At 40.6% G+C, this 72,089-nt stretch overlaps 1 protein-coding gene across 2 annotated transcripts; it reads right to left on the bottom strand.

Annotated features, from left to right (window-relative positions):
• Positions 1-5,390: 5,390 nt before the first annotated feature.
• Positions 5,391-55,528, bottom strand: LOC144512626 (E3 ubiquitin-protein ligase Midline-1-like). 2 transcript variants are annotated; one of them, XM_078243452.1, is made up of 10 exons: positions 55,383-55,528; positions 25,668-26,461; positions 16,433-16,528; positions 12,164-12,271; positions 10,264-10,412; positions 9,560-9,687; positions 8,286-8,429; positions 6,425-6,586; positions 5,967-6,174; positions 5,391-5,876 (listed from the first exon to the last, which is right to left on the bottom strand). In XM_078243452.1, the coding sequence occupies exons 2-10, from the start codon at positions 26,391-26,393 to the stop codon at positions 5,528-5,530; spliced, it is 2,070 nt and encodes a 689-aa protein (XP_078099578.1). In that variant the 5' UTR covers positions 26,394-26,461; positions 55,383-55,528; the 3' UTR covers positions 5,391-5,527. The 2 variants fall into 2 exon arrangements, with proteins under 2 accessions (XP_078099578.1, XP_078099576.1); XM_078243450.1 differs by lacking the exon at positions 55,383-55,528 and adding an exon at positions 38,516-38,792.
• Between the last annotated feature and the right edge of the window lie 16,561 nt (positions 55,529-72,089).

Consider the following 72,089-nt stretch of genomic DNA (forward strand, 5'->3'; position numbering starts at 1 on the left):
CAAGTCAAACATTTATTACATTTTATGTTTAGCTTTAAATAAGTTGTGTAATCTTATTTTACCACCATAGAAATATATGTCCCATTAGCCTATGTCATTAACATATGGATGGCATGGGTGTGGTGTGTATTAGTATATATTAGTTTTTTTTAATTGACTTTGACTTAAGTAGCCTACTTTTTATCACAAGTATTGTACTTTGTTACATTTCAGAGAGCGTAAAAACAAAGGTCCTGTTGTCAGAAAGGATCAAAAGAATCCAAAAGAGTCCAATCAGCAGAGAGGAAGCTGCAGGTGTGTCTGCAGCCGCAAGTGGGCGCAGCTCCACAGAGGTGACAGGTGAAGTTGTGTACCCTAATTAATCACTGATTTTGTGTCATGTCATGTCACAACAGGTGTAATAATATGGGTCTGGCTAACATGCTAAATGCTCATGATAGAGCCTCCAGTAGTGATGTATGAGTTCACTGAGGAACTTATACCTTCAGTAAGTAGTGTGAGGACTTTCTGCTGTTCTCTGTCACAGTCTATTGTCACATTGTTGTGACTGCGTTGTCTCATTCAGCTCAAAATGTTTGAAAACTTTCAGAAGTGCAGTGGGACAGAGAGGCCGAGTGGACTGCTTCTAGTGGCACAGAGAGGTCTGGAGCTGGTTCTAACTTATGGATTGAGACTGGATGAGAAGTTGAGCAAAATGTGGAGGACTTTGTGGTGCCAGATTGACCTTCAGACTGGTGAGTACAGTAACGTATTGTTGTAACTCACTGTACAGATGAAAACATTGGCAACCGCTGTGTTTCCTTTGCACATAGGCTATATGTGTGTTTGTGGGCTGCAGTTGCTGTGGAGTCTATTATACAACTCTTCTGTCTGCTTTGCTGATGTTTTATTCTGATGTTGGTTCTATAACAAGTGTCATGTTTAATTTATATGGATTAATAACACTTGTTACACCCGCTGTGGTGTCTATAGCTCTCTTTTTTTTTTCTTTTTTTTTTTTTTGTATGCACTGGCTGCAAATGTATGTCTATAGAGACGGAGTTTGATTATTGTAATGCAGTAACATTTACTAAGAGTATATTTTAACTGACCTACTTTTTACTTTTATCATAGTATATTTTACTTTGACTTGAGTATGTTATTCTAGTACTCTTTACATTCCTGATCATGGCTGATCAGAATTTGCACAAATGTGGTTTGAAAGCGAAGTGCAGCATTTTCATCCAACACGGACACAATAGTTAGTTTATTTTGTCTTTGTCGTTCCTGTGCTTCTGTACCAAAAATCTGTCCCATTTTCCAGATCTACTCCTAAGGGAGTTACTGTTATTGCTCCTCTGCTTGTGCAGCCATTGCCTATGTGCTTGAAACGCCACATTGTCGTGAAGTAGCTATAGATACATGCCCAAGTTTGTCAGAACTGCAAGGCCTAGAGAATACATACACAGCTCCCCCAGGTGCACAGAGACAGCGTATTTTGGAGTCTTGTCTCTCTGTCTGTCTGTCTGTGCTGCCGCTTGGCTGTAAAAATCCCCTGGGGAAGGCAGACTTTCCAGACTGCCCATACAAGTGTGGTTGCAGTGGAAGCTGCACAAACATCAATGTACAAAACTGGGACAGTGTTTGCCTAAAGGAGAGTGAAGTGGTCTTGTGAAGGAAGGTCAGTGGTTCCAATTCCAAGACCCATGGGGGAAAAATTGAACCAGTAACAGTTTCTGCTTCTTGCTAAAGTATATTTAAGGTGCCCTTGAGGCAAAAAGAAAGGCCTGAGCTCTTCAAGCTGCTGGACCTTCACAGTTCTCAAATGTGGTATGTCCCTGTGAACCAAGGTTGTGTAGGGAAAGCAACACACAAGCTCAGCAAATCCTTCCCTTGACAAAGGCTAATATAATGATAGTTGGTCCTCAACCTTTGCGGTACATTTCAGTCGAACAGCAAAATCCCAAGACGCATTAAGTTACTCCATCGATTGTTTTAAATGTCACAAATCCTTGCATGCGAATTGCGAACACAGGAGGGTCAGTAAGCACTTTTAACTGCTGAACTTGGCTCACATTGGATTGAGTTGGTGGGAAAGGGTAGAATTTAGGGCCTGGAGCTTTTATTTTTTTTGTTTAACAATCTGAATGCATACCTCCCTTGCCGTCGGCCAACAAGGAATTAATTATTTCATGTCATGTAGACAAGTAGACGCGTCTCTTAAGAACAGATCCGTGGCACATGATATACTGTACTGTATATGGAAAGTAGTCTCAGAGGCAAGTCTTTAGAAGATAATTGCCCTCTATGGACACCCACCTATTAAGAAATGACACAATTCATGCTTGGCTTACTCCTTCTTAGAGAAGCACAGATGGCCTAATATTGTGACTCATGATTATTATTTTATGCAATGAATATACAGTAATTGTGTCATGGATGTAACACTGAAACTACTTGTGATGACACATTCTACTAATCATAGTCAGTCAGGAACCCAGATTTCTTAGCTTTGCTTTCACCATGTTGTGTTTGATGTTTGTCGGTTTGGATTCCTATGCACAGTTTAACATTGTTTAAGCAGAAATTTAGATAAGGTGTGTTATTCATAAGCAACGGTAAATGCTTTTTGTGTATCTTATACAGCAGCAGTTATAGAGAGCAGCACTAATGGCTAGCTGTCTGTCCGTAGTATCTTTACCACAGGTTGAATTACAGAAAACGCCTCCATTATTTGATGGTGATCTGTAAATTGTCTTTTGGTCCTTTTTTATTGTTTGCTCAGTGGAGCGCTGGGTAAACTCTTTGCCCACTCGCATCACTAAACCATGTGAAGAAGACAAACACACACACAAAGCTTCAGCTAATGCTAAGTGTTTAGCGACAACCCCCCCACTGATGTCTGGCGTCTAGGAACAATTGCTCCTGGAAAAATCGGGAAGAGTCCCCGATTATCCACTGGAAGTTCACATGATAAACTCGACAACCTCCTCTTCCACAGGAAATTCAGAAACTCGAGGGAACATGTTGAGGTCATAACTTGGAGTGACATAAGCATCCTGCATTTACCCTGTGGAAGAAAAAAATACAGATGCTGTTGAATGCTTTGATGCATGATCTGTTCCTATAGCAGTTTAAAAAGTCTAACAATGTGGTTATACAAAGGATAATTACATTATCCCCCTGCCCCTTATTGTATAGTCATGACAATTAGACCCCACTTTGCTAGATAAATATAACTAATCTAGCCACTGCAGATCCAATGTTAACACCTAGGGGAAGTGGTTTTGTGACTAGAGAAGTGGTATCCAATCTAGGGTTTCACAGAAGTAGTCATGTCGTCCATTGTCAATATAAAAATATTCATTATAGCAGCTTTAAATGTCAGATGATTAACAGTGTCTGACTTGAATTTGGCTTTTTACCTTGGCAGAAAATGGAGGAGGACATACTCATGCAAATAGCAATGAGTGTAGTGTCTTCCTGAAGGGCACTAGTAACTATACACAGACCAAAATGCCAGAGTCTAAACTTATTGGATTTAAGACTGCTTGAATTTCCTCAAAATGTGATCTTTGTTTGTACATCCCCCAGAAAGAGAACCAGAAATAGCTCCTGGCATTTCACCCCATGATGTTTTTATGAGCTCGGCTCTTGACATTCTCACATTCCCTGTTTTGCCTCACTGGATAAAGAACCTCACACTTTAATGTGAAAAGGAACAACATTTATTTTTGACCTTCTCATAGACTTATCTCACACGACAGTGACGCAAGCACTCATACTGTATCTGTTTACCATAAAAATGTCCACAGAGACGGAACAAATAACACCATGGTCATAAAGTTCAAATGGAAACATTAAATTAAGCACTACATATTCATATCGGATACAATGAAAACATACAGTTCAATTAATTGCCAAGGAAACAGAACTAAAGAATAGATTATCTGTCGCCATACTTAACTGTACCAGGTTTTGAAACAAAGCAACATTGAGAAATACAAGCAAATCTTTGTATTTACACTGAGGAGTGCCTCTTTCACTGTTAAACATTAATACATAAAACAATATTGAATTATAGGAAATGGACCTTTTTTGAGTAACAATGTATAATCAAAGGTTTTGTCCCCCTTTTTTTTTTTTTTTTTTTTTTAAATGGCAAGCCAATGAGTGAATAGAGTTATGTGCACCCTACTGACATTATCAATGTGCAATAATCTGTGGACAGCCCACTGTGCATGGCTATCTCAATAAAGTGAAGGGTGGTGTAATTCAACCTTTATGAACAACATGATGCATGTAGATTTGAAGAAATAAGACCTCAGTGTAAACATGACATGTACAATTGAATATTTTGAAAATGGGAAGACACTCCTTTGTTAAAAGCAAATGAATGGTTCTGGAGTATTGGCACACCAGCACAAACAAGTCTCACTGAACAGCCATATGTTGTTGTATAGAAAAGCGAGGGGAATTAAATCACACCCAAATGTGCATTTTACCACTTAGCTCCAATAATAACCTGGGGCTATTTGGATAATAATGTATCACATGACATCCTAATGGCAGGACAGGTCTGGCAGCCACAAAAAGCAAATTAACACAATTTAACACAAGTCAAACAACACTTTCCCAAAATGAATGTATGTTAAGTGCACCAAAATTAATTAGAGGCTACAAAAGCATGAATAAAGTATGAACAATGTGCAAAAACAAAGTCTACATTTAAGGAAATCCTGCATTTAATATTGGCATAATTCTATTTCCTCTCTGTCACTTTTAAAAAATAACTAAGCATTTATTAACTTATGTAAAATGTATGTAAAGACATCTGAACAGACATCAATGGCTACTTTGGTTCTTTTTAATGAACAAGGGAAAAATAAGGGGAGGTATGCCATGAATTTACAAAATATACATCTTATTCGGCTCTATCCAGCAACCACGATTGATTAAGTGTGTGTGTGTACTTGCATGTTTGTGTGTGTGTGTGATAAGGTGGTTTTTAAAAAAACCCTGAAAATTAGAAATTGATTTGTGGCTTGTTTCCTAGTTGCCATGGTACAAATGCACCCATCGTGGCCCAAAGTGCCTTACAGAAGGAATTTCTGGCTCAACTATATCCATTTGTCCTGGTTTCTTCTGGATTGACTCAAGCTTACTGTCATCCATCTCAAAATGGTTTTCACTAGGAGTCATGAAGATGGCATGAACCAGTACCATAATTTGCTATAAGAAATCATAGTAAACAACCGAGAATCACTTTTGAGAAGCTGGATGAGATAACATTCCAGGCATCTCTTCTTTTTCCTTCGCATATTAAAGCTGCACTTGGTAATTTTGCACTTGTGGTAATGTTTCATTTATTTGGATTTAGAAAGTGATGTCATTGGGTTACTCACATGCTCTTTTTACCATTGAAACGGATGGGGAAACTCTTTTTGTTCTCTATCCAAATAGGATCATTTTTACAAAGCTTACCCAGTGCAGCTTTAAGATAATTAAGACCAGTTCATGCTGCTGTATTCTCGTCTGTCTGTAGTTTTCAGTTGTCGGGCTCCAGTCCCTCTAGATGGTCAGGGATGGGTAGACCGGTGAGAATCGTCAGACACTTATTCCAAACGTTGAACACGGGACACACGGGCTGGGCGAAGGACACGTGGAATGTGTGCAGATGCTGCGAGCCCACAGCGTCGTAGAAGGTCACGTAACCGGCGTCGTAGTCTAACAGGACTCCGACGCGTCGCAGGTGGGGCGAGGGCTCTATGGCCAGCTCTTTGCTGTTGTGGCGAACCACCCAGGAGTTGTTGCAGCGGCAGAGCACCCAGGAGGCCGAGTTCTTGCCGATCCACTCGTGCTTGGGGGCTGATTTGTAGGCTATGCCCACAGCGTACCTGAGGAGGAGGGGAAGCTTCTGTTATCCTTTGAACCTTTACTCAAACAGACTCTTTCTGACTAGAAATGTGTGGGTCAATAAAACTCACCATGTGCTCCCCCCAATTAAAGCCTCCCAGTAGTGACGGCCACTGTCGATGTAGACATTCCCCACCACGCCATAGCTGTTCTGGCTGCAGAAACGCTCCTGGCTGTGGCCTTTCTTGGACGTGGTTTCATCCCGCTCCACTGTCAGGTTGTCGTGGGACACCTTAAGCTTCTTGTGGGCAGATTTCGGATCCAGCTTGAACGGCTGGCCTAATGGAGGAGGAGGAGGAGGAGGAAATGAAAAGAAATTGATTTTGAAAAGTATTAAGATCTATAACAGGTAACGTACTTTACAGAACAGAACATTCATTTTCAGTTAATTGATTCTCATATTTGCCGAAGGCAAGCACCGCAAGTAAAAATAATAAAAACCAATAAGCTATTTTATGTGCTTGAATATGAATTTTCAGTAAAGGTCAATTCAATATGGAGTGTTCGTTTTCAGTCGTCTTGTGCTTACTGTTGGTCTTCAGAGTCCCCGGTTCACTGCTCCTGCTTCCCGCTTGGTTAATGGCCTTGACAACAAAAATATACTTGGTGCCGCTCTGCAGACCGTGCACCGTGTAGTGGTTCTGCTTGATGTTGGGTACAATCATCCAGCTCTCCAATGAGTTACACAGACCTGGGAGGAGAGGGGAAAGAAGGCAATGATTAGGAGAAAGAGGCACAGATGAGAGGGAGGGGTGGCAGTGTGCAATTCTAGAAATTAGAAATTTAGATAAATTAGAAATGATAATCAAGTTTCTTTTAAGGCGTTATTTAAAAGACGAAGAAGAAATCTGGGGAAAGCGCATCAAATTACAACTTTACACAGTCAGAAAAACAACACCCAAACAGAAGAAATACTATTTACTTAGTGTGTGTGTGTGTGTGTGTGTGTGTGTCTCCATCTTTACCAGCAGCTTGACTATTACAATGTTTTATGCTAGTACATGTCTTCCTTTTTATTTTTAAAATAAATACTGGAATGCTTACATTTGGAAGTGACGTGTGTGTGTGTGTGTGTGTGTGTGGGCTTTTACTTCTTGCATTGTGATTCATCTGACATACTCAGCAGGGAATTTTCTGGCACGCAACTTGGATGCCAACAGTAACACCTGACATTATTGGATGTGAAAACTGAAGTCTTGGTAAACAGAAGTGGACAGGGCCGTGAAAGCAAGAGGGGAAATAAATGTCACATTAGCTTAATGGCTGTCAGTTCTAAACATGCTTTAAACTGTAACGTAATAAGGAGGTAATGACAAAAGGTGTAACCTCGGGAATATGGGAGGGAAGAAAGAAGGAATCTTTCTCTGCATACTCCGTCAGTGCTACTTAAACATATTCCATGCACAGACATCAGAACTCTGTACATCCACTGAAGTCTTTTACCGAGAGCTCTACACCCAATGTGAATTCTCCGCTGCACTATTGTCAAATCACATTCTCCTTTCATCTGTCACAAGCTACAGTCACTTAATGTGTGACAACATCTGAGGGTTATGGTAGCATAAAAACTAGAGGCTTCACTTCCACCACTATGTCATCTTTTTCGAAAACACTTGGGCTCCCGACTGCCTTAGAGGACCTAGTGGCCACCAGTAGAGCAGCATGATGGTGGTGTGTTGTTGTTGTTTTGTTTTTTTTTATTGATTCTGAACTTTTCAATAGGGTTGCTATGTTTTATTTTTCATGGTTGAAATCTGCTGTTTCAGAGCCTTCTCCGGTAAACTAAATGGCCTTTTTATTATCACTTCATGTTTCCTATTTTCCATCTGGGAAAGGGTTTGTTATTCTCTCTGTAGTGACTGCCATATCCATCCAGTCTGTGTCATTTTCAGTCTGCAGGAAACTTGCAGGAGTGTTTTGTAGTGGCAGTGTACTTGTTTTTATGTTGATTGTAGAAACATGCTGATTTCATAGTTGTTATTTCTCGTTACTACTTGTCAATCGCATGCACGCTAGAGGCAATCTTCGTAGTCATTTTCTGTCACTTGTTTTCTGGCCGAGACACAGAAATGCTTTTATTTGCACCTACAAAACACCTTTTTTTTTTTTTTTTAAAACGCCAAATCAGCAAACCGAAATTTGAATAGGGACTAGGTTGCTAAAAACACAAGATAAAAACGTTGCATAATGCAAAAACCCCAAATACATGAATTTCCAGTGTTTGTTGTTTTAAGCCCCTAACGTTGTCTTCCAGGCGGTGCTGCCTGGAAGGCACTAGGATTAGGCAATGGTTAGGGTTAGGTGCCTTGAAGTCGACAGTCGCAGCGCTGCCTTGAAGTTGACGTTGGGGGCTTAAAACACCATCGAGCTGAATTTTCACACATACTTACTGGCAATGTTAGACTGTCCAGTGAAGATAGCATACTGTAGCTCATAGGAAACAACTGTGAACTCATCATCAGACGTCCAGTGGACCGAGATGGTGTCGTAGGAAGCTGTGCACAACTCTTCCCTTATGGACGGAGCACTCGGAGCTGCAGAGGGTGAAAAAGGGAATGTCATCCAACAAGATCTAATACTGATACTTCCAAGTGAATATAGTTGCAAATTACATTATTTCAAAACCAAAAGTTGTTATAGCAAACTGTAGCCCCAATTAACCTTGTATGTGTTCATTTTGGTTTTAATTCATAGTGTAAAGGCTTCATTATGCACAGGATTGAAGATGTTCTTTCCACTAGAGTGGTGGGTTGAGCATTAAAAGCAATGTGAAAGAGAAATAATAAAATATTCAGACAAATCGGCTCACATTAACGCAGCAGAGTGAGTAAATATCACAATGCTTTTTTAGCAGTAACAAATGTGAGTTGTTATATAACCAGAGACGCCAGATTGGCTTTCTTACACTCATGTCTCTCATCGTCTTATAGTTCTGTAGTGAAATAAATCAAACGTAATTATTATTTTTTTTCATCCAACCATGAAGCCTTTAGTAGAAAGATAATTGACTGAGGTAAGAAACAAAGATAGAAAGGCACAGCTTAAATTGATTGTAAAGCCACTTCATATCTTTCTGTCACTTTCTCCCTCTCCTTTGCCTTCTGCCATGAGTGGCTGCACATAGTGGAGTGATTCAGACTGATTCACTTAGTAAAAAGGCCCTCCAGCGAAGCCCTCATGCATTGCAGAGAAATAAAAGGAGCCAGCCATCTTCACAGGCCTTCAAATCCACTACACATGATGCCTTGTTTTCGTCCCCAGCGAGCTCATAATTCATACGGTGACATTTTGACGGGTCCTTCCAAATGGGACATCGGAAATTAATGTTGGAAAATTAATTTTGGAGTTAATAGGCTGGGGCCTGCTCCTTCAAACGCAGAAGACAGCAGAGACTTCAAAAGAATTAAAGAAAATAACAAAAGCAGATTTTAAAGCTGGAATAGAATTATGATTAAAGGCAATGTTTGGTAAATTAAAGGGCTAGACTGGTTTTTGATTTTAACCTCAAAGAAAGCAAACATCAAGCGTTTACGGTGCACATGAATTGAAATGCCCACAGATTTATTATTTATTTTTTTTTACTTCAGATTAGTCCTCCAAATTTAAAACAAGGGGCTGAAATCAATAATTAATCAATAATAAAGGGAAAAACTTTGACTTTTACCAGTAAGGTAATCCAGATTCTCCAGCAACTTCTTCTCTCTGGTGAAGTCCAGGGCAACAGTGTCGAAGGTGTCCGATAGGTGTATCTCAGGGATCAGCACTTGGGTTGATGCAGTTGCCATGGAAACCCTAGATCATTCCCAATCAAAAGTGGACAGGTTTTCATACTTCCTATCTGCAAAGTATTTGCAGTAAAACTGAGGAACAGGTATCATGATATGCTATTCCAAGATGTATAAACAATGTATTTTAGCATGCTTATCTGAAGTAACACAGATATAAAGTATAGTTGTTAAATTAAAAATACTGAATCTGAATGAAATCAGCCCCCTAATTAGTGACACTGCAGATGAGATTCTGATTGAAACACTACTTCTGTTCAAAGGACTAACGGATAATAATTGCTTTTTATATCACTCACTCCTGAGGATGCACATATTGGACACCGGTTCTCAATTAACAAATCAATTAGTCAGAAAGCTTGAGCATGGAGCGGAATGAGATTGAGCTAAATTAAAGAGATTTCCCTCTCTACTTGTTTTTATTGTTAGGGATATTTTTTTATATATGACATTTTATATTTTTATTTTAAGCACACAGTTATAAAATAGTTTTTTCAAAATCTATGTTTGCACTCTTTGCCCTTTCCCTAAAGTTAGACTTTTGGTTTGCTAAGCTGTGTGGCCAGTTTGTGGGCACTCTGACCTCTCGTTGATGCATTTGGCAGTCTGCAGGAAGCGAGCGTGATCGGTTTCCTTCAGTGTCTGATCGGCCTGCGTGATGAGGGCAGAGGACCTCTCGATGCACTGCTTGCAGTTGGAGATCTGTTGGGCAAGCTTTCGAATCCTTTGTGCCTGGAAAGGACGGCAAATGCAAAGAGAAGTCTGAGAACAGTGCCTTTTTAGGCTGGATCAAAGAATCAAAACCAACACTGCTTGAAAATGCCCTCAACCAGGTTAAGGTGTTGCGGATCATTAGGGATGAGAACATAAAATATGGGTTTTTATTGGTACAAGGAGATGGATGTTAAGATTTGGATGTCACTTATACACAAAACGGTCAGATCCAGGGTTGGCGCATGCACATAGTCATGTTAACCTAATGGTATGAACATCAAAGACGGTGAATAGCAAAGGCCATGGACGTGTCCATCCTGCTTAAGTTTCAGGGACAGGAAGCTGATATGTGTTGGCCTCCCTACTTGTAATGTTTCTTCTATGGCGTTTGCTGTAGATAAGAAGCCCTGGTTCTCTTGTAACTGTGACGATAAATGAACCAGACATTTCAAGGTTAACTCTTCCTCTCTGTTGTAGAGCAAATCGAAGAATCAAGGGGTGTGATTGTGCAACAAAGTTTTGTAAGAATGGATTTCTATTGAAACAGAAAACCGATCGAATTACATGAGTTAAGCTTCTCTCATGTCCCTGCTAATATTTTCTAGGCGTTTCAATGTTTCTTTTGCACGCAAATCTGGTTATTATTTCCCCCTGTTTGCCCCTCGGTTTTATTCCTCTCCCTACAGTATGAGCGGAGATGTTAAGAGACAGATTGAGGTCAGTGGCTGGATTGAGGTCAAAGGACATTTCATCAGCAGTTTGGCTCGTGAAAAAAACCAAAACACTGCAACTCTCAATGGATTTGGATGGAGATAAGAAATCCCCGTCGTGTTAAAAAATAAGGACGACTAACAACAGAAACAGAGAAAAGAGTCTTTTCTGTTATTGATCATGTTCAAGCACTCCACCAAAAAGCATTTGTAGAAATCTATTGGCCTAAAAATACATTCCACTATCCATTTGTCTTTACTGATGCAATCCTCAAAGCTAAAAGCACACATTACACGGTGAAAAAAAATCCCCAGTGGGTTCCAAGTCTCATTAGATACAGCTTTAAAAAATCATCCGGGTTTAGAGTACAAGTACGTGTGCCCTCACATATGCTCTGGGATCTACTATTGGCCAGTTGGAGTGCTTTTCCCGTCTGTTAGGAATGTGTTGAAGGGTTTGCATTTTAGGCAGCTGAACAGTTTGCCTCCTGATCTCGATATAAGGTCAAGTGGCTGTAACCAAGTATTACATTTGACATATAAATGGGGTACGACGGCAGCATGGAGTGTTTTCACTGCATGTGTCAAAACGGTGATGAAAAAAGGGGATTTGGTGAGTCTGTTGCAATCCAAACATTGACAGTGAATGTCTATCGCCTAGATAGTGATTTGTACCACATCTTGCACATTACATTGTATACATGCAGGAATAAGGGAGTTGGATTTGTTTTTATTGTTATGCATATGACTGCGGAATATCGGATCTGCAGATTTGCCCCTTGATGATCAGTATACCTGCTGAAATGGTGATGGAAAAAAATATAATTTTTAATCAAACTAATTAGCTTTAAGCATTAGTAAAGTACATTATGCTGTTTGTGGTGGAACAAAATGACAAGTGGTTTCATGGGTAGCTTTAAAATGGGCTACACATTTCATGTTTATTCACTTCTTGCCAGTGAAAGGATATGAAGTGGAAAGAGGGGTATAAAAAACAGCAAAATAAAATGAATGGTGTCTGCTATCGCACTCCTCGCCCCCGTTGAGTGTTCACCTCACCTTCCCCTCCTTGATCTTGTTGCCAATGATCTGCCTCCTCTGCTGAATAATGTCAATCAGGATATCACACTCCTCCAGGAGCTTGCCCTCCTGACGGGACGCATTCACCTGAGAACCAATTCACACAGAGCATTAGATAAACAAAGAGATTGATGGATGCTGGTCATATAGAGGGGATATAAGTTCAGTGGCTCTGCATCATGTTGGCCTGAGGGACAGGATGTCATTATCATCCATCAGACCATTTTCTGTCTTGAAGCCAACACTTGAGGAAGATGAGGCTTATTCAGCCATTTTGCCTCCTACTGGCTTGAGTGCTGAGTGACAAGTAAAATAAGCAGGAAGCTCTGTGGCGGTTAGAGAGCAATATGCTGAAGAACTAGATTGTCTGACATCACAACCTATTTACTATATAGTGCCCTAAAAAAGTCCCAAGATAGAATTCCGTGTGTTGCTTAGGCAAAAATGGCACTGAGTGATACAGTATCTGTCGGTAATCTCAAATTTACTGCTCACTATATAGTAAACTGAGTGCCCATTGTATAGGGAATATACACACACTTTTGAAGGTAGAAACTAGCCACCCTACATAATATAGATAAAGGTCAGTGCTGCCCTAACTTCATATAAAAGCATATTTAGTTTTGTGACAGTGGGTTTAAACATCTGCTTGGCCCAAATCCACAAACTGATGGCAATTAAACTTAGAAAAATCTATTTAATTTAGTTGGAAGGTGTTTGGGAAAGTAGTGTTGCTAACATTCAGTGTGTGCCATTAGTGTCTTTAGAAGAAATATCCAGCTGCATTCTCTGACGTGTTTGATTCACTTGGAATCTTTACAGTCAAAGCAGACTATACCAGTTGTTTTAACTCCAATTACAAGTCCTGACATAATGTGTGATTTCTCATTGTGGTCATTTCCTAGCGCTCCTTTCAGCACCTTGTGTTTTCTTGCCGTGGCAAAGCGATAGCACAGGGAGCAATGAAAGGGAAGTCAGCTATGAGTGTTGCCAAGCCAAGGAGTTGTTCATACACTCTCTCTCTTACGCATGTTGACAGGTGTTTTAATAATGACATCATGGGGCGTCATTTGCCTTTCCTCCAGAGAGCCAAACAAGGCTGAAAAGGACTTCCTCAATATCCTCAACGTGGCCTCGTAAACTGCATTTATGTGCTTTTCTAGGCATGTGTTGCCAACAAAAACAATTTGCCACCTGGATTACATCTCAGTGCTTTAGTGTATCTCTGAGACATGCTAAACTGAATGCCTTCATTCTGCTGTACAGAGCAACGTCGGTGCATCTGCCTTTTCAGCACTGCTAATTGGTTTCTTCGACATCACCGCGACAGCTCTGGGGAAGCTTAAGATGTAAAACTGCTTACTCTGTGAAAAGCTTGTATATATGTTATCTCTTTGTGCTATTTTGCACACCAATTAGCATACTTATACAGATCTAAAACTTATGGAGTTTCAGGGATAAAAGCTTCTCTGAATATAGACAACAAAGACACATTAAAGTTCATCTGTTTTTTTTTTAGACATCAGCTCTTTTGGTCTCCAGCAGATTTAGCTTATTTTGCTGTGTTTTTCAACCACCAATGGGTCATAAATAGTTTCCAGCAACTGATAAATGACAATAAAACCAAAATAGGACTAAGTTTTCTTGGCTGATTGACTTTCTCTGACATTTTATGACTGTTAGTCTCAAGAACTCAATGTGAATAAAGATGACGTCCTCCGATGTTGCTCATCTGAGTGGAACAACCGCCCACAAGGCTGCATGAACACACAAGTCATAATACACACACACACACACACACACACACACACACACACACACACACTGTAGTCACTCCGCTTCCAAATGTAAGCATTCCAGTATTTATTTTTAAAATTCAAAGGAAGACATGTGGTAGCAGAAAACATTGTAATAGTCAAGCTGCTGGTAAAGGTTGGCATGGAAAAATTTTGATAAAATGCCACACACACACACACACACACACACACACACACACACAGTTTCTGACCAGAGTACATAATGTGTCATGTAAAGATGTGGAGCATCTAATGAGTGTGGGCAGAGCCCTCTGAAGCATACGAGCAGTATGACAGATTGCACCCTGGTAGGGACATTAAGTGATTCATTAGCCACAGAAACGCACGCACGCACGCACTTTCAGAAAGGCACGCCAACCAAACTTTCTGATAGGGAGATGACTTTAAAGTTTGCATGCCTAATATATTCAGTGACATGATGCCTGTTTGTGCAGCCTTAGCGGTATTATGTTTTTTGCTACAGTATAAGCAAGTTTGTGATTTATATTAATTGGATTCAAACATGATTTTTCAACATGCAAAAGGCAGCAGAGAACGGTGCAAATATTGTGCGGCATTTAGATTCTAACAATTCCGTATCTTCTATTAGTCGACATGTTGCCAGCTGAAAAATGGCGTGATTTAAAATGTGGTGCAGGAGCATTCGATTGTGGGTATGGTTAAACCAAAGCACGTACGGTTTAGTGACTGGATGTGAGCTTGCAATCCTTTTTAGAAGACCATCCATGCCTTATTCAAATTTCTTTTCTAAGTATGCATGAACAGTTTGAGAGAATCACAGCAGTCATCTCCAAAGAAGCTTTGGCAATAGATTAATCTGATGTGAAATATTTAGAAAGCTGCCTGTGCAATGCTTTTTTTTTTTTTTTTTTTTTTAGCCCTGTCACATTCATCCCTCTCATGGGCAGCTGCATGTCAAATAGCTTCATTTACTGAGTTTATGCATTTGTTTTGGCTCATGATCACCACCAAGTTCCATTCTCTACTGATGAGTACTCTGACTTTTCTCACATAAAACATAGCAATGTGTTACCACTGTACACTCCACAAGCTTTTAGGGCATCAGAGTGTAGCTGTGAAACCCTACTGTATGTTTATTTATGACCGTAATGCACTGGGGGGGGAAGAGATCAAGCTTTTTTTTTTTTTTTTTTTGCCCCTCGTATATGCATTATTTAATAATATCTGAGTTTTAAAGTGGAGTGTTTCCTTTTTTTGGTTCTTTAGTTTATTTTAAAATGTCTGCATCATCACAATGATTCAAGCTTAGCTGACAGATAAAACATATTTGCGTGATGGTGACACAAAAACATAGTTACAAAATATGCACAGCACTTTTAGAAAGGGGGAAATCTCCTTAATAAATCACAATCCTCTTTCCTTGCAGTTTCTAAAGGCCTTGTCAGGCAGTGAGGCTGTTCGCCATTATTCCTCAACAAAGAGGTCACTGCCTTTTAACCCTGTGGCATTGCTTTATTTAAAGCTTCTTAGTGGGCCAGCGTAACATGAACAGGCAGGCTAAGAACAGAACTGTCTTTAGTAAAGCTTAATACACACAGACATCCTCATAGTAAACCTAAAAGAAAAAAAAACAGATGTTTCACACATTTAAAGGTGTAAGTTTATGCTACACATTGTTTTAAAGATGGAAAATATTATGCTTAAGCAGTGTCAGCTGATGCTGAAGTCCATATTTTCACACCTCCATAATACTCAAAATAGAAAACATAATACCACATAATTTAAACACAGCACCGTCATTTGAAATGAGTCTTTTCTTAGCATTAGCTTTGTGCATACAATCCATTACATCTCTGCAGCTTAAGTTCGCCTTCATGTTCACATCAGAAGTTTGACCATAAAAGAATACAGCAGGGCTGCAACTAAAGATTATTTTCATTATTTATTAATGGTTTGGTCTATAAAATGTCAGAAAGCACAAGTTCCCAGAGCCCATGATGCCATCTTAAAATAATTGTATTGTCTGACCAACACTCCAGTCCCAACAAAAGCTAAATTTTAAACGACTAATTGATTAATCGACAAATCCTTTCAGCTCTAAAGTACATTTTCAAATTGCATAATCATTTTTTTTACAGCCTCTGTACTGTTTTAGTTTAACTGCTAACATTAGCTACATGCTAAGCTGAATGATACTGGGCTCAGTCTTAATGTCGTGATACAGGTAACATAGGAGATAGGTCAGTGGCTGAATCACTGCATAATAGAAAACTAATGTTTATTTGTAAACATGAAAATATAAAATTATATTTACAATTATGTATGTACATTTATTGCAATAATATTAGGCTAATAATAAAAATATGAAACACAAAACTTTCATGCCCAAGCAGATCAACAGTGCAAATTCTATTATAAATGTCATATTGACATGGGTTGGTGGTGACCTCAGAGGACCACTGGGACTCACCTCTACATGTTGACAAGTCTGGATCAGTTTCCCCATAAGAGACTCCAGCTCGTTGTTCCTCTTGATCAAATTACTCAGGTTGGAGTCCAGGGCTTGCTGTAGCAAACAAATCAAAAGAACAACACAGAGAGTGAGAAACGAAAAAGAAATGGTTGGGACATAAAGGCAAAGAAACGGACGTGGAGGGCAGAGCCGTATGTCAAAGGAGGATGAAAATGCATCAGATGTTTCCTGCTTAAGAGTCTCTGCTTACAAGAACCAAAGAAATTGTAAGACAACCTCAGGCACTACATCACAAAACAAAAAAAAGTTTTAGAGCAAGTGGAAAACCGTGACAATTTAGAGATTTAAGCAGAAATGAGCAAGCATGATTCCTCAGCGCAAGAGCAGCAAAGAGAAGCAATGTTGTCCCTCAACTCTTCCTCCTCACGATCATCCCTGAGTTTTTTTTTTGTGTTTTTTGTTCTTTTTTCTTCCTTCTGAAGAGGTGCGCTTAGTGTCCACGTACCTCAGAGCATGGGTGATACCCCTCATCCCTGTACTGCCTCCTCATCCTGCCCGGTCCGAGCCTCCGACAGTGGAGCCTACTCTAGGAGATGTGACTAGGACAGCCACTCCACTGAGCACCAAGCCATGCGCAAACCCAGCCAAGCGACAAATTAGGCATGAAAAGCTTTCCCTATGAGAGCACACAGCAGCGCTCCCGGATAACGAACCGGCAAACAGGTGACAGTACGTCCACTCGGTCCCCTAACGCTCCTCCCTTCCTTTTTTCGAACCCTCCCCTTTTTTTGCTCTTGCTGCTTTTCATCTGCCGGGGCACAATCTGCCTCCTTTGCTTCCGAGACCGTCATATTATTGCCAAACTAAGCATGCTTAAGCCTCTCTGATGCCACGTCTCCACTGTCCTGTTTTCCAGAAGAATTTAAAACTCAGACTCAGTGGATGCTGAGATTTCCTGCATGTCTTGAAAATGGGGTTAAGGGGTATTGGAGCAGCAAGGCCGAAACGGCAAATGCCACAGATGGCTTGGCTGGGAAAGCGCAGGTTTCTGAAATCTTAAATTTGAAATTGTTGAATCCTTTGCATCTGTTAAAACCAACTAGCTAGATATGCTACATTACAATTCACTTAACCACTTTTTAGCAGCAGTGTAAACACAGCCAGGGTCTCAACACATTTATGTTGAGGATTAAAAAGGAGTTAACCCAGGGGGAATAGTAAATGCTGGCCTTAATACGGCGATGACACACAAAAGCAGCATACAGGTTGCCTCTGAGATGAATATGATGCTTCTTGTCGCCATTATCATCCATAGAGATAAAAATAAACTAAGCCTCTTATAGGATGATGAGGACAGGAATCAAAACAAGTCAGCAGCTGCGTCACGTGCAGGTTGGTGTATGCAGCAACATGCATGAACGCAAAAATGAAAAGCATATTTAATTGTCTAGCATATTGTGTACAAGCATTAAATGCAAACTTCTCCACATGCAGGCACACAATCTTCAGTACATGAAATACACAGTGACATGTACCCAAGAGATGGGGGGGGGGGAAAGAAAAGAAACCTGCTGTCAGTCTCCATGCCTCTGTGTCTCTGTACATTTTATACGCACACAAGGCAAAGGCAAATACACATTTACTCTTTGTAAATGTGGTCAGAATTGGACATGAAGGGGGTTAAACCAAATCTGCAGCCTCCAAGTTGCCAACTAGTATTAATCTCTTGGAGCGGAACTGCCCGTCAATCACCTGACAATCATCCTGCTTGTTTATCTGCTCGCTTTCTTTCTTTCTTTCTCTCTCTCTCTCTCTCTCTCTCTCTCTCTCTCTCTTTCTCCACCCCCATCCTCCTTTTCAGCTGCCAGTCTGAGCCGGATTTGTACCCCGAACACTGTCTGTTAAGCTCTGAACCAACTAGGCTAAACCGTGTTGATTTTATGAGTTTTTAGATATACAATAAGGCAATGGTTTCGGATTAATTTAGTATTGAGCTGCATGGATGCAAAATAATTTCACACACTTAAAAACAAGTAGCGGAAAGTAACACTCAAGTACAGTGGATAAGTTCATGTTTAGAAGTTTTGGCCTCCCTGTCCTCCATTTCTTCCTGATAATGGACACCTTGTCTGGCATTATCGGTTACATAACATTTCCCTACATTTAAATCTAAGTATTTATTTGTTCAATTCTGTTTTACAAAGTTAGAGAAGTAATGTTTAAGTCAAGCCTGATGTTCCCTTACACATAAAAGAATGATCCCAGTCACTTTCACACAGTGAGGCACACACGTTAAGCCTCAGGTACCGGGACTAAAAACGTCAGCTCCATGCATCCCTAATTAGAGTTGCAAAAAACGTCAACAGTGTGGATTAGTGACCGACCATCATGTCATTAAAGGTAAGGCATGGTGGGCTACTCCATCTGTGAGCAATACATTTCTGTGTATATGTTTCATAAGATTTTTTTTTGCGTAGAAGTATTTCTAAAAAGCAGCTAAACGCCAGCTATAAATGTTGTTTTTAGTGACCTCCAGTGGTCCTCTCACTCTGCTGCAGTGATGTACAAGTGTACTCCGGGTTGTGTCATCACGCTGTGACATCACACTTGGTTGGGGTTACCTTTAATGAAACATGTACATAAAAATGTACTTCTCACAGATGGTGGAGTCGGTCATGTCTTGTCTTTAAAAAAAGAAATCCTAATAAGGATTGATGTGGTCAGTCTCTAATCCACACAGTGATGTTTATGGTCACTTGGAGGCAGGCAAAACTCTCCTGTGACTCCACTGACGGGAAGAATAGTGAAATGGCTTGAAATGTCTAAAAATAGTTGATGACAGATGACAGAGTTAGCGCCAGTTTTGTGTTTTTCAAAGGAAAGCTGGTTCCCCCTGCAGCATCTGCTCTTAATCAGTGGGAAGCTGCTCTGCTGCAGCACACTCGGATCCTCTCACAGCTTCTTCTTCGATCACCCGAAAAGAATCTACTCTTTGAAACCGAGGCAAACTTTTCACCACCTAACGTCTCCCTGTCGGCTGAAAAACAAAAGTTGTGTGGCTTTTGATGTTTTCTAACATTGTCATTAGTGCACTGTTCATGTGTGCAAGAGTGGCTGCGGGTGAGCTAAATCACCCTAAACCGCTGCTGATGAGCTAAGACTGCCTGCGAGGCTATCACACACACACACACACACACACACACACACACACAACCGTAGATGGAGACAGGTAGACAAGTGAACTGTAAACTTCAGAGGAGCTACATCTTTTTGAGATTCACTGTGTGTGTGTGTGTGTGTGTGTGTGTGGCATATAGGGTGTTCTGTATTTAATAGAGGGCACCGTTGTGTTTGCTCAACACCTACTTTTCTACCAGTGAGCTGTAAATACTGGAAATTGGAAGCTCTGTGTGTCGAAGTCCAAGAGAAACGGATGACTCGGGCAGAAAAAAAAGCCTGACTCAAAAGCAAAGCACAACAGACAAAAAAAAAGAAAACAAAGAATAGAAGGAACATTGTACTGGGGGAAATTGGGAAAGGATGGGGTGTGATTGTGTTTGACTGTGGAAAAGGAACATTCCATGCAGAAAGTAAGACAGTGAGGGCTGCACTGTAATTTTCTCAAATAATGGCTTTAATTGAAGAGAGAACCAGACTTTATTTTGGACAGGCTTCTATTACAGAACTGGTGACTCTCTCACAAAACTGGGACACATTTCACGATACTTAACTTTACACTATGAGTAGTGATGCTTCAATTCAACGCATGATTGAGAGTTAAAAGACAATGTACCAAATTAAATATATTCACAACTTCCTTTACATTCTGTAATGCCTTGTGATAAACATTTGAGTCTTTTTACTCCCATTGTTTACATCCTGAAGAGGCTTCTTAGTAATACATTACACAGTGATTGATGTTCTCCTCAACACATATCTGGTAAATATCATGATATTCCCTAACTTTGAGTTGGCAAAAGATTGCCTGAATGCTCCCTCAAACAACATTCATCAAACCCGAGTTATGGGATTAAAATAAGCAAAAAGGATGCATGTACACTGGTTGTGTTAGTCAAATTCAGGCAGAAAAAGGCTGTATTATGCAGTTGCATTTGCAGGAGCTATTGAAATGGGATAGGCCTTGACAACCTGTTACGCCGTTGTGATAATATGCCAATGCTGTATTTACAGCTAGTTTCTGCCGCACCCAGGGCATCACAAAATCAGCTAGCAAGTTTAAGGGACCATAGCTTTAATTTCTAGTCTTTTTTTTTTTTTTTCTCATTAGATGATCGAAGCATTAAGCTTTTATTTTAAACAGTAAAAACTGAAAAGCTATTTTTCACTGCCCTCTCTGATTGAAAGTTTCAAGTCTGTTGCACCTCTGACCACACCCAACACTCATGGGTGTGATGTCACAATGTACACGTTAACACCCAAAGTACACTTCCACATCACTGCAGCAAGGTGAGAAGTTACATCACTGAAGATTTTTAGCTACTCTTTAAGATTTACTTTAAACCTACATTGTGCAATTTTTTGAATTGATTCTTAGCAAAAAAAAAAACTTTTTGTTCTTTCACAAATATGTACTCCTTCATGTGTAATTACTTCCACCAACTAATCAAAGTGTTCTCGTGAGCGTAGAATCTGCCATTCAGAATACATACAGGCGAGTTGCTCGAATGACGGCCGGCATGTTGCGCCTCCATCTTTAAAATACATTAGCCAAAGAGGGACATACCTCCACCTTTTGCCCTTTTACACTCAGTGGCACCGTGACGAATGCCAGGGGGAGATTACTCGCCAGGGAAGCGAAAAAGAGAATTAAAACGACAACGCGACAGGCAAAGCAACAAGACCAAAGTTAATATTGGAGTGGCTAGAACAGCTGCGTGTAAACGATGGAGATACTAAGAGCTAATTTCGGGTTCGGCCACCGTAGCAGTTAAAACTCGATCGGAATGGGAAGGGCTAGAAAGTAATATTCAGTTGGTTGTCATATACAATTTCAACGCTAGATGGGAGACATTCTTACACAATGTAACTTTAAGGGAAGTTTGACGTTGGAAGTTAGGTGGAAATTGTCCACATAATAGCATCTTAAGGAAGTAAGTAATATTTGTGAGTGTATAAGTGTATTTGTGATATAAAGGATGAATGAGGCAGCCGGAGCACATAAAGGTAGATATTTTGCTTATCAGCAAGGCTGTGAATCAAATGGTTTGTGTCTGTTCATGTTTTATTGTGCATGTTGGCAGTTAGACAACCCAAAGTATGTTGTTTCAACACTAAAGGGCAGCGGATTAAACCAAATGGATTATATATAACTATAAGCTATGATTTGAAACTAAAGCTGACACACGCAGCAGTGCCCATCTTTTATCCTCAAGGTTCTTTCTCCTCAGACCCAGAGCCATGGACTTTAAAAGCTATTTCCAGCCGCCTTCTCCGTCAATTTCCTGTGACAGGGGTAATTTTATCTCTGAGAAAGGATGGGTGTTCCCACAATAACCTCTGAGGCTCTTATCAGACACACCACCACTGCCACTGAAAAAAGGAAACTATTCCAATCATCTGATATTCTTTTTTTCCCCGTGTGCCGAGTGGGGATATCTCAAATTCCAGCATATCGGTGCAAGAAGAGATGAGCATGAAATGGTCCGGAAAATATGACCGAAACAGTTTGGACTTGTCAGATTCCAAAATAAAAGAAAAACCTCCATATCTGAGTAAAAGAGGTGGGGGGGGGGGAGGACTGTTGTAACATCTTAAGTATTCCAAGTTTGGGTTACCTGATGGAGGCTTTTCATGCCTGTTCTTAGCCTACTCTTTCACAAAGTTTTCTGTCTTCATGAATTAAAAATCAAGCATGTGTTGTTCAGCATGAATATTGCACGGCGGTTTGGTTGTTTCCTGTGGTAATTAGCTTTGATCGAGACCTCAACTTATTCCCTACGGTACCCTGTTTCTGTTTCTTGTTCAAAACTCCCATTTGCCACTAAACTCTTAAAAGCTTTAACTCAATTCAGCAAAGCCAGTGAAAATGTGAAAAGTAACCAATTATTTAAATTAAAACTGACATATTTTTCTGAACGTCTAAAAAGATTAAATTAACTTGTGTTACATAATCCTAATTGAAGATACGATTACTGTTTCTATCACGATTTGTTTCCTTGTAGTTACAACAAATAAGCCTATACTGAAACAAATGAAGGTTAAGTGAACTGGCTTGTACAGAACTGAGCTTTCCACTCTGAACCAGAATTTAGCCTGAGGCTGAGATATCATTTAAGCCTCACTGCTATTGTTGAAGCAAAACAAAGTGGACAAAAAATATATAAAGTTGCATGTGTATCCTTGTCTTTTGATTTATTTGATTTTATTTGGATCCCCCGTTGGGTGATGCAGAACATCAGCTACTCTTCCTGGGGTCCACACAAAACCTAAAACATTACAACAGATAAGACGTTTTCAGACAAAACAGCCACATGATATAAACATAAGAGCAGTATAACTAGCATCATTCCTTCTTGCAAACATAACTATACATATTCCTCTTTATATACTCTTATAAATATTACATCTAACATCTTTGTATACATATAAATGTTCCTATTCATAAAAAAAAGTACAAAATGTAGTAACAAAATATGTTGTGCTGAGATTCTTCCGCTCAAGGCTAACAGCCTTAACCCTAACCCTTAACCCGTGGTTTGTAACAAACTCATGTGCCAGCTGACTGCCGTGAGGCTTTTGAGGCCTAACAGGTGTTCAAATCCCCTCTAACTTCTGCTAGAAAAGGCATATTTGTTTTCTGTGCGTGTCTGTCTGCAGATTATTGTAAGGGTAGAGGGCAGATAGGGGGTCCCTAGTGTACTGAATGTGTTTTGCAGACATGCATGCCTGGGTGTTGTGTTTGCGTGTGAGAGACAACTAGAGAGCATTTCTTTTTACTGTTTTTTTTTTTAAGGTTTTTTTTGTTTAGGAATAAAGCAAACGTGTAATTTCAACTTTAATAGGCTAGCTGGGGTTACCGTTTCTGGCCAGCTACAGTAGCTTTAACTTGATATAGCTCTCATTCTTTAGCTGTCTAGTTGGCTGTCGAATGTCTGATTTCTAATTGTTGTTTTAGATGTTAGAGGATAATAAACTCAGTCATATATTTAGCTGTTAACCCCCAATTGTTGTGTACCAAAGCACCAACAGGGATGACGGTGTCCTCCGGCAATTCATTTAAATTGTGTGAGAGTGACTCACACGTGAACCCTCTCATGCAACCTTTAATGCTGAGATGAATTCTATTTAAAGTATTTTGGGTTGGGAATACACATGTACTGCAAGTAGAGTACACAGCAGGGATTCCCAGTCTGTCATATCATGCAGCTGTGCTTTTTGTGTTTATAGCAGATAAATAACCTGTATGAGAACTGCTGGGTGCACTCACCTGTGCTACGTTACATTCTCTCGGAAGAATAGAGGAAGCATGATTATTAGATGATGCACTGACCCCGTAGCTTTCCCGCTAATTATTCATCTCTGCCTAAATTGGCTACACGCAAGATGAGAAGGTACACTGTAAAGACATAAAGCCCATCATTGGAGGCAGAAAGGGTGCCAACCAGCAGAGGGCCTATAATAACAGATCAATTTGTGGGATGTTTTTCTGCTGATCTTTTCTTTTTCTTGAGGAGGATGATGCTAACAGTGCAGATGCTAAAAATAGATGGTTTTAATCATTGATTCTGGTTATTTGTTGGTGCTTTACTGCTCTTTAGTAGGTCTTGGATGATAAAAAAACAGCATTTTACTACTCAGTGACATATTATACTCTGTGACACTACTAAAGTCTCGACAAAGCTGCTATTTTCATATTGAGCACTAATGTTTCAGTAATCAGTACCTTATTTTCTGTAGGTACCGCAACATGGAATTGTTGAAAACATTGCGATTCAATGTTCCTCCATTATATCACGGCAGGCATGCCTCCTCTCTGAGGACGTATTACAAAGTACTAGACCAGTTTTTCTTAGGAGTCACACCACTGCATTTCATTTAAAGACGCTTAACAAGGCTGAGTAAACACTTTTGGAGTGAGCATGCACAAGGATTTTGCTGAAAACGTTTTGCTTTTGAAAGGCTCGATGTGGTGTTTTTTTTTTTTTTTTGCTCATTGTTCTGCGAGAAAATCTACAATTTGTGGGATAATCAGAATGGTCCAAAATGTTTTAATCGACACTGTGTCTGAAGCTGAGGAAAAGTTCTGACTTAGTTCCCACCCAAATGGTCAAATTTGACCCAAACTAACTGCATCTGGTTAGGGTTACATAACTGGCGCCAAGATATGAGTGTACATATTACTCTGTGCTAACCAATTTACAATAGCTCCCTGGTAGATTTTTGTATTGAATTTAAAATACGACTCCCTCAATTATTTACACACACACACACACACACACACACACACACACACACACACACACACACCCCCACCCCCACCAAGATCAGTTTACTAGTCATGGGGAGTAGTGCACAGCCTGTGAAAACAGCTGACAATTTCCCAAAGTCCCCAAACTATGGAAGTGCAAAATAAGTCTGTGGATTATCACTTTTTTAAGAAAAGTGAATAATTATTCAAGGGCAGACTATTGCCCTTGAAGGAGCAGCATTCTGTGGACATTCGAGTACCATTTCCTTCTGCATGAGCTCTGATATAACACACATCTATGTGCGCGCACACACACATGCTGCCTCTCTGGCCATTACCAGCACACTCTAATAGCCATGCTCAATTAAACACACCTACACCCGGCAGGCAATTGGTGCTCGTTAACCTGCAACCTCATTGAAGACACCATGCCTCGTCACTAATGACACTTCCCATATTCACTGTGTGTGCATGCCTCTTAATACCCTTCTGGCACACCGGCATGCTGTAGTGATTATGCTAATTGGTTAATTATTCTGCAGAGATAATAAGTCGGCATGAGATGATTAAATCTCACTTGATAATCGAGTTAGATACCTGGGTAAGGATAATAGGAAATTTCATACTGCAGAGCAGCATAAAATTAAAACTTGAAGTTCATTATTTGTGTTAGATAAAGAATGGGGACCTTGATCTTAAAGGCCACATTTTAATTAGATCACTTCATAAAATCTATATTTTTCACCTGAAAGCAGTCTAAAAGAAATTTTAATTGTAATTCTTTGTATCAACTTCTGTGCTTACCTTGAGTTTTTCATAGCGGTCACTCAGTGCTGCCACCTGGTGGTCTCTGTGCCTTCCGACCAGTTTGCACAGTGAGCAGATCAGCTGATCATCAGTGACACAGTACATGTTCACCTTCTCCTCGTCATGCTCCAGACACTGGAGCCCCCTGAGGTGGGAGTCTGGCATGGGCTCGATGAGCCGGTGGCCGGTGAACGGCTTCTTGTTTGGGTGCGTCGCTCGGAGGCACTCCTCGCAGTACGACACCTCGCACGTCACACACGTCTTCACGGCATCCTGTGGCGGGTCCTGCTCGCAGAACTGACATTGGACCGGTTCAGGAGGCGTGCCTGGGCTGGACATGGCGGCGCTGACTGGGACCAGCGCCAACCGGTTGCTCCCTTCCTCGCCGGGAGAGTTGGGCCCGCTGTGGGGTGCAGGCAACGGCAGCGGTAGATGGACCCCAGCTGACGATGAGGCCTGCTGAACTCTATCAATAATGTTCTGCAAGGTCACGTTTCTCTTAAGTCCTTCGAGTCCACGCTCCGGACTCAGGGAAATGACATATCTACAGGTGGGGCACTGAAAGGCGCCGATGCTCTGAACAGATTCGTTGGTGGCACAGTGGGAGATGAGGATGCGATGGGCGCAGCCGAAGCACAGGCTGTGAGCGCAGGGGAGCAGCAGCGGGTCTTCAAAGAGCTCCAGGCAAATTGGGCAGGTCAGCTCTGACTCCAGAGTGTCCATCCTGCTCAGAGGAGGCCAGGCGGGACCAGGCGCAGCGTCAGCGAAATCCAGAAGAGCTGCTCAGCTGTCTACAGGCCGGAGACAGTGAGATTGAAAGAGAGAGGGGGGGAAAAAAGGGAAAGGAAAGCACAGGGATTTGTGATTAAATGGTGTGAAACGGCTTACTTCTCACTGCTTTCTTAGGAGGACTTGTATCTCAATGGAGCAGACCACTGAGTGGACTTAAAGAATGGCGTGTTAAATGCTGGATTTTCTAAGTCCTGTGAGGGACAATTTATATTAAAACTAGAGAAGCGTTATCATTTTTAGATCTTTAAAACATAACCCAACAATAATGCAATAATTAGGTATAAATTTCAACAGAAAGAAACACACCAGAAATAAACTGAGGACAATGCATAGTACGAAACTTGACAAAAGCAATGTCAGCAAATCCATCAAAGAAGCAGGAGTTAAGACCTTCCAAGTCATAGCATGTACAGTTTGCCGGCCTTAAACCTTTTCTATGGAATACCCAAAATGCATCCAGTTGCACACTGAAAATTCACACATCATCATCATTCTCTTACTGAAAGAAAATACCAGAAAGAAGAAAAATATTGACAAGCCAGAGAAAATGGAACATGAGCTGTTCTGAGTCTCTACTGTACGCTGACTGCCAGACATACAGTTGTCTCGTGGCTTTTGTTTCAGCCACATGCTACAGACATGCAGTTGACCCATTTCTGCCCTGTCATCATTCTTATTGTTGCTCGCTCTGCAGTTGCAAGCAGCGACACGTTTCTACAAAGCTCGGGTTAACAAGATTGCGCTTTTTTGCAGCCGACTCTACAATGCACCATCAAGGAAGAGTTTTCAAAACCCGTCTAATGTATTGGGCAGTAGTTGCTGCTGCAGCAGCCAGTTGGCAATTGTTCATGTATTCCCTGTAGTAAAGGTGAACCTGCATTCCATCATTGGAACTCCTGGCTTTAAAAGTGATTAGAAAGTTAACTGTGTAGGGGAGCAAAGTCTTGTTCAAATCATTTTATTACAACTGATATTTAGTTTTGAGAACTCAGCACTGGTGTGACAAAGGGACGTGGTGTTGATATTGGGTGCAGGAGTGGCAGCTGCAGGCACAGCTGTAGTCAATTGGTAATTAAGTGCACATGCCCATTTGTCCTCCTGCAGAGGAGCGGAGTTTTGATTTATGTCTGACTCTGTGTGCTGAGAATCACCTATGTAACACTTATGGCTGCTGTTTATTGTATTAGTTTCTTTGTCAGGGAGAATGCAAACATTGTAACATATTATAATGTGGTACAGATGCATTGGATCTAGGATTTCTAGCCAAGGCTAAAGGCTGTTTTATGGTTCTGCGGAGGTGTGTGTGTGTGTGTGTGTGTGTGTGTGTGTGTGTGTGTGTGTGGGGGCGGCTTTGGAGCGAGTAGTGACGCGATGACTAGAGTCATAGTGAGAGAATCAAAGTGTCTCCCCTCTGTTTTCTGACCACGGTGGGAAATCTGTAGCAGGAAAAGTTAACCCTCTCCTTGATTTCATGTTGTTTATGGAGAAGGAGAACCAGGAAATGAGTCGGGGGGGGGGAATGCAACGCTACCAAGCCACGGCCGTGTAGTTAAATTTTTCGAGAGGTACACGTCAGGCCACGGCGTAGGGTCCGGCGTAGACGCAGAGGGGTCTGCGGGGGTACGCCGTCGATTTGACGCAGAAGCATAAATCGGCCTTAATTTGCAATCCCTGTTCCCCTGGAAACTGTTTAGTTAATTGTTTCTTTAATTTAAAACCAGATATATTACATTTAGTGTGATAAGTAGGCTACATCAGTAAGCAGATTAGTAAGTGTGGGCGACGTCTCAGTTACTTCCAATCAGTCTTATCCATCAGTCTGTCCAAAAGTTAACTTTGAGTCTCTGACTTTTAAGTTAAAAAAAATTCAACTGTGCATGCACGTTCTGCTTTCTTTGTTCCTTCTTCGGTGATGAAAATAGCCAGAGGGCTGTTAATGTCAGATAGTTTGTGGCAGCAAATGGGCATTTCACAACTGCCGGGAAAAAAAATAATTTCAAGATTAGATGAAACCTATTCAAACCCGTCCATTAAATGGGATCATGTACGCTGAAGAAAATGGATCACTGCAGAAGCAAAGGAAGCAATATATACATAAGACTAGCACAAATAGAATCTATTCAAGATCAGACGACACAATTTTTATTTATTTTTTTGTGTGTGAATGTATTAAAGGAAATGCAACGAACATATAGTGAATGTGTTAATTATGAGTGTAAGTGAACATGCAAACTAATGCTATAAACAATGCTCCAATTAATACTAATTCTGGTAGAAAAACCTCTACAAATCATGACTGACAACGACCTAATGATTCCTGAGATTAAATACTGTGTGTGCATTTCTGAGGCAGTGTGGTATTTTCAGCAGATGTCACTGTTTACTGAGCTTATGCTTGTGTGCATCTGAGTGGACTGCCACGCTCAGAATATCCCTCCTATTCACTCTCTCGTCATCTTTATTCATGGTTTCTTTTCATCCTCTGTGCTGCAGATAAACTAAGTCACCCATAATATCTCAGGCCAGATAACATTCCTTTGCAGTGCAGATGAGCTGCAGGATCAGTAAATGGAAGGAGAGGGGGGGGGGGGAAAAACAACTTTAGATTTAATATAAAAACGGAGTCAGTCAACTTTGATCTCTTATTTCAAAATAAGAAAGAGAAGGCCACCTTTTGAGATGATGCAAATATGGAAGGACATAAAGGGAGTAAAGGATAGAAATTGAGTGGGAGAGATGGAAGTGATTCAGCAAACACGCTTCAAACGAAATGTATGTGTTGGGAGGGACTGTAAACACAACAAATCCTTAGATGCACACACACACACACACACACTCACACTCACTCGCATTCCCACAAATGCACAGCAGTTTTTCTAAAGCACCAACAAGCCTCCTTCAGGTGTTATTTTGTCAGCGAGGACTGCTATTTGTTGACACTCCGGTAAAACTTGGGAGAGCTGTAATTCCAAAGGAATTCAGTATATCATGATGCTGCTAGCCTTTTTTGGTCAATTTGCCAGTTCAGAACATGTAGACACTCAAATCATCCCTGCATCCTCGTCTGCACGCACGAGAAAACAATTTTTTTTTTTGAAGAAACGCTCTATAGCGCTACTAGAGGTCGAACTTCACAATCAATCATCAATAGTTTCTCACAAACAAGCCTTGATTCAAATGGCTGGTATTATGTTAAAGGGCTTGCTAGAAGTAACAAACCCACAGGGAACTCTAGCACAGGGTCTAGTGAAAGGTAGAGTGAATATTGGTGTTAAATTTGTTGAGGGGCCATAAACGATTCCAAATCAATGCTAATGTTCCTTTTGCGTCTGCTGGATGCGTGAATATGCAACAGTATGCTCACATGTTTTACCATTAGGTGATGACAGGCTGTTTTCAGCTTGTTTTACTGCCCCCAAATGGACAAAAAAATCAATTAATGTAGCTTTTAGTTTGATGCAGCATCATGCCAAAAATTCTAAACTCATGGATAAGCTAGAGGCGAGTAGACGTTCTATTAATAATAAAGTTGGTATTCAGAAATACGCATTTAAGCACTTGAATTGCACTCCACGGACAATAAAGCTGAGGACTGTTGAAACTGAGGACTGTTGAAACTCAGCAATAAGCTAAAGTTAGTGTTGGAACACCTGGATTAAATTACAACAGGTTTAATATGGCCATAATCTTACATTGGCTAATTTCCCTTCTAACATAGTAACACCTTATTTTAACTTGTAAAGTCCTGCTCCACAGTACTCTTATTGGATACAGCCTGAACAGATTCTGCTCTAAGCAGTGTTTCCACTTAAAATCTCTTATTTTTTTTTGTTCTAAATGCATGTCTATAGCCTGATTGTCAAAATGAGAAACTCAATCTCTTTATTAAACCCAGATAAATCTCGTGCAGTAATGTACGGGCTGTGTACCTTTCATTGAGCATTGTAAAGAATTAATGGTGGTATATTAAAGAAGCAGATTTACTGTAAGATTGATGCAGCTGTCAGCCAGGTAACATAAACAGCAGACAGCATGGAGAGTACAGAAAAAAGTTCCTGACAAAGCCGGCAAAGTTCGACAATGATGGAGCTCTGACAGGTTACTGCTTGACAGGCGGGGGAACCTGGAGGCACTAACAGATAAAGATAATAAATCCACCTCATTTTGACACAGAAATGCACACACACACAAACCTAAAGTTGACATGCACAGTAACAAAACCAAACCCAAACTGGCAGGTGAGACAGGGTGAAATGCCTCTCAGCACACCATAGGTGACACTGTTGAACCATGCATGGAGATGACATGGCACAAAACAGAGGAAATAGGAGGAAGAGTGTAACAGAGGGAGAGGAGGAAAGAGGAATTGAGAACAGGAATGTGAGAAGGGCATTCAGACTGGAGGAGGAAATCAAATCCAGGCAAAGTTGTTTACTTTCCCACCATTACTTTGTGCATCTTGACTGTCAGAGCTGCCACTGTGTGTGAAAGGCTTGTTTTTTGTGCTGGCACCACTGAAACATCAGTACCAATACTCTTCAGTGGGGGGCAATATAAAGCTGAGTAAGCAGGGGATGAATCCGCCACACTATGGCAATACTTATGTAAGAGAAGGTATGAACAAATTGTATTTATTCCTTTTATATCTCTTTCCTTTCTCTTTAATTAACAGTTTTATTTGGCTTTGTGCAACTTGAAACTTCATAGGTAATATTTCCACTCTCGTCAGTGACCCCTTGATGTTATTTCTTCATTTTTTTTTCCCGTGTCAGTTTTTTTTTTTTTTTTTTTTGTTTTATTCGTGCAATAACTTTACAAAAAAAAACACAGGACAATTGTGCAGTAAAACATTACAAGAAGACATAGGACAATTGGACGGTGATAAAACATACAGACATTAGGACATAAGAGAATAGAACAGAAAAAGGACTTCTATGGGTCTGGGAGGTTGAATTTGGCTAATGAGCAATGACAAAGAAAAGAGGGAGAGAGACTCAAAGTAGGGACGATGATACGGAGAACTCTGACTTTTTTGCCCGGGACATGCAGCTTCAATCTTTTAGCATGTACAGTATGTAGCCATCAAGTGCATATTTAAGACCCCTTTTTAAAAGACTCAGCTGGAGACAGCCTATTCAGGTCAATTTTATAAGTCAAGTTGACTTTCACAGTGTACTAGCATGAACTGAAAACCAATCGCCTATTATGGAATCTAAATGAAGAATTTAAAAGCGGCACGATAGAACAGGAAAATATACACGTTTGGTAGTGCAATGGGGAACTATACCACTGCAATGTAATCACTTAAACCACAAGAAAGTAATTTGGACAGTACTTTTACTGATAATAAAACTCTGCTACTGCACTGTGGAACTCTGAACATGGCTGTAATCCCTGTTCCCTATCCTTCCCCGATACAGATCACAAAACAAGACCTGAGAGATGTGATATGCTTTGGTGTGCGTTAGAGGATCTGTGGTAGAGATGCTCGTCACTTTAAAAGAATCCGATTCCTGTTTCGTTTTCTCTTTCTGTTCCTGGCAGTTTTCATTGCTCTGCACCTCTCCTGTTACAGGATCGTGTAACCAAAGTCCAAAATGCTACATTTCTATTTTCAGAGGTACAAATGTCATTGCCCTGATATATGGTGTTTTATTTTGAAACAAAACTTGCTCTATGGTCTTTGATCCATAAATGTCAGCAAATAACCTTTTGCTAAAGATCATTTTTCGTGTGTCAATGAAACCTTCACTTTTCATATTTTGAAGGTTGTCCACTGGCTCCACTGACTGAAAACATATAAGCTCGTCTATGAGAACAGCTAATGAAGCACTTCAGAAATTAAACCTCCACTTTTGATCTCTCTTCCTGTTTATATTTGGGCTGCCTCCCCCATTAGTCTGCCCTCTACTTTTAAATCTTTCATTGACTTTGGGTCTAAGGAGGTTGCGTCTTTCCCTTCCACTCACAGTTTAAGCTGTTTAAATTTTCATAGGAGCTCTTTCTATCCATTTTCTAAAAAGTGATTTGACAAGAGCACGATGCAGATAAAAACAAGCTGTTTTTTTTTTTTTTAAATGGGAAAGGAATGTGAGTTGTTCCTGCGGTACTCCATAATACATAAAGCCGCTCATAATGCTGATGTACTGCTAATAATTGTGGGTCTACGCACAGTTTCTTCTTCAAACGCTTTCACAATAAAAGCCTCTGACTTTAGATTGTCCTTTTTTAAACTCTGCTTCAGCTAAATTAATAGTTCAACCACACCATCTCTTTGACAAATTGAGCTGAGAAAGTTGTACTCTTCCATAGCAGTGGGCAGTGATTCCATTTACAGATCACTCCCAGTAAATGATGCGACACAAGAAATCACTCAAAGTAATTATACTAAACAGCCAAAGGCTATTTAACTACCCCAAAAACACATTTGGGTGGGTGGATGGGGTCTGTTTGAGTTGACGTGAGCGGCTGTGGCAGTCCACAGAGCAGGACTCAGAAGTAGGTCATCCCCATTGACCTGGCTCACACAATCAACATATACTGTGTGTGTGTATCATTCCAATTCTCTCTTAACTCACAGGAGGCAGAACATGGCAAACAAGCGAAATTTGGAACCAAGCGAAAGAGGGCAAACCTTCTGAAGCTGAGCATAATTTGGCAAACCATCTGAAGCTGAGCATAATTTGGCAAACCATCTGAAGCTTATGATCATTTCTGCCTGTCAGCCTCCATAATGCCACATTGTCGGACCAAAGAACCCCATATGATCTGCGACCATGACCATGAGATTTTACCACTACAGCTAATGGCAAATCATCATCTGGAATACCAGGTTTACACTTGCCCACAAACATCACCTACATTAACAGTCGGAGCACACAGACAAAGTCAATAAATTATTGACACTTTTTGTGAATTATAAAACACAACAGTTTTTTTTTTTTTTTTTTCCTTTTTTAAAAACTTCCCCTTCTCCATATTTAACGATATCTAAACCTTTCCACACCTTGTTTACCTCCAATCTGTCGAAGAATTTTAAAGATCCCTCAACCGTTTATGGGATAATCTGCTTTCATAGCAGCATCGGATAGCGCGCAATGAGAGATTAACCCTCAACCTCGCAGAGTCGGTGAGAACACGTTGTCTTTTCAGGGTCATGCTTTCTTTGCCAAGGTTGATTCACATTGATTTTTATTTCACGAAAAAAGGATTTCATCGTCCTCCATACGCTGTACAGATGCAGCCATGCAGAAAGAGTGCTAATATGCTCCACCCCCGCCATGTGGAGCAAAGTCCAAATATTATTCTACAGCGTTTCCTTGCAAATTATTTGTCTTGGGCACAGCTTGTAGGAAGTATGTGATAAATCTTGCAGCGCAAGCGCTGGGAGAAATTCATTTTATATAGTCCACAGCACACTGGCAGGTGAAGGTGCTGAAAGTCCAATTAGGACAGAGGAAGAAAAAGCATACTTTGGTGCTGAACATGCCCGGAGGTAAAGCTAAAGAAGTCCAAACTCCTCTTTTAGACTGGCGATAAAAAGCTTGGAGCTTTCAGATGTCAAATTCAAGGGAGAATTAGTTTTCAGAATCTCTCTCATCTCTTCACATCCCTCCTTCTCAACTTCCTCTCCTCTCCCCAGTACAGCACATGCTCTGGATTGTTAGCAAGTTAACAACACTAACTGTTGCCCCCCCCACACACACACACACACACACACACACACACACACACACACACAGTCTTTGTCTGATTCCAGACAACCTGCCATGTTGATCCCTAATCCGCTTCCTACCACGCTAGCTGTGACCAATCACGGCCTTTTATGTTCCAAAGCCAGCAGTCACACCTAACAGCATTGGCTGGTCGTAGTCTGGGATGCCGAGGCTATTAGTGATTACGATAAAGGGTGGTGTGTGGCAGGGTCTGTCTAGATAATTGCATGTGTGACCCAGATTGGGTATAGTGCCACATGTGAAGTATTTGGGGGCCAGAGATTATACAGTACGGGACAAAAACAAGCCCGGGTGAAGGATCTTCACACCCGCGATACATACACATACAGTGACGGGAATATTAGATGGAAGAAAAATGCCAGTTACTGTCAGATAGTGAAAGCCAGACATGATGCATTTCAAGGTTACATCTGTTTCATTTTTCTGCCTCTTCTTTTTTTTTTTTAGCAAAATCCCACCCGAGTATTTGGTTTATCACTTACTCACATGGCTTCATTTAATCTTGTCGGGATGGCAAAATATATAGAGTGCTGCCTTGGATGATGGATTATTAACTAATGAGCACACGTGTACTACATTTCCTTTTAGACACAAATTTAGTTAATGCTTCCCTCCATGATCACAATTATTCTATAATGCATTAATGTTTCCTCAAAATATGTGCTTAGGATCCCCTGGCGGAGATGAAAGTGATTAAATAGCAGTTATTCCCCAGAGTACTAGATTATGATCGCAACTTTGATTGGATAATGAAATGTTTTCAGCATGAAAGCGGCCCCAGAGAGCTGGCAGATGAGGTAAGCTAGTTAATGCATGTATGAACAGAGCACTAACGGGATAAATGGCAAGCATGCAGCATCTGCATGGCTCAAACAGTGTAGCTGCAAAAGGAGTCATGCGTTATGTGACAGAGGCAGCCTTTTTTCATTTGAAGTGAACTATTTGGATATTTTTCTTGATTCTAGGGCAGCAACATGTTTCAAGATACTCACTTCTAGAAAATGTGTGAAACAAGATGATTTTATGGAAAACAAGAAGATTTTTTGAAGAAAATAGGGATTTCAGGTCTCAATTATAGACATAAATGACTTGATAAAAGTTGGCTTGGACTTCTATTTCCTCAAGAAACCTGTTTCTTTGCACATGTGGCCTCAGTTTAACCTGAGCATGCCTACAATGACCCTGCTTCATAGAGCACCTTGTATGTCACAACACCCAACATATGGACAGCATTGGAATGTGCTTACAATTACACATGCTTTTGAAGCGTGCCTTTTTTGGAGAATGAATGACTTTTCAGAGCAAAGTGAGACGTGACATGATCAGTGTTTACATTGAATCCGAATGGAAGGAATGTAAAGAAAAAAAAAACATGATGATATTGAATTCCAGAGGCCCCTCACGTGGCAGATATTACAAAATGATGTGATCTGACTTTTTAAGATCTACCGGCCTGCAGCAGAATAACCAAAACCCTCGGCACATATCAAATGGCTGCGACAAATCTTCAAACTCCCAATCTGGAGAGGAGAATAACTAAAGCGGCGGTGTGCCTGTCACCTGTGAAAGGTTGTTTATCTAAGAGCGCTCTCAAAGAATGTAGTGATTATCGTTTGCTTCTGAAGGATTAAACTGCAAGTCAGGTTTTTGTCAAAGACTTCAGCGCATGTGAGCTTTGGCTTGGTTTTGAGGACATTTTTACATGCAGTGCAGTGAGTTCTGCAAGAAAGTTATGAGACTCAGAATAACTGTGGTGTAGTTTGAAATATGATGCACAATGAGCACTAATGCACTGAAAAGAAAGAAAAACATGAATTAAGTGTATTGCAAATTATACCAGAAACCAGTGTTGGAGCCTTTTTTGCTGGGGCAAGCATTTAGTAAAGCACAATCTGGTGCTTTTCTGCTTTTTTATCTCTTAAATTAGCATGCAGCGCAAACTGGACGAAATGATTATTTATTTTTGTGGAGATTTACTTAGCCTACTGTAGAGGCTTCTGACAACGGCAAAAAGAAAAAAAGGTTTGAGGAACCACTTATCCTCTCCACAGGACTGCACAGGCTGAATGCACTAGGGTGAATAAAGTGAACTGAACTGGAGTAGAAATGGGGGGGGAGGATGAGTGAAAAAAGTATTCCAGTCTTTGTCCCTTTGAAGGATGTTTAGATAGCAATTAGCAGTTTTCCCCTCAAGCATCTGAAGTGGGAGACTACTGACACTTTGAAGATCAAATTAACCAATTAGAGAGAGATAAGGGTCTACTGAGTTACACCCTCCCCCTTTTTATCATGTAAGCTACACGCTGGTGAGATAACAGGATATTTAGGGGGCGATGTAGGTGGCTAATGCTATCAGCAACCAGCAACAACGTTTTGTTTTTTTCCTTGTGATTTAAAGCAACAACACTCCAAGCAAAAAGAGTGCACCTTTCCCTCCTACAAAGTCTAAACAAACTGACAGATGTGCCTCACACAGGAAATGAAATGACAATACCGCCTTCGCTATATTTGTCTACGTGGTTCCCACAGTCAATCTTCAGGTGGGGAAAAACAAACCCAGAAGGATCTGAGAGCTAAGATGCTTTTCTCAAGCCCGCCCAGGCTGACAATGCCACAGAAACATGTCGGGGGGGACAGGAAAAGAAACGGCAACAATACTATTGTTGCTATATCGGTCGGCATCGTGACAACTGCAAACCAAACATCAGACAAAGCTGTTTTGTACTTCCTAGTCTCTATTTGTCAAAGCAAATGTGGGATATGGCAAACTTTTATGGACTGAAAGTTAAACTTTTTATGGATACATTTGAGCAAAGCACTATATATGATCTACACAGTCACTGTACTGTAGGTCAAATCTGATATCATTCTACAAGCCTTTTCAAAAACTTAAAAGAGTTAAATCTAAGAAAGCTGTCGCAAAAGTCGCACATGCTTCTATGTAATGCATTGGCTTTGCTTTGGTCAAAGTTGCACGCATCATTCCTTAATCTAGTACTTTAAACTGCAGGTACAGTATAGCAGACTTTGTTCCCTAAGTTTCCCATTTTTGCGTAGATCAAACACTGAACCTGGATTTCCTTGATCCCTGTGACCCACAGCAGGTGAGAAGGATCAGTAGTAGCATTGAGCCTGTGGCAGCCAGCTGTCACACACACGCTTCAGCACCCACGAGACACATATGTGCGCGCGCGCACACACACACACACACACACACACACAGATACTGTTAACACACCGCAGCACACAGAAGATGCTATGAAATTGAATAACCTGACCTCTGGGAGGATTCAGTAAAACACACAATTGTACATGACGAATAACATGCAGAGTGTATAGCATGCACTGATGTGGATAAAAGTATTTTGCATTAAACAGACATAATTTAGGAAAAAAGTGCCATCCAGCTAAATGTGTCCTCTCCCGTCGAACTGTTAGACTTCCTCCTTCTTAAGTGTAAGAAAGACCATTCAGGACCTACATTCTTTTTTTTTTTTTTTTTTTTTTTTTTTTATTGAAGCAGTTTTATATTCACACACCCTGGCACAACACTCAAGTAAACACACATTTTAAGCATCCCTTAAGGCACTGTCTCCTGTCTTTGTGTATCTTGGGCATTAAGCAACCACCAAAACACAGTGGCTCTTTGAAATTGGGTCACACAAAACAGACTCTCACATGCGACGTCCCTCCACCCACACACACACACACACACACACACACAATTTGATGTGTTTTTTGGGTCAATATTCAAATGCGTCACAGTCGATACCTGTGAAACCTTAAGAATCAGATTCAAATTTCACAAAAGAATATAACCATTTCACAAAATCTATAGTTGATGGTATGTTTTAGGGGCTAAACATGGAGAATAAAACACAAAATTAAAGTTTTTGTAAAGCTGACTCAGAAGTCAAAGACTGATGCATTTAAAGCAATCCGGAATAAACGACTCATTCATAATCATTTACCACACATAGTAAAAACAGACACCTTGTTATAAATGTGAATTCAGCAACTGTTTCTGCTGAAGTTTCTTCTAGACCATGATATAGATGGCTCCACAGCACTCATTGGCTGAGTCCCGAACCCACTGCTCTATCATTATCATTCCAGTAATGCTGGCACTCAACGCTTCCACTCCTCATTTTCACTGAGAATACAATCTGAGCTGAGATGGAGGGTGAAAGCATGTGGGAATCCCCCAGGGACTCGCAGACTTAAGTAAACTAAGAGGAACGCGAACTCCCACAGAGACAGGCCCCTTGTAATAGAGTCTGAATAAGAAAACAAAACAAGCTCCTCCACTCCTCTTACCTTCCACATGATTAAAATCCCATCATCCACAAACAAAGTGAAAAAGAGAGGAAGAGAGAGAGAGGTGGGGAGAGAGTGGAGGCTATCTTTGGCTCTCTCTCTCCTCTGTGGGACGCGCTAACAGCAGCAGAAGCGGTGGCGGCATGCAGCGAACTTGGGAGTCAGTGAGGATGTGGATAAGTCTCCGTGGCTGTGTCATCACCTCTCATGACATGTTTCCTCCCCTGCCTGTGTAAGCCTTTCCATCCTGACCCAGCAGAGAGAGAGAGAGAGAGAGAGAGAGAGATAGAGACACACAGAGAGCAGGGGAAAAACTAGTGCACCGCCCTCCTCCATCTCCCCTCCTCTTCCTCTCCGTCCATCCCTCCCTCTCTGTTACCCTGTATTCAAATCTGCCAGTGGGCTGCCCTGCCTCTAAGTAGGCCAATCATTGAACCACTGGGGGTGGAGTCTGGGCCGGCTGTGTGCAAGTGTGAGTTTGCAGTCAGATGTGTCCTATAGAAGATCTGTGTGTTTGTGTGCATGTGTACTTGTTCTTGCGCATATGCTCGCTTGCATGCACACTCATATGTGGACATGTGTATAGTACACATGCAGGCAGTCCAAAGCCAAGTTGCATCTTGCATTGGAGTAAAAGGACCTCCCTGTGATCTTTACACCTTTTTACTATTTGTTCTCAAATCTGGTGTTCAATTAATAGCCAAGTTGTGTCTTGTGCCCAGCACGAACAAATAAAGCCAGTCCCCAAAAGTGCAGTCACATTAAACTTACGTGCTGCAAGTATTTGCTCTGTCTCCCATTCACTTCAATTGAAGTATTGAAGTATGTATGACAAATTCAAGCATACCTTTTTGGGTGCAATCTCCTTTTGTTGAAACTTTTCCCTGCAGTTGCACAGCATCGCTCTTGTGCGCTGTTAGCAGTTTGTAATCGCTCTGCTCAGTATTCATTACCCACATTGGAACCGTGTCATCCATTTTCAGGGCTGAGTGTGGGACAATTTCATTGAATGGAAGGTGCATAAACAAATGGCTTGTGTGACAACTTTAAAGGCTTATTAAAAAATAAACATTAAGGGTGTTGAAATGACCTGAGGCCTGTACTACGAAGCAAGATTTGGCGTTAACAAGGTAACTTCAGGTTCAACCCAGGGTTTTGTGTATCAAGATGGGGGATCACTTGTTATTGGGTAGTTGCTTGGGAGCAGGTTATGTTGTTGATTAGAGATCAACCGGTGTAAAAGCACCGCCTACTGACCAATCAATACTCGATTGATAACGGCGTCGCCGTTCTTAGAATATCCGGTGGAGCTTGGTGCGCAGAGAGGGAGAGGTGCGCTCATAAAAGTTAAAACATTTAGAGACAGATAACCCCGTTAACATTGCCTGATGGGTATTTTTATGAAAGATATAGATTTCCAGCAGAGGGAATTGCGTATAGGCCATTTGTTGGCTTCCTGAGCCGTGTGTTGCCAATGCCACACATCGGTTTGAATTATGTTTTTATATCTTTTTATTTGCTCTCACGATCGCTTACCACTGCAGGTTGCAACTGAAATAATAGACTAAAGCAACGGCAGTTTATGGAAAGCACTTGTGTAATTATGGTCAGATCTTGTGCCTGACTGATGGGGAAGTGATATTGATAAGCGTTTATGTGATTTACGCATTTACAGCGTCGCCTGTAAACTCGTGTTCTTCATATTTATGTAGAATTATAGTTTGCTCTTCTGATGTATAATATGCGGCTCTGGAAGATGTTTGCGATTGGCCGTGCCTCTTTTATGTGAACGTGCCTGTCGCTGGATTGAACTAGTTGTTAACGACCGTCGTGACACAGCGGTTGTTAGGTTTGTTGAAGCCGGGTAACTGAAATAAATCCAGGGCATGTTGATCCTGCTTCGTAGTACAGGCCTCTGCACTCTCACAGCTCACATGGTTAATTTAGCATAATGCACCAACTCAATCAATACAAAAACATGGTCATGCCATAGCCTACTCATCACACTTAACTCCAATCATTTCTACTTAGTTGTTTTTTTGTTCTTATTGCAGATGTTTCGCATTAAATGCATACAAAGAATGTGAGTGTGGCTGCTATAAGATTTTTTTGTTATTTAAAACAGCTATGACAGCAGAATGTGCCAACATACAAGTACAAGTACAAACTTGTTTTAAAGCTGAAATGCATCTGACTGGGAATCTCTGCCATCCGTTTCACATGACATGAACACGGAAAGAACACCAATTAGACAACAACAAAAAAACAGCAAAGTAGAACTGATTGCAATTAATGAGTGAGTGAAAATAGCCTGTTAGAGAAACTCAAAGCAAAGATGTAGTAGCTATGAGTCGTAGTCGTACTGATGGAGTTGGTGCTTTGGAACTGTTATTTACTTAATTGAAAACGTTCATCTGTCTCCACTTCTGCATCCATGACACGTCCTCAGCAGCGATTTAACCTTTGTCATTTTTAATGTCTCCCGGCTGTCCTACCTTGAAACTTCAGCTCTTTTGGCTGCTACTCATAAAAAAACAACCCCCCCCTTTTTTATGCGGCCCACAAGGAAAGAAGCTTAAATTAATCTTGAGTCAGTCATTTACCCTCCCACACAAGGCAAGCTGCCCCACCAAAACTGCAATCTTTGATCAGAAATCCTTAGCAGGCACCAGCCGTCCCGGTGCATACCTCCCAGTCATGTCTTATTCACTGTGGATGCTGCTTTTAGTCCTGCCAATTCTTCATAACCGAAAGAGGGGAAAAAAAGAATCCTCTTTAAGCAGGCTCCTCAATGGTTGCTATATCCTAAATGAGCCCTAACATTTTGCCCTAGGGGAGTGAGTCCTGTTATTGAAAGTGTAGGACATGGTTCTTACTTCACAAAGAGCTATGGGTTTAATTCCTTCCTGGACTGCATGATCCTAGAGCCAGAAATGGCCTTTTGGCCCAAAATTAAGTTTTGTGCATCAAATGGAACTGTTTGTTTGGGTCTGATAAGTTCCAGAAAGCGTGTCCAAAATTGAATGCACCACTGAAAAGCCAAGCCCTGACAGACATTTCAAGATAAAGTGTTTTGGAATTCCTGTAAGGTCAGTTTCAAATTTTCTTTCACCACTTTGACTCTAATAGCTCAAATGGATGTTGTTTAGTGAATTCAGTGAAGAGTTTTGACACAAATCTCTCCCCCGAAGTTAAAAAAAAAAAAATGATCATGGAGGTATGTTATACCTAAACAAAAAAGAATGTGCTACATGGCCATTAGCAGGGGTGTAGATGGCATGTTTTATATACAGCTTTTTCCTGGTGGACGGTTAGTACCCTGTGTGTGTCCATGTACAGTATTTGGATGTGTGCGCTGTTGTGGGGATTGTGGCTGTGTGTGTTTCTGGCGGTTGGAGTGGGATCAGTCGGGCTGAGGCGGATCCTTAAGAATGTTTCTCTGGAAAAGGACAGGGAAAGAGTTTCCATCTCGAGTCAGTTCCCGGCAAGAGCAAGACCGCTAACTTTCTCAACACTCTACTAGTCCCCCAAGACATGAAGTGTTCCCTCACCCCAGCAAGAAGGAAAATGTAGGCACATGCATAGTTAGTGCATTGACTTAGTGCATTGACGTCAATGTAGACTTTTTTTTTCTTTTTTTTCTTCAATTCATACTACTGAGAATGAATATGTTGAATATGTATGGTGTTGTGAAATCAGAATGTATGTCTGAAGGTCACACTTTCAAGCATGTGAGTAATAATATTCATTTTCACTTACAAATTAGCTACCAGTAGATTGATACAATTTCATATGGCTTGAAATGGAAAAGGAAATAATCAACATTTTACCCCAAAACCCTTTCACATTCTTTGAAAGTGATTTCTACCTTATCTCTTTTGAAGCCAGCCAAACTACAGCATCTCATTAGAGATATTATAATGATAGACCTCTGAAAGGCTGAATTTATGAACAAAATAAATGATTTAGGGTTGGTATATAGGACTTTCATGCCGAAGCTTGATTTTTTTAAACATAAAAAAAAAAAATGATAATAAAGAACAGAAAATAAAGCTCCATCTCTAAGTAACCAACTAAACAATGAAGGCCCAGCTCCAGCCACATGAAAGGGAAAAGCTGGGGCAAGGTGCAATAATTTCTTAAACATGGAGATAATGGCACGCACGTTTAGAGAGATCCTATAACCCTGCTTGATTTCTCACCTCCACACTGGCCAATCAATGCATAATGTGGGCAAATGTTGGATACAGAAATTGTTGAACACAGTCCCTCCGATGTCAGAAAGATGTGGTAACAGACACTGTTTCACCATCCAACAAGCTCTACTGCTGTTGCCTTTAGTCAGCGTTTTAATGCAAAAAGTATGGCGGCAATAAGAGCACTGCAACTATAGAAATCGCATGCAAATAAAGCTCAACACATTGCAAGATTGTGTTTTGTATGTGGACCATCGTAAAAAAGTCCATTTTAGTATTTTATTCAAAGTTTTTAACCTGCAGGGAGACCGTTGTGGAGAATACAGGCTCACCTTATCTTATTTCATTGATGCCAGAATATAGATAAAGATACTGCACAGTGCTTGCATTTGCAAGTTATTCTTTTCCCCCTTGGAAGTTATCCAACAGCACTCTTCAGAATTAAAGCGCACAGACACAAGGCCTGTTCATTTATTCAAGTCTCCCAGCAGAGGAAGTAGCTGAAGCTTTGTCAAGCGTCCTCTACCTCAACACCGCAAAGTCGAGTTTTTCACCTTGAACTATATGTTCCCGTCTTGCCCCTGGTGATATTACGATTGTGCTCCAGATGACATTGTGCAAGTAGAGATGGGGGGTATTGAGTTCAGAATCCTAATTTGACACGCACAATGGACATGTAGTTGTCTTTTAAGATTCCTGCACAGAAATATAGCCAAAAGAGATGATGACACTGTGGTTTTGTTTTGCTCTTAAACTATCCCGTGAGGTTTTTGGCTATGTAATGCAGTTATTTTGCATATTTTGATTTTACTCAGGTTTTATTGTTGGTTTTATTTACTTTTTCAATGGCACCGAAGATGCTGTGACAGTAAAGCTAGTAAAACGTCTTTAAACATGTGTTTTTATTGTTTACTTTATACCTTAGCTCATTTATTTATGAAATGTAGGGGGGAACTTCTCTTGCCCTTTCATTTTCCAACCTTTCCATAACAACTCTTTGAATTTAGGAAAGCTGGCTTTTACTGAGTTTAGAGAGGACTTATTTTTAACAACCAGGAATGCGTGGAATGCGGCGGAGACCGTCTCCTCTCTTGGGGTGAGACCATTACGGGGATAAAGCACGACAAGGTTACGACCAAGACCTTTGCAGAGGGCACCGACGCTGTAGGTAGTCCGAGATTTGCAGGATTTACATCACACACATGTGCAGATGGACACGTGACCACAACACTTAAATGGGTCTCAGTCTATGCAAAACCAGCATCCTTCGATCCAAACACCCACATATTTTACAGTAAAAAAACCATGAGCTCCATCAGCATATCTTCCAGAGGCATCTTTATGACTTAGATATACAGTGCCTTAAAACCATCCCTAGTCACTGATCGCTATCTTGGACAATACATTAGATATACATTCATATTGCATGACTCATGAGAGGCTGGGAGATATTCTGTAGAGCTGACATATACATTTGCCACGGAGTGTAGTCGGGTCTCACCCGGGCCCTTAAGAAATTGTCTGAAATTGTGACCTTTGTGTGAAGCAATTCGGTAATCACAGCTAAGGCCCCTTTTGGAGAAATGCCAAACACATTTCCCCTCAAACTGACCTCTGGCCTTCTAAGTGAGTTCACATGCGGACAATAAAGCGCTGGCTTTTATCAGCGAGGGGAAGATGTACAGCTGGTACCAGCCGAGCACAGACAGGAAAGTAGGAAAGAAGCGTTGTGTGTTTAGTTGAGGAGATTCTGTTGTTGAGTCTGGGAGCTATCTGTCTCTGTCAAGTGACATCTGTGAATGAACCGATCTAATCAGAGAGAAACCAATACAAAGAAAGCAGGCCCCCAAAAACTGATTTTGAGATGGGAGGGGTAGGGGGAGCAAGACAGACAGACAGACAGACAGATTAAGAGAGATGGAGGAAGAGGGATGGGGAGAGCGAGAGAGATAAAGAAGTCTAGGTAATAAACCGTAAATGTAGCTGCACTATTTTCTCTTAAATAGATGTTTTTTGGTCTGCAGTGTAGTCGTAAATCATGAGGGAACTGAACATTTAAAACAGTCTGTATAAAATCAACTAGGAGTATCTTTATTTTGTAGTTTGGGTGAACTGACCCTTTCTTAAATATGCCCACTGAGAGTAGTTGCGACTATTCATTATCACTGACGATTCAATACTTGAAAAACAGGGATTCTGAGGAGTGTGTGTGCAATCATGTCCATCTGTGTATGTGAACTGTCAGAAACATTCCCTCTGGTGCTTCAAAAGCTTACAGGCCATAAGATTCTTTTTAAAAAAGGACACGGAAGATTGCGCACATTACTTCAAATGCCATTGTGAGTCAGGGAATCAAACCGGTCAGCCGATCAACAGAAATATTTTGATTCACTGCTGTTTGTGAATATGTAACAAGGACCATGAGGCAACTGAGATCAGAGTGAGTAATAAAAAAACTCTGAATCAACAGTAGTCGTCAACATCTTTACCCTGCCTGCTCCTTTCAACCATGACATCAAAGTGGATGCGATTTAAAAACCTCATCATCCAGGACATAAAGCAAGAAAGGGCGTTCTTTGTCAGATTTTAGATCAAATTCAGAGCATCCAGTAGCGATTTTTGTACATTATGCACGCACACACACGCACACATCTAGATACATTGCCTGAATCTGAGGCATTCACCAGCAGCAATGGCTTAAGGGCATTCTCTGTCACACGGAAGAAATTAAGTGCGACATCATCAATGCAAATAGACCCATACACAGTCAAGCACACAGACACTTAAATGCCCAAAAGCGAACACAAAATGATGCACGCAAGGGCACACATACTGAGAAACATATATATATATATATATATATATATATATATATATATATATATATATATATATATATATATATATATATATATGGGTGTCAGGCAGCATCATCATTAGCTGCCAGCAGGCCTAAAACTGTGTCCTAAAACTGTCACAGAAGAGTCACCTCCTAGCTGCTCGCCCTCGACACGAACCCACACCAGCTGGCACACCATGACAACTCGACATAATCCCCAAGAAGACTCAAAATCATCACTTGTTATAAGAAAAATGCTTTTAAGAGTTAACAAAAGCCTGCTAGCTTTTCTGGAGCTTTCAACTGCATCTCACGCTCTTCCTCATCAGCGATTGGAACTGGCTGAGGTGTCACGTTTGGAACATTATTAACAAGTGGTTGTAGAAAAATATAAGTTTCATTTCTTAAAGTAAGATATTGAATTTTTTTTCATTTTGGTGTGGGTACCAATACTACAGTACCATATCAGCAGATATCCAGACGTACTAATCCGTGTATTCTCCTGACCCGTCTGCTGTTTGTAAAGGGTCCAAACAATGCTAAAGCTCTGTATGAAGGTCAACAAAGCTGATGACCCGATGGCGATATGCAGTGAAGCGTCAAAATCATAGACTTTATAAAATATGGACGTATTCTCCATGGCGTCACCCATAGGTTTCTGAAGAGCCAAAATGAAGCTTAAAGTGGCAGTGCCTGCCTCCTGTGATGGCAGCTAGCTTTCACTCAAAGCGGCACACCATTAATATAATTTGAATGGGTGAAATTAACCCCCATATAGTTGTCATGAAGGGTGAAATTAGCTATAGAGGCCAAAACCATTTTTTGCACCAGCCTGCATACATGTTTATTTCTGCTGTAAAGTTGGGCATATTTACATGGGGGTCTATAACGATTGACTCGCTTTTGAAAGCAGCCTCAAGTGGCCATTGGAGGAACTGCAGTTTTTTCCACTTCCACAATGGCTTAATTTTTCAGTACTCATAAAAATACATTTTTTATTTTAAAGCTAATTTTTGTGCGAAAGGGGTGATTATTTGACCTGCTTTACCATTACCTATCCCAATCAATATCTAGATTAAATTCTTGCAGGTTTAATTAACACAATGAAATTGCACATCCGCTGCATGTATATGTATGTCACTGGATACCATGCACCACGTGAGTTGCATCAACAGGCTCTCAGGCGGTCACTGTCACACATCGTTGAGTCTTCAAGCTAATGTGCTACTTCAGGCGTCACTACATTATCTATTAAAATTCTCACACGGAGTAAAGTGCAGTATAGCTGCCTTGTTGTATTGAGTGAAATAAGGGTGTGATGAGCCGTAGAAAATTCTCGTCACTTCTCTTCCTTTGAGCCCGGGGTAAAAGCAAATCTAATTTAAAATATATGTGCAGTTCGTGGGAGAAAGGAAGATCATTATGTCCTCGTATTCTCCTGTGAAGTACAGTCATATTCAAACTGCTGTCCTCATTAGGTTCAACGTGAAGCCCTCCAATTAGTACATGAACATATCTCTCCACAATGCTCTGCTTGTATTTCACACCCAATCACTTCACCATTTGTCCCAGGAAGTTGTATAACTCCTCATTCGGTCACACAAGCTCATGTATAAAGGACAGCAAACACCATTGGCTGGTGAACAAGCATTGCCTTTCAGTATAATCACAGTCCTAATAAAAAAAAATAAAATAAAAAAAAATCTGAAGTGCTTTACGCTGAACCGGTATAAAAGCTCAAGTAGAATTAATGCGGTAATCAACAAGGCCATGAAATAACCTGAGGCTAACTGGAAGTTGGCATCACATAGCAGCACTGGTGACCTTTCAGGCTGAATCTCTCCAATCCAGTGCCAATGATTCAAACAGCTGAGCCTGAAACTGCTCCAGCTGGGACACAGATTCCTATTGTGGGCACAAAAATGCATTGATAATACCGTACCACAGTTTGGGCAGTGCAACTCTGTCATTTGGAGCTATGTAGGAGGTAATAGGAAACACTATGTGAGGGTGTTTGAAAAGCAAGTTGTTATTTGAAAGTCATATACTGCTGCTTTAGATAAGCCTTCCCACGGTGAAAAAAAATTGACTTTTTCCCAGGTGTGCCGAATGACAGCGTGAAACTTGAATAAGTTATAAGTGAAAGTCAGTCTCTCCGACCTCCCGTGTGTGTGTGTGTGTGTGTGTGTGTGTGTGTGTGTGTGTGTGTAATGCAATGTATTATAGTCCACCTGACAGTGAGAAAATATTCAGATTTATGGGCCTGCCATCACTTGTGACAGGGAGAGTGCACACACTCACTCACACATATATAAAAAGTAGGAAGTGGGAACATCTCACTTTGCTTATAGTGAATATAAAAAGCTTATATCATCTGTGGTCGTGGAAAGAATCGGAGATGTTGGCAATCAATGCAGATGACTATGAAAGAGGAATCGGAAGTCGGAATATTAATCAAAGGACATGCATTTTGTATGAAGATGGGGAGGGGGCTTCGTACAGTGTGATGGCAGCGTGACTACAGTATAAGACGGCCATGAATTATAAATGGAATAAATGATGGTCTCAGTTAGATCATTAATGGTTTGAATTATTAATTAAGTATATTGGGCTTAGCTGTGATTTTAATAAAGCATCTATTTTAGTAGGGTTAGGGCTTACTTAAAGGCATCCGTGATCCAAATGTAAATAAAGGGGTTGTCTCATCTTTTACGAATCAAAACCCAAGACTGGAACCTGCGATCACTCTCAAATTGATTGATAAAGTTACTCATTAATATACGTTTGTGGATATCAAGATTGGCTAGTGCATACAGTATATCGTCAAACACTCTTTAAAGAAGCTCATTCATTTTTTCTTTTTTTTTTCTTTTTACTCATACCCCTTCATCTGAGTATTTGAATGACAGAAGTAGGGCAGGCAACTATCACTGTACCTATTTGATAAATCATGATTGATGCAATGCAAGGCAATGGAAATCATCTTCACGACCATACTGTAGGAATATGTGCGCATGCAACCCTGTCTCCTATAGAAATGTACATATTCCTGATTTGTTTTGCCATTTACAGTATGTTGTTGATGGGGCACATACAGTTGTTGCTGCCTGGATTATGTTCACTGACAGCACTTTTTTTTTTTACAGTGTAGGAAGTGCAACATTAAGAGCAGGGTTCGCATACCGACTCCTACATGTCATTACTCACAAATAGAATTTAAAAGAAACAAATGTAGGAGGTTCAAGAGGCAGATACAAATAGCTGTGTCACTTCTAATGCAGTATTTAGACAGGCAGACAGCCAGGCACACACAGGTAGATGTGCTGGCCTTCAGAGGTGCATCCCAGGGGACAATGCTTCTTAAAGTGAATGACATTTGCTTCTAACATGGTCGCTTGCCTTCTCTACATGTCTTGTTTAAAGATTGAGCTTGAGCTGTCCCCTCAGGCTGAGCCATCACTTTGTCTCTATTCTTCTAACATCAGCACAGATAAATACTGCCTGCCCCATACACACACACACACACATACACACTTGCACATGCATTGACCTCAGAGATTGATCAATAACCATCCACAGCACTTTTCAAAAGCTAGGAAAGGGTCATTGTGTATTTCTATTTTATTTCATTTTTTTTATTATTTAACCAGGTAGGCCGTTGAGAACAGGTTCTCATTTGCAACGGCGACCTGGCCAAGAAGTATTGGCCAGTATTAAGCCCATGCCTCAATCTACTCAGTAACAAAAGTCAGAATAATGTCTATACATTCTTAAGGAAATAGATATTTGTTGGTTTCGCCCCGATTTGGCCGAACTTTTGCAGTTCACATGGCACTTAAATAGTTGAATTATCCTTCAAGATAATTAAATGAAAGCTCCCTTTAGAACTGCATGTGTGTACAATTTTCCAAAACGGTGTGGTTTCTAAGTGACTGTGATCCTTTTGACTAGACACATTCCTTCTGTGGTTTTCCCTCCAATCTGATGTTCACCAAAAGTGATCAAATCTCCAGTAAACATCTATTAGACTGCTTTGCTTTGTTCAGACAGCACACAAATCCATTTTTTCGTTTTTTTATAACCGGTCATGAAGGCTGCCTTGTGCACTTTGTATTTTACAAGTCTCCACATTGGATTTGTGTTTGGACAATATACTATTTTGCTGCCTTTATTATATTGTTTGTCTTGGTAATAATATTTGTACATGCTGACTAAGATTGTGTTTCCTGGGTGCGCCACCATGTTTTCATTTTTTGGGGATTTAATGGTGGCAATGTTGTGAGAGGTGGCACGGAACATCTTTTGTCTCCATTCCGTTGCCAGCTATAGTCCTAATTTTTCTTGTCTTGATGTTTTTAGACAGATCAGATTTTTATTTTCTCTCAGTGGAGCCGAACAAGTCAAAGCACATCTTGAATTTTTGTTGTCACCCCAACATTCATAGTGTGAAGGGGAATGAATGAGAGCGTGCTGATATGCTTTGAGGTTTTAGTTACAAATCACAACGCTGCATCTGGAAAAACCTGCTCCCCATAATTAGAAAGCAACTTCTCCTGGAATTACATGGGGGAACATGATGTAATATTATGATACAGTGATAAAAGTGCTCATTTCTAGCCACATTTGTAATGTAGAACTCCACTTTTCCAGCTCTGGGAACAGCTCTCCCGACACTGTTCTCCCAGTTTATGAATTCTCCACGAGGACACATCGATCCACTTCTGCTTGTAAGCCAGACATTGACTTTTGAGTTTTAGCTAATCAAAGAGCCAATTAATGCAGGCAGCAGTATGCACACCAAGCTGCTGCGTTAATCAATGGCATACGAAGACGCACAAGCACTGACTTTGTGAACTAGATGAGATAAATAGTGTCAGCTATTATGTTGTTGAGAATGATCTTGCTCAAATTACCTTCTGTTGGTATTTAGGAGGTATTTTCTATTGTATTCTCTTCTGTTTAAAATCACTTTTCAGGTTTTGTTGACTCCAATAGCTATGAAAATGATCAATCAGTCAAATCAGCGTATTTCCCTTAATGGCAATACTCCAGACACCACTGAAAATTCATTCATTTATTGTCTTTACTTTACAGTACTCGGAGTCATACAGGACAGCCTCCTATTGCATGATCAACAAATGGGAAAAGAAAGTGAGACGTGTATACTGTATTTTGACAGAACTTGAAAAAATAATGATTGATCAAAGCACCAATTTCATAAAGAGCTTTCTGATTTTCCATTTGGGGCATTGAGATCTGTGGGGGAAATTTAAATACATGAATCTGAATACTGTAAATGCAGTTTATCGGATTATTTTCACTAATTTACTTTGTCTGACCACTGTCCTCTGACAGTTGGTTTTGAGCGACTCCGTAAATGAGGTCAGAGAACGGAATTTATTGTACAGATGGATGCTTAAGAAAACACTTTGAGACGCACTATGTGAAAAAAAAATCACAATCTACACATCCATTTGAATGTGGGGTGCCAATGCAGAAGCCTCCGACAAGGAAATGCAAAAGTTCAACTTGGCTATATTTTTTTTCTATAATGCAATGCAGCAATATGTGCAAGTGCACATTCCTGCTAGATTACTTTGTAACATGAACACTGTATTTCTAGTGACTGTGATAACTTTCCAGAGTTGCAAAATCCTGTCTCATACTATTATAGTCGCTGTGTAGTGCTTTGGCATCGGATTCAAACTCCTAGACCTACCACTCAAATCAGCTTTCCTGGATTGTGTGTAATGTCTCACAGGTACCAGAAACAACATGCCCCCACCAACACAGCCCCTTGCATTGCTTTAATGTAAAGCTGGTTTCTCTCTGAATGCCCTTTTGTGAAGTTAAACCATACACTCAACTTGCTTGCCTCAATAGATACAATTTAGGCTTCACACAGCTTTTTAGCAAAAAGGCCTAGTATGCTGTAATGTCATTAAATGAAGCCAACACCAGCTACCATACACTAAGGTAACTCAAGAATTAACTGATTTCCGACATAGCTCAACTTAAAAAAAAAAAACTTAAATACTAACTCATGTTGATTTCCTATTCTTGGTAAAGCAAATTTGCATTTCCTAGGATGGTGAAGGGATGACTCGCCCTACTCTGCCTCTGATTGGCTAGTACTGGTTGCCTTCCTTGGTTGGATTGGTTATGTTTAGGAATGAGGAGTGAGATTGTTAGGGTAAGAATAGCCAATCGGAGGCAGAGTAGGGCGGAACTCGGAACATGCCTTTGCCATCCCAGGAAACCCAAATTCACCTTGGGAACATGTTTTAACCTTTGACGCTTGTAATAGTTTGACACATCAGTCTAGGTATTACCCAAATGAAAGGCATGTGCTATGATATTGGAATTTCGATTGGCTATTGCATGAACTGTGTTGCAAATAAGTTTGGTCCTAGTGCAACTAAATTGCATGCAACTCTGAACACTGAAATATTGTTTCTACTCAAGATTATTGTCCTTCGAGTGTGAGTTCTCATAGCGGCGATGCTTTCTGTACAAGGTTCCAAGCACATTTAACAATAGTAAGACTCCACTATTGTCCCGTAGTGGCTGGCACAAGCACACAATGTATTAAAAGAAGTTGAATCGCCAACACAGCCGTGATGGCACAGGCTGCAGTGAAGCCAAAGCTGTGTGTTTAGCAGAGACGGAACAGAACGGGGCACTTGACTAGTTCACGGTCCATCTCATCACCAAGTGTCTTTGGCTCTTTCAAACTTTGTCATTGTGCAGATAAACATTCAAGTGCCATGTTTGGTCACCCGGAGAACAAACAGCCCATTCACACAGTCCAATACCCCGAGGGTGGATGAAAGGGCGTCACTGCAAATAAAATGCCTCTACTTGCATTTAAAACCCCTCCTTTTCTTTCTATTCAAACTCATTTTCTCAACAAGGAGGTGGCGAGGATCCAGAGCTTGGCTGCTTGGGAGCTGTAACGTGAATGCCAAGCTCTCTAGAGATGGGATTTTATAGCTGGAATGTGGGGGGGTTTGGCTGGGCATGAAAAAGATTGGACACATTGGCAGCTGCTGATGCCAAGGCCTCCTAGCTCGAGACCCTGCTGGGCTCCAAATATGGCAAAGAGGGTGTTAAACGAACTAAAAATAATTTGAGCATACTGCAGATAGTTAAGACTTCACAAACGGGAACAATTCTATTGTGTAAAGTAATATTTAAATCAACTGTTCCGTTTCATAACATTGGAGTCATTGAATTTATATTTTTTTTTTCTTTTTTTCGTGGAAAAATAAAAACAGCCGTGTGTAGAATAAAGAGGCAAAGTACTGGGTACCTAGCATTAGCAGCAGCTATTAAACAAAGCAGAGTGTTACCTCCAGAAACTCCTACAACTCAGATCAATGCCACAGCACTGAGCGTACAGTTTGATTGTGGTCTCTGAGCACCAGAACACCATACTCTTGAAGATGATTGCCTTAAAAGGCACAAATACATGTGCTTTTAAATTCACTATCTAGGCATCTTTGCATTTCTCCCACACCTTCACTCCTCACAGTGACAAGCCAGGAACTAGCATCTATGCTCTGGATTAGTGTCGTGTCTCCTAACCTTTCTCCACACACCGTTTCATTTCATTTTAGCTCAGCGCCAGTAGCTCCAGGTACGAAACTGTCATATCCTGCTGCACCTCCCTCTCCACATGTCAGCACTGATAAGACAATGGAGTGTGTGGAATCCACGATGGGGGGAAAAGAGGGACTGGGGATGTTATGAAGTGTGAATATGTCCATGACCACGGCAGTAACCTCTACCTCAAACGTTTCTGTTGGCTTGGCTAGAAGTGAATGATGAAACATTGCATCCTTTTTGAAGCAAAAGGCCAATGCACTACCAGGACTAGTGAAAACCTAATAAGCCTTTTTCTTTTGCTCACAAAACCATTTCAAAATGAATGAAACTTACATAGCCATCAGTCTAAAGACAAGATTGTTTTGCGGAAATAGTTTATGGTGATACATAGTTTTTAGTCCACGGTAAAGATATGTTTCTCTAGAGATTCATTTTAGATTTATGCTGCTCAATCAGCCATAGAGTAATCCTACTGACTGCACCAGCAGCTAAATGCATTTTAAATCATTATTCAATATTTAGAGCTGTGTGTGCGTTCTTGTGTGCCGGCCTTTAACGACCAAACACTTTGAAGAGAATATCGCTACAGTCTGAAAATAAGTCCGCAGTGACGTTTGAAGCAGGCATTCACAAATCTAACCTGCTAAAGAGAAGTGTGAACGTGCGCGTTTACCATAAACCTCAACGCTCGGCATGCAACTTAGTTAAGTTTTCCATAATTGATAACGGAATGTATACACTTTTTGTATTATTCATTTGCCATGTCAGTTGCAATTCACGTTAGACACATTGCTTTGCAGTGTAGCGTGGGAGGGTGTATAGGGTATACCTGAAGGAATTTAAACTCCGTTTTTGAATTCGGATTTGAACTGTACTTTTTAATCTTCGCAAAGTGAGTGCACATTTGCATTAAAACCCAGAAGTACAAAGCAGGGGTGGAATCTTTATAAAGAATCTTCAGTTTGGAGGCGTCTGAGAGAACAAACACAACTGAATATGTCCACAAAGACATCATTTTAGTACAGTGTAATGAGAAATGTACTAACTCCTCTGTCAAAGTTGTTTTTATAGGAGTTATGAGTGCTTGTGCATTCAAATCATTGCTTACATAATTCAGCTTTAGCAACTTTTGACAGCTCATGGAACAAAACTCTTATGTCTTAAAGTATGTACTCTCTCGTTTATTTTTTTAATTAAAACGCAAGGTGCATCCTTAGACTTCGACAGTACTCTGAGGTCACCAAAGAGACTAGCGAAGCCAATAAACAAAAGCCTGATATTATACTGACGAGCAGAAGATTTAGCTTTCTGACATATCCAGTTCAAATGTGGAACATTGGCTTCCATAATACGGACATGAGTCCAAACAAGCAATTTGTCCATTTGGCTCATGTACACAAAGAACACAAAATAAATTGGATAATATGTTGGTATAACTAAAGGCCTTCTAGGTATTTGCAGGGCACAGGTAACAAGCTAGTGGTAAAACATAAACATGGCATTCTATAAATTTAACATGCCGCACAGAACAGATAGTCCTCAATTTCACTCGGTTGAACTGTTTCAAGCAGTTGTAAAATGAAAACACACCTTGAGTCAAAGTGTAATAGTTCATTAGATACTGTATATGACATAATAACTACTACACAGGTACAAATGTATTGCAACTATATTGTTTAGTTAGTAAGTGCAGGGGCTTTATGTGGACACATACACTTGTATTTTAGTACCTTAGATTTGTGTACAACCACTGTTAAGCAATCGTAATAAGGCAAGTCCCTAATTTACAGTTATTTTATTATATTCACATAAACTATTGGTTTTGATGGTTTCTATATGAACAATTGTATATGCATCTCTTTCCAGTTAAATGAAGGATATTGCAGACCTATGATTAAGCATTTTGAGTTCATGGGTAAATACAAAGCCAACCAAAATTCACCGACTAACACATGCAGCAAATCGAGTTTAGAACTAAAGACAAATCTGTGCAAAAGCTGCGCTGAGACAATGACAGCAGCAGACACGTGCATTCAACTCCCACGCTTGGACCACATGGAGCAATCAAGCCCCCTAAACACCCCCCACCCAACCCCATCCCGACCAATGTATGACATCCCATTGTGCATGTGCTCCGAGGAAAAAAGGAAAAAAAGCCTAAACCTATTGCTTCTAAAGGAATGGTCCCAATGAAAGTGAATTAAACAACAAAGGACGCACTTACATTCAAGAGCCTCACATGGTCCTCCGACAGAAAAGAAGAGAAGCGTGCAGTGATTCCAGTCTGAGAAAAACAATAGTGAGTAACCTTGAACAGGAGGAGAGAGAGAGATGTAGAGAAAGTCAGGGGGAAAAAAAAGAGAGTTGGAGAGATGGAAAAGAGAGGTGAGAGAGGACGCAGATTCATGCATCCACACACCCAGCGTACTCGCAAATCAAAACTCTTGGGATCTTTTCTTGCATCTCCCCTCCTCCTCGTCCTCCTCCTGTTCAGCTTCCCCCCCAACCCGTGCCTTCGGGTTTTACTTGTCATGTGTTCAGGCTCAGGCAAGCGTGAAGTGGTCTGTGGAAACCAGCGCTGCAAGTGCTTTGTCCAGCAGTTGGGAAACTCATGCTTATATTAGGTGGTACATTGAGCTTTCTTGGACCCTTCTGTGTGTTTGATCCAGAGCAGATGGATGGTGAGGCAGGAGACGATATCCAGCATCTTGGCTTGTCTATTACACTGTCCTGGGATCTCATCCTAAAAATACAACAACAACAAAATCATGTATCCTTTGGAAAATGTAGATACATCTCTTTTAGAGGCATGTGTCCAGTTTCCAAAAAAACAGCTGGCTACAACTTTACATCTCAGTTAAGTCAGTCCCAGTTAAGTCAATCCCAGTCAGTCCCCCCCACGGATAATTAAAGTCCCAAACTGTAGACACACTCACATTGCCTTAATTCAATTAATGGAAGGGCTCTTGCTGTGCAACCATTTGCTGATTACACAAAATATTACACACCATGTATCTATATTTTTTTCTACATTTAAAGAGCTGATGCAAACTGCCTCAATTTTCAGTAAGGTTTGCGATTTTTCCCAGCTTTGAGTTGCTTTTAACTTGTAGTGGTTGTCACCTAAGGGAACAGAAGCGCAGAGCAGCGGGATCAGCTGGAAATTTTCATATTCAAACTCAGTTTGACTTTGGGCTGAGACTATGTTTTTAAAGACTAATATGGTATTTGATTTACCAAGAGCTGGTGAGGTAAATGTGACCAATCTCTTGCCAGAAAATAAAACCATGTTAAATCCTCAACAACGTTAGTCTTGGTGGGAAGGAGAAATCGTTGAATCAACATCATGAGACACTGAAGCTCAACATTTACAAGGCAACAAAATACGTCCATCTCTTCCTCAATAAAGCAAGTCCCTAATGTTAACAAACACATAAATAAAATACAGTAGATGAACACCTTTTAAACTGCAATTTCTACAACAGCCACTAATACCATAATAAGGTAAATAGGAACATTCAAAATATAAAATACAAGTATAAACAGATAACAAATAGATGTTCTTGTGACATGAGTAGTATGAATAGTATAGTAAGGGGTGAAGAGTTGTGTGTGTGTGTGTGTGTGTGTTTGCTTGATTGACAGGTGTCTCAGTCTATCACACTCAACTGTGACATTTACCTCACCACAGCTTCACTCAGCATTCTGATTCTTTTAGTAACTCTTGCAATTATGGCGAGAACAGATAAACATACAAAAATGTCAAAACACTTCTCTCCAATCTGTTGCAGAAATCTATTTTTGGCTCACACTGTTCTTCCCTTCTGGAACTTAACACAAATGAAGATCCTTTTTGATTTGCATCATGTTATGGTCATTATATGGCCAGAACAAATATGTTTAGAGAGGAATGCATATGGCTTACCCAAACAGATTCATTAATTTACCCTTATTGTGCTTAAAGGTCCTATGACATGCTGCTTTTTGGATGCTTTTATGTAGGCCTCAGTGGTCCCCTAATACTGTATCTGAAGTCTCTTTTCATATAGGCCTCAGTGGTCCCCTAATAATGTATCTGAAGTCTCTTTTATATAGGCCTCAGTGGTCCCCTAATAATGTATCTGAAGTCTCTTTTATATAGGCCTCAGTGGTCCCCTAATAATGTATCTGAAGTCTCTTTGCCAAAATTCAGCCTTGGTGCAGAATTACAGCCACTAGAGCCAGTCCCACAATGAGCTTTCCTTAGTTTGTGCCATTTCTGTCTGTAGCTTTAAATGCTATGGAGGAGAGAGGGGGGGCAAGGTGGAGGGTGGGGGTGTGGCCTTGACCAACTGCCATGCTTCGCTCATTTGCAAGCCATGATGTCTCTCTCTTTCTTGTGGGCGGGCCAAATTCTCTGGGCGGGCAAAGCAGAGAAAGGGGAGGTAACCTTTCCCCCTTCTGGCGTCATATAGGGAAGATTCCAGATCTGCCCATCAGAGCTTTCATTTTCTCAAAGGCAGAGCAGGATACCCAGGGCTCGGTTGACACCTATCACCATTTCTAGCCACTGGGGGACCATAGGCAGGCTGGGGGAACTCATATTAATGTTAAAAAAAACCTCAAAGTGAAATTCTCATGTCATGGGACCTTAATGGGATAGTTGGGATATTTTGAAGTGGGGTTGTATGTATGAGGTCAGCACGTCCCCAGTTTGAAGAAGCAGACAGGAGTACTGAAATGAAAGCTAAGCAATGCACTGCAGTGGATGGGGGAGTAGCAAAACATATTTTAGCCACCTAAAAAAAGGTCCACTTGACCGTTTTAGTGTACGCTATTTTTAGAATATTTTTATATTTTTATATGAAAATATTTATTTTTATATTATATTTTATATATTTAAAGAGTGCATATACAGCGGCTGCAGGTTCCGTCAGAAAGAGCTGTCTGACGGCAAGGTAAAGCAATGAAAATATTCTAAATATAGCATACGCTCATACCGATGTTGTTTTTTTTTTTTTTTTTTTTTTAAGGTGGCTAAAATATGTTTTGCTGTGTGGCCCTGTCCACAGCAGTACATTGCTAAGCTGATTAGCCGACCACCATCTACTGTAGGTAATACACACTGACCACAGATAGGTACCTCATACAACCCCATTTCAAAGAATCCAATCTATCCCTTTAAGGAAAGCAATTTGGACCCCCCACTGACAGTGGTTAGGATTTGAATGACCTAAGCTGTTCCAACAGCCCCTAACAACATGATCAGCAGCTATGTCAAGCTCCACCAGGGAGCCTAAGACCTGCTGATGAGGGCAGACATGCCTAATCATCTGCTTCAGTGCTCAAGAAAAAAAGAATAGATTAAAGTGAATATTGAATGTGCTGTGGTTTTAAGAGACGGCTATTTCATACTCCATAAAGATTACAGAGGATGTAGAGCTGGTTTTCATGTCTGTATCGTCTCTCTCTCATGCCTTTGGACATGTAGGGAGATAATCTTGAGATGTGCTGGCTTGCTAGAGAAGTAGTAGGATAATCTCCAAATCCACCCAGGAGAAGGCCTTTGGTTTTCAGTGTGTATTATCCGGGTTAGATTATTCATGTGCATCCAATTTTGTGTTTATGCTGAAAAGGTAAGTTACCGAAATGGCCCTCTTGTTGCACACTGCTTTAATAAGGGCTGTTCTTGTGTACTATAAACAATGCTAAAAGAGCATGAGTGCTTATTGAGGGCAGAATAGACAATTTACAGTGTAGCTCCCATGAGAGATTCAGAGACATTTCAAAGCTGTATTGCTTTTGTCTTTGTGTGAGTTTCAGCTGTCTCAATATCGCCCCAGAGCTCAACGATCACTCCTAATATGTTTCATGCTAACGTATGGCCTTTTCTAATGCTTTTATCCTTTCTTTGCTGCAATGGAACATATTACAAAAGACCTGTTGTGTCTTCCATTACTTCTACCTAGAGGTGAGTGGGGCATTTGCTTTCATTCTATTACCAGTGTACCAGCTGTGTCAGGCTGTTGTAGTTTAAACTTTTGTCACATGTCCAGTTCTGGGTAAAGAGGGAAATGGTGGAACAACAATGAACAAGATGCTCCTGTAAAATGTTTGTCTGCTGGCATCCAGGTGCCATAGTAGTTAAGATGCACTCCATATTATATATATTATACATTTCTACACCTAAGTAACGCGTGATGGCTGCAGCATCCCTCCACAGCATCCCTGATTGTCGTTCATAATGCAACCTTAGGGCTGCAGCTACAACCGAGGACACTGAGGTTATGTCCTTTGTATTCCAAGGGGATTTGAAATGTTTGGCAACCTGGATGGAGCTTGTATACTGTTTGAGTCCAGTGTTGTTATATTCATAAATAAATAACTAAAATAAGGATTCAGTTGTTCTTCACCAAGCACTGTGGATGAGGCTTTGGAACAGCATTTACACCTTTTACATTGGGATATTAAATTTACCAAAAATATAGACCGTAGACTGTTGACTGACTAAATAAAATATTAAAAACTGGACATTTGTCCAATTAGGGTAATTTGGTCTCTCTAAAAGTCTGGCTACATCTATGTGCTACTTTTTACCAAGGAACTCCTGTGCTGCTGCACCAAAACGTAGATCATATTCTTTCTTTATAGTCGCAAACCGATCTAATAAAGAAATTCTGTTTTACGCAGACCTGCCCTCATACAGCAGGCGTTTAGTTTATAACCTCCAAAAGTACTGTACATCAAAGAATAATTAATGGGATCAATATGGCACACTGTGCACACAGATTCCAGCTGTGTACTGTACTGTATACAGTTTGAAAGTGAAACAAACAGGTCAGGGCTGCTTTTAAGTGAGCGTCAGCAGCCTTTGGTTTCTCTGCTGAATCTCCACAGGCAGGAGGTCAGCTCTGTACCAGAAGGGAATCACTGACACACACACACACACACACACCGTGTGTTGACCCATTTAGCCCATCTGTACAGTAGGAAAAGGCAAAAAAATACCACATTACTGGTATTTGGAGGCGATGTAGACGAGCCACACTCCCAATTTCAACAGCATCAAAGAACCCATCACCATTAACAGCAGGATAGCTAAATGTTGGCTCAGAGGTGAGGGAGAGGGTAAAGAGAGAGCATGGTGTTGACAGGTGGCAAACCTTTAGAACTTTTGTTTTTAGTTTGGATTCATTTGTATCAATTTTCCACAAGTTTTATGACTCTGGATTTTCAAGGCAAGATTTTATGATGTTTACTGTTCACCTCCTTGCAGCATAAATGAAAGTGTAAACATAAAAGTAAACAATATTACACTACAGAGGTATATTCCTTTTTCTGTCTGCAGGGCATGAGGAAATTACACACTAGTTTGTTATTATCGTTTACGTTCGTATACGTTTACAATAAAATGTAGAAGGGTTACATTATGCCCTGCCACTGAGTCATTTCATAAATATTTCACAAACTATATCAGCTGGACCAATACTCTTTTCTATACGAAGAGCCAGTACATGGCTGACTGCAGAGCCATCGGAGCGCCATGGCCAGAGGGCTGCTGAGTGGAGGAAGTCAAAAAGGAAATTAAATGTTTGTAAATAAAAAGAAATTCTAGAGAATTGTGGGAACAAAGAAGGAGATGCTTTACATGAAATGTTCTAACAAGGCAGATGGACCATGATCAACAACATGGACAAACTCCTCCGTTTCCCTTACTCTTTCCCACAAGGGTACTCTCTTAAATTACTTACTTAAATAACTCAAGGAAATCAGCAGTCGTCGAAGGGCATGATAGCTGGGGCATGACGCACAAAGGTCGCAATGTCCTCAGGGAGTAATCATCATCATAAGTACATAATCATAGAAACTGGAAAATACGACCAATTCCCCAGATCTGTGTAGCCTGTGGCACATGTAACAATGCATGGGCGACCTATTCGCTCTTAGTAGTGCAATGTGTCGAAATGTATTGTATTACGTTGAAAACCTTATGAATCCAGTGACACAATATTTTCTAATGCTACGTAAGCCTGGAGGATTTCACAGAACGTAATTTAATTCAAAGCCTCATATGTTGACCTATAAATACCCGTAATTAAATTAAATTAAACCTCTAAGCTTGGAATAGCACATGAAGCTAAACCTCTAAGCTTGAAATCCAACCTGACATATTTGGTACCTATGGAAACTTTGGGATTCCACTAGCATTTAAAATATTTTCTTTGTGGGTTGGAACAATGTGTGGCTGCTGTAATGACTCACTGGCAGAGCAAGGAGATTTAATTTAAAACAGATTAATTACTGTCATGATAGAGCAGGTTGGGTGCTAACTCAAAGAGCGGTTGTGTTATGTCCTGACCTTTCCATGTCCTGGATGTTTTGGCATTGTTGCTCTCTCCTCATGTTCCAGTGCATTTTTCTTCCCAAGCAACGTAATGTAACACCACAACAGAAACTGGCATTCACACTCTGCCTCTCCATGCCCAGTCTTCTGTGGCTTTTCCGCTAGCCATATTAGTCGGCATGCATCTGCCCCTTCCCTAAGCCTTCATGACTTTGGGCGATGCCTCACGGCTTTGGAACATGTGTAGGGGAAGGGGTACACATGTCTGGAGCTATAACGGCTCTGTGCCAGCTTCTCCTGCACAACTCCCTTGACCCATGAACCACTTTAATTATACTATATGTGCTGTGCTAACAGTAGGCAGCGGTACTCAGCTGTGAGAAGCAAACAAGCGAGCTGACCTGGAAAAATCATGCCTTTTAATATGAAGGGCCCGGAGGATCTAAAGGGCACTATATAGGAGAGTGGCTAGCATGCTGATAGAATTGGCAGTATATCTCCCATCAGCCCTGGTTCTGTTTAGTCACTGCTGTTTTGAAACCCATGTGCAGGAACACAGATGCTAGCCTTATACATATACACAGTATTACACATATAAGACAGTAGCTGTGCTGCAGTGCTTCCGTTTCCCAAAGACATTGCTTTTCTCTACACTAAATCCAGATATTATAATAGTAAGTGAAGGACACTTAAAGACCTTTGAGCATCCCTGTGGCTCTCATTAGATATGGGATTGAATGATTGCAAGGCTCAGTTTTACAGGGCTGTATTCTACTGCTTTCTCCTCTGAGCGTGCGTGGTAATTTAATTAAGTCCACTGACTTTTCTAAAGGGCAACTGCTAGAACCAACACAATTTAAAAAATGGGTGACTCCTCTGCTCTTTGTTGCTCTTTGTTCCCTTTTCCTCATTTGAGTGGCTCACAATCCCCTCACAGCCCCCGACCTGATTTGCATTTAGAAAAGTCAAATTTGGCCTCTGTGCTGTAATTATTCATAAACTTTAAGTACAAAGTAAATAGCACATGAAGAATTCAGCAAGTGGAGTTCTGACAAAACTTCTCTTTCAGGAACGTATAAGTGCAAGAATCATTTGTATGCAAGAAAGAAGCAACACAACTGAAGCTTTGTTAAATTTTTGACAATATACGCAATAAACATTGTTATTTGCTAATTTGTGGCTCTACAGCATGATCTAAAAACAAATTGGCTCACTGACAAGTGGTGGTGTGAATGCTGGTGTGTCAGATTGTGGCTCCAACTCATCCACGTTCCTCTGGGAGTCTACTTATCCTTCTCAAATGTCAGTGTTTAACTGATGATATCGCTTCCAAAATGGTCGCTCCTCTTTGGGATTTCTCTCTCTAACTGAGGGTTATTAGCAGGATGGCTGTGGCTCATAGATGGCTCAGGGGTCCCATAGGACAGTTCAAAGTGTAACGAGGTTAATTAGCAGGAATCACGACCTACTGTAGACTAAAGAAAACTCATAATATACAGTATCAAATGTGTCGGTAATTTATAACTTGGTAATTTAAGATTTACTATATATGTCAAACAATATAGTTTTATGAATCTGAAGTAGGGTTTGACTGAAATTGGTTTTCAAGGCCAGTGCCAATATATATTTGGTGACTTACGTTGCTGAGCGTCTTATCTTTTTGTACTGTATCATCAAATGTTACCAATCAAACCTAGATCTGATGAAAATGACTAACTGCAAGTCATTCTTACTTAACAAATGTGTGGTTTTGACTAAAAGTGCGCATTTAATCCATACGTTCTCCATCATATCAGGCATGAATTGTTGCACATGCATTTTTCTTTACACTGGAAGAAAATGTAAAGGCAAATTTCGGATCAATCCATCGGCAAGCCAGAAGAAAATCCACGCTTGACACACACGTATGGCATTTAATAGTAGTTATTGTGCGAGTCTCAGCCAAGGTTATCCTTGTTACACTAAACGCTTGATGTGCAAAGAGGACTAAAAATCTGGAAATTCCAGATGTGGAATTCCATGAAAAAGCTTTTAAAGAAATCATGCAGACAGTCAGACAGATACATCAACAAGGGTTAAAAATCTGGGCAGCTCTTTTATTCAACATAATCCAGCCAGAAATCTTTGCCCACACGGACACACACACACACACACACTAGCTACTTTAAGGGTGTTTTGAGGATACATTGGTCCATGCAGCCACCAGTAGAAGGTCAGCGTCTACAGGACTGCTCCCCATGGCGGTAAAGAGAGAGGTTCTAAGGTCAAACATAGAGCAAGCACCCACACAGAGACAAAAAGAGAAAATAGTGGTGGTTGGGTGTCTGGGCGGTCCATGTATGTGTGGTCAGTTATTCACACAAATACACATTATTCAATTTGTGGTTAGTGGTAGTTGCTGTGCATTTCATCATCTTGCTTTTTCTGCATACATGAGTTTATGCGCTTCACAAGTACGGCACTGTTGACACACATGTTAAGAGGATTATTGGTCTCCCAACCTCGCAGTATACCAACATCTGTTTCCCATTGCATGTACTGAATTTTGCATCTCCTCTCACCTGCTTTTAGCATGCAGTCAGTCGACCACTTTGCAAACACACAGTACATATGGGGCATGTGTGTATTTCTGTATGTCTGTGAATGTTTAATATGCAAGAGGAAGTCACTCATGTTATGAAATTAGTGATTTTTCTTCAGCCTTCCGTCAGCCTTTTGGAGGTTATAAATCTGGGCTGCAGGATTAGTTCAGAAAATTCTGTTAACATTTTTTAAATATTTACAGATATCATTATTTGTTATATTTGCCATTATGCATCTTCTGACTTCAACTGCACCAAACAGTCGACCCTTTGTTTCTGTAATGAAAAACATAAAGGTGTTCTGTTACCCCCATAGCATAAAATAGCATTTCTATATTTGCTTTATCATCCTCCTCTAAATTCCCAATTGAGATCATGTTGAGAGCTTTTCAAATAAAAAGGCAAACCACAGCATCCACTCTCCTTCATGTATATTTTATGCTCTCTGATTCTTGTACTGTATTTCTACATCTGTATGTCTATATTTTTACTTTTACCAAGCAGGTCCTCTGAACAATGCAGCCTTTGGCTCTTAGGAAGCATTAAGGTCTGTCAGATGAATCGGAAAAATCACGCTTGGAGAGGGAATGAAAGGCTCTCAGAAGCTACATGAAATCTTAAACACTTCTTCAGCTCTTGTTATTTCTTCTTTCTTTTCATTCGGCGAGCGGCGCTAGCACTGAACAATCTTAAAGGTCTCACTCAGTGGGCAGTACAACATTTAGGTTCTGTTTGTAGGTTGTTTGACTTGTTTTCAGATCAGGTGAGAAATGACAGGGCCAAACCTCAAAGTGTAAATACAATTTAGAAAGTGAGTGTTGAATGAAAGGAGTTTGGTTTTGTCACTTAAAAGGTGTAAAACCAGTGAATGTGCATAGTTGTATTATTAAATTGGAGATTGTAGTGCACGCTGTCACATTGATCCCTCAGAGAAATGTAATTTGGCACTACCTATGTGCTAACCTTGCACTTGCAGAGATAAAAACTTGATTGTCCAATATTCTCTACTTGCATTTTCCACCTATCTTTGCTCCTGTGCCTGAAAATATAAATTTGGGATGTTGTCTTACCTACTTTATTTCAACTCAGTGGACTTCTTTTTGTCTGACTCAGTGGACTGGTTTGTGAGGTGCTTAATTTCCTTTGGTTCTAGCCATAGAAATATAATTGGAAAGAATATAGATATTGAGCTGTTTGCAAAACAAAACAAAATGCCAATTGTTAGTTGTCATGGTGATGGTCTATATCCTTGATGTTCCACTTCCGGGATTGCTCTGTTGCCACCAGAAAATCCATTGGATTTCACTCATTTAGGCCGGATATCTGTTGCCGTTTAAACTCCGGTAGATTTATAAGGACTATGGTTAACCTTTTCTCAGATCTCTGCAAGGTAAATCCAAACAGCTAGCTGTCCAATCTGGATAACACCTTATAAACATACACACACGTTCCACCAAAACAAGTTCCTTCCGAGCCATTTTGCAGCGGCAGCGCTGCTTTTCTCCGGTGCTTAGCACCGCCCAAGACGATTGTGATTAGTTTAAAGAAATGCAAATGAACCACAGCACGTTTTTCCTCCCATCCCCGAATGCTATGTGGAGTAGCCAGACTCTCCTCCAGTGCGCTTTGGAAGAGGTCATGTGACAACACATGTCAGTGGGGCCATAAAGTGTGCCACTGCTCGCTGGTAGGAGAGCGGATGGCGCAGCTCGGGAGACGTTCTTAATAGCGGTGGTGATTGAGGAGGAGAGACGCAGCAGGTCAGCGGACCGTTAGACCCAGCCCGCTGTTGCATTTTCTATAACCAATGCAGCATGATAGCAGCGGATGGCTGGCTAGTTAGCTAGCTTGCTAACTCCACCATGCCCCCACGCCACAATGGTCACAGAAAACAACCCAAACTAAGTTGTCACCCATCTGGCGATGACAATGTACTTTCCTATGCAGTGAAAACAGCGTGTGGATGAAACTCTAAGTTGTTAAATTTGACTTATATGGAGGTATAAATTGAAACTGCTCCAAACATACCTTACTTGAACTCAAGCTTCACACCATCAGCGTTGAATTCTAAATCCTTTTGAAAAACCTAAAAATATCTTCAAAACATGACTAGCAGGTCATTCAAAGGGCACTTTATGGAAACTATGGAAATCCTCTTGCAAGTGTTGATTTAATGAGCTTATATTTTTTATGGAAATGTCTTCGGCAGATGGTGTGCCCAAACACATTGCATTTTCACCAGGCATGCAGGTCATGTACAACAGTGCAATATTCTGTTCCCACCGCTAATGAAGATGAAAACACACATCCAAGGTCACGTTTGCATGTGAGCATGCAAAAGGACAGAGACGGCCTATTTGAAGTAAATGCGCAACTTAGTAAATGTGGAATTGATGTTCAGATCTGTTTGTAAAGAGGCAAAACCTCTGTTTGTTTCACTAACCAACAAAATACCATGGTGCTCTGCTCCTCTGAAACGTGGACCCACAGTACAGAGGATATCATGCAAAGCTTTTTTCCCTCAAACACTTCCAATCTGTGAAAGATGAAGAACTATTACAGAACAACTGAAAGGTAAAATCTGTGATTAGACCAGACTTTATGCTTTTGAGGACATGACCCTTTTTTGGGACTGATCCTAATACAGGATTGAGATCTTTGGTTCTTTGGGCAAAAACACACCACATTAGTCACTTTTTCCACTGTATATGCAGGAGCCTGTGGCTATCATAAGCAGTTTTCTGGCAAGTCTAAAGCCAAACAAATTTCATGTGCTCCAACTTTCCAGTAGTCATCTTCTGTCTACACATGTAGAGTCTAAAGCATGAAGGGAATATCACTAAATTTCAGATGTCAGTTCTTGGCAACACTCGGTGTGTTTTACTCAAAAAAACTCATGACTCGGAGCAGATACTTACCAGCATATTTGATCGAGGTCGTACAAAAGTTAACAGTGTGGCGTGACCAGCATGATAAGTGTGAGATTACTTTTAAATTGTTCGACATGACTGCCCTTTTTACATGACTAGAGTAAAGGGCAGTTTGCCTGTCTGATACAATAGTTTGGATGGAAGGGGGATAACGTTTGTTTTTAGCCATGTTAGTGGCATTAATTGCTCTAGGGATGGCAGTGTTGGATGGGTAAATGGTGAACTTTTGAACAGACTCTGGCGTGTCTCAGAACTTTGGTGACCCTTACACTTTCCTTTTACATCTGGTCAACATTGTAATGTGTCCAATACTTTGGTTTATGGCCAAATACCTGAAAATCTAATTATAATCCAACATTAGCAGGGAATTGCTGCTCTGAGCTTTTTCTTAAGAATCGCTCGTTCTAACAACTTGACACTGCACTTACTTGGGTCCCAGGAAGAAAAGCGTTTATTCTCGTCTCTCCGGTCTCTCTTTCTTCATTCTGTCCTTGATTGTACTATAGCGAGCGACGGAGAGCGAGCTGTACTCAGTATGCCAGTCGGCAGAGTAACCGTAAATAGGGGTCCTCTCTCAATAAACTGCACAGTGTGTACTTTTGGTAGTAGTGTTGCACTACTAATGTCCTGTAGATTTCAAGAGCTGGTACTGAACACTGCACTTCCTTGGGTCCTCAGCAATACACCAGCCAAGTCTGAAGTTGATCGGATGAATGGTTGTCAAGAAAATCGACAGACCGACCTTCCATTTTTAATTAGCACTTAATTGGAAGTCGCTTTGGATAAAGGCGTCCGCTAAATGACATGTAATGTAATGTAATTAGATGTAAGAATGCTGACGTTTGCATTTAGCTCAAACCACCGCTGTGTCTACAGCCTCACAGATTATCGAGCATTGGCTGTAAACTCTCTTCCCCAAGGCTGACAAGATGATTAAAAAAAGTTATAATGTATTCAGTACTGCCACATAAACATGGTCTGATGTATTGTATCCCAACCCAAAGTAAGCAGAAAAATACATTGTCTGTAATGTTCCTCAATAGTCAGCTTCATGACCTAGAAAACAGGAAGGCTTTCACTGTAATTCTATCCAAGAACGTTTTTCCTCAGCATGTATAATTCAGTTAAGTAAAAGCTTGAACTATCACAGAAAATTACAAATTTGCATGAAATTGCACACTCTGTGGGAGTCCACAAAGACAGTATCTCATTCATTGCTAGTACTTTAAACAGATACAGAATGACGCAACAAACTGAGGTCCTGGGAAAAAGCATGTTGGACATAAATTGTTTGCAGATGTGACTTGAAAGCATCGAGTTTGCCTCCTAAACTGCGACCAAATGATCACTTTGGATTTCCATCAGCAATTGACATACTAAATGTTCGACATATTCAAAGCTACAACATCATGTGATCGTGGTGATGGTAAACAATAAGACAGTTGCTCACTGTCAGAGAAATGAAAAGGACTGGAAGCTGACACTGTCGTTTCTAACTTGGTGGAAGACCGCAGATGTGGACCGACACACCCTGCTCAAACCACACACTGGATATTTCCACTCACTGAGGACATGAAGAATTTTAACTGGACTACTTCAGGCAAAACTGACAAAGTAAAGGAGTAGGATTTTATTTAACATTGATCATACAACTTTTGCTTTGATGCATACGGGGGAATAAATAATGCAGCAGTGTTCTTGTAATGCTCTTAAGGTATTACAAGCTGGGTTTTTTTAAAGCAGCTTTGTGCAAAGAGGAAAGTGCATGTGCCTTTAGCAAACTGGGTTTGTATACAGTAGGACAACATATTTAAATTAGCTCTGCTTTCCTGTCAAGGACAAAATGCTGTCCTGAGGAATAAGGCAAGGAATATATTAAAGAAGCCTGTGTATAAACACTGTCACCCTGTAGTTCCTTAAAGGCAGCATAATTCAGGTATGATTGCAGTCAACACTTTATCTGGTGGGTTCTTTTAAAAGCTACTATCCAAGGCCAGACAGGTCTTTTTTGTAAAAGAGGATACAAGAAGAGGTATGCAGCTAGATGCTTCTTGAATGAATTAAAAAGGTTAGATCAAGCCACAAGGTGTTTTTGATGACTTTAAATGGATTGTATCAGAATTTACAGTAGATATATTCTACTTCCCTGTTGTTGAAGTCCCCAGAGAGCTGTCAGTGAGGGCTGTAAATGTATGGTGCTGTGCATAGCATTTTAATGTCAAGACATTCATTCTGAGACATTTGTAAAATTGCTATAAACAAATAATGCCCTGTCATAGAAGATCAGCAGCCGTTGGTCATCTAGCTGGGTTCATTGTTTACTTAAAAGAAGATTGCTTGCAGCAGAGATTCAGCCTCACATTAGCTGACCTTGTCCTTTCAAATCTACTGCCAAAGCCTCTTGTCATTAAAAGTCTGTGTTCTTGCTCTTTAAACAACAAGCAGGATACGGCACACATCTCGCTATTTGCATAAGAAGAGCATTTGTGGGAGATGCTGTCTTATTTTGAATGAGAAACCTTTTGTCTTCATAGCTTGTTTCATTGCAGAGGATCTGGATTCCAACAGGGTAAGATTGATTACCAGAGACATACAAAGTGATTGGTAATCTGCAGTGTGCAAGGTAGCGATTAGACTGAAAGGCACTGTTGGAATATACTTTAAAACGACACCAAAAGACTCCTGCTACTAGTGTGCCCATGGGGCTGTAATGCTCAACACAATGGAAAATAAAATTGTTGGATGGATGAAAAAAAACTTTTCTTAGATCTTCACCAAGAGTGGGGAAAAACCGTCAGGTTTATCCAGAAAACTGCAGTGGTGAGTTTATTCTCTGGACAAATTTGCATTCAATAACAATGTGTTTTTATGTGGTATGTTGTTATGGCAAATGATCAAGATATGGTTAAGGTTAGGCAACTAAAACACTTAAGTGGCTAGTTAAGGTTAGGGAAAGATGATGGTTACAGCTAACATTATAGATTGATAGATATTGGGGAGTGATAAATAGCTCCCCCTCCCCAGCCAGGGCATGCAGGTGGATGCTGGGGTCGTGGTGGAGCTGAAAGAGCAGGCAGCAATACAGGTGGAGGGCAGCAGCAGCATTGACAAGGCAGAGGGAGAGATGGGAAAATGTTGCTGCTTAAATAGCCCGCCAAATTGAGAAAGTGTGTTTGGTAAATGATATGAAATGCGCTCACGTGAGAGTAAGTGCTGTCCCAATACTCATTTTGGTCGAGGTGTAGGGCTTAACGCCAAGTAAGGATGCGAGCTTACTTGAAAAGCAAGAGGTATCCAGATACATTGCGCAACAAGGAAAATGGCTGCCAGGTCGACCAGAGAAACCCATAAATGTAAGTATTTTCAGCTTAAAGAATTGATTTAAAAATGACGACTTTTGTTTTGTGCTCTACACAGTCCTGTACATATATATTTGCAACCATATTTGTAATTGAAACGTTTTTAAAAATTGCTAGCTTGCTATGCTAACGCTAAAGTTAACGGTAACGTTAGCTACATTGCTTATTTGCACAACAGTCCCGCATTTCTCTGCCTTGAATGGACTCCATGCATGTCTACAGTGTTAACTGTTAGCAGCGAATTTCGTTTGATATCAGTGTATAACACTACTTGCTTTGGAGACATCGATACGTGCTTTACATATACCGTCCCAGCAGCTGATCCACTCTCGGGCTGAAAACGAGCAGAAGTTTCTGCGTTTATGTTGTAGCCATTCATTATTGTATTGGTACTGTATTATTGTAAACGTGTAATTGATTCCTGTTCATGCACCTGTACATTGTTGTTGGTTATGATACAGGACACTAATGAAAGAAATGGGGTATGGAGGGAAAGGTTACTGGCCAACAGGCATCAGACTGTGGTCTGGAATTTCAGAATAGCTGTAGTTTGTGTTTGTTTGTTTGTTTGTTTTTTGTGTGTGTGACATGTAAGTTATGGTTCTAATAGTTGTAATAATGTTTACTTTATTGGGCAATAAAGACAGCTTTTTGTTAACAAAGAAAGTGTTTCTGAACATCAATGACATTCAAAACAGTGATAACTGAAACAGATATACAACACACCATGCAGTGTGTAATATTTATTGCGAACAGACCTAAGTATGTATGTATGATGATGTTTTCACCCCTACCCCTTACCACTCGTTTGAGGGCCAAGGGGTAGGGGTAAACTAAGGGGTAGGGGTAAGACAGAGAAATGGGATTCAGCCTAAGAGTGAGGCATGTCACGTGTGTATGCAGCAGCAGCTCGCTGACTGCTTGAACTTGTAGCTCGTAGGTGTCGCACCATTAGTTGGATTGTGACTGGACTCTGGTTTCCCACATGCCAGCCTGACCTGCACAGCCTTACTTTCACAGTAATGTACTTTCTGCACTGGCACTGAATGTTGCCATTGGACTTAAATTATGCCCTGCAGATTCACCCCAAAGATTTGACCTGTTGATGGTGCTAGTTACAGAGGATCACCAAAGTGTTCAGGGTTCATCCTCTGGGGAAAAAATGAATGTCTGCAGCATATGTTATGCCAAATATGTTGTGCCAATGCATCCAATAACCGACTAGACTGTGGATGGATGTCCCTGATGGATGGATGTCCCAGAGGGGAAAATCCAATGTAAAGCGAGACGTACCATAACCAAAAAATTTGGCTTCTATGCCTTAGATTTAAGTAATTCATGAGGAATCTTTTTTTCTCTATTCAGAGAGAATGTGGATGAAGACACTTGGTGAAAAATTAAAAGGAAAAATGAAGGTTTGGAAAAGATGGATGGAAGAAGTGGAGAACTGCCGACACACAGTTAGCCAATGAAATATTAATATGCCCACTGTGTATGGCATGGGCATCTCTGCACTTTTCTGTCAGACTATTTTCCTATTGTAAAAAATGGAAGCATGCTTATATTACACTGTATATATAAATCTGTTAAATACATTCTCACACGTCCACATTTTTACTGCAGGCATGTACATTTTTGTGCAATTTCCTCAGGCTTTATAAACACAAGCCTGGCTGGCTGGCTGTGGGACAATGAAAATGTCAGTAAGTTTCCCCTCCGAAGAGAAGCAAAGGCAGA

Source organism: Sander vitreus, chromosome 24 (genome assembly GCF_031162955.1).
Source record: "Sander vitreus isolate 19-12246 chromosome 24, sanVit1, whole genome shotgun sequence".
In the NCBI taxonomy this organism is placed as follows: domain Eukaryota; kingdom Metazoa; phylum Chordata; class Actinopteri; order Perciformes; family Percidae; genus Sander; species Sander vitreus.

What these genes read in the sequence shown, in the direction of transcription:
- LOC144512626 (XM_078243452.1), bottom strand. Translation starts at nt 26,393, where the DNA reads ATGGACACTCTGGAGTCAGAGCTGACCTGCCCAATTTGCCTGGAGCTC. An exon ending in GCCAAATGCATCAACGAGAG is followed by an intron (nt 9,688 to 10,263) that starts GTCAGAGTGCCC and finishes GGAATGATCTAG; the next exon opens with GGTTTCCATGGCAACTGCAT. An exon ending in GAATCTGGATTACCTTACTG is followed by an intron (nt 8,430 to 9,559) that starts GTAAAAGTCAAA and finishes CACCCTCTGCAG; the next exon opens with CTCCGAGTGCTCCGTCCATA.